This window comes from Carassius auratus, chromosome 34, assembly GCF_003368295.1.
Source record: "Carassius auratus strain Wakin chromosome 34, ASM336829v1, whole genome shotgun sequence".
NCBI classification, from domain to species: Eukaryota; Metazoa; Chordata; class Actinopteri; order Cypriniformes; family Cyprinidae; genus Carassius; species Carassius auratus.
In genome coordinates this window covers 524,162-596,250 of record NC_039276.1, presented here as the reverse complement: position 1 = coordinate 596,250, position 72,089 = coordinate 524,162, and the positions used below count along the sequence as shown (strand labels likewise).

At 34.4% G+C, this 72,089-nt stretch overlaps 3 protein-coding genes across 6 annotated transcripts; 2 read left to right on the top strand and 1 right to left on the bottom strand.

Moving 5' to 3' along the window:
• The first annotated feature begins 15,557 nt into the window (after nt 1-15,557).
• On the top strand, nt 15,558-19,025 carry LOC113052886 (nuclear factor 7, ovary-like). The gene is made up of 6 exons (XM_026217338.1): nt 15,558-15,977; nt 16,339-16,434; nt 16,669-16,899; nt 16,981-17,003; nt 17,084-17,205; nt 18,021-19,025. Exons 1-6 carry the CDS (start codon nt 15,582-15,584, stop codon nt 18,506-18,508), a joined length of 1,356 nt encoding a protein of 451 aa, XP_026073123.1. The 5' UTR covers nt 15,558-15,581; the 3' UTR covers nt 18,509-19,025.
• Nucleotides 19,026-20,298: 1,273 nt separating this feature from the next.
• Nucleotides 20,299-39,286, bottom strand: LOC113052885 (protein TsetseEP-like). Its single transcript, XM_026217337.1, has 18 exons — nt 38,520-39,286; nt 36,615-36,644; nt 36,373-36,423; nt 32,530-32,682; nt 31,670-31,696; nt 31,561-31,596; nt 30,207-30,269; nt 25,742-25,765; nt 25,221-25,253; nt 24,899-24,943; nt 24,386-24,436; nt 24,270-24,305; nt 23,815-23,841; nt 23,644-23,694; nt 23,106-23,138; nt 21,919-22,041; nt 21,290-21,337; nt 20,299-20,846 (listed from the first exon to the last, which is right to left on the bottom strand). Exons 1-18 carry the CDS (start codon nt 38,581-38,583, stop codon nt 20,785-20,787), a joined length of 957 nt encoding a protein of 318 aa, XP_026073122.1. The 5' UTR covers nt 38,584-39,286; the 3' UTR covers nt 20,299-20,784.
• Nucleotides 39,287-40,731: 1,445 nt separating this feature from the next.
• On the top strand, nt 40,732-68,315 carry LOC113052884 (dehydrogenase/reductase SDR family member on chromosome X-like). 4 transcript variants are annotated; one of them, XR_003277126.1, is made up of 5 exons: nt 40,732-41,309; nt 48,000-48,102; nt 57,964-58,247; nt 61,825-62,032; nt 67,130-68,315. XR_003277126.1 is itself a non-coding variant. In XM_026217335.1 (3 exons), the coding sequence occupies exons 2-3, from the start codon at nt 61,833-61,835 to the stop codon at nt 67,296-67,298; spliced, it is 369 nt and encodes a 122-aa protein (XP_026073120.1). In that variant the 5' UTR covers nt 57,065-58,247; nt 61,825-61,832; the 3' UTR covers nt 67,299-68,315. The 4 variants fall into 4 exon arrangements, 2 of the variants coding, with proteins under 2 accessions (XP_026073120.1, XP_026073119.1); XR_003277127.1 differs by lacking the exons at nt 57,964-58,247; nt 61,825-62,032; XM_026217335.1 differs by lacking the exons at nt 40,732-41,309; nt 48,000-48,102 and having other exon boundaries at nt 57,065-58,247.
• The last annotated feature ends 3,774 nt before the right edge of the window (nt 68,316-72,089 follow it).

Genomic DNA, 72,089 nt, shown 5'->3' with positions numbered 1-72,089 from the left:
TTCCTTATAATAATTAGTCTCGTTTTCAGATAAATGTATAAAACTTGTGCTTTTATGCTTGAACTGAGCAAAAACAAATATTGGGAACAGTTATATATGAATTCGAAAAATATTTTAATGCATTGATTATAGTGCATTGTATGATTTCATGAATAACTGCAATCACAGTAATAATGTATTTTTCCTCTTTTTTTCACACAACAAACAACCCATTTCAGATGTGACAAGAAATCTGCAAATATTATATTGCAGTTTAACTTAATTTACTATTTTTTAATGGAAATACATATTACATTCATAATAAACACCTGTAATAATACATTATAGATAAAGGCTTCAAGTAAAGTGTTACCAAAACATCTGCCAATAGAAGAAGAAATATAAACACAAATGGCAGATTATTATTATTATTATTATTATTTACATTTTTATAGCATAAACTCATTCATTTAGATTCATTTTCTAAGAAAAAAAGACGTCATTTTGTTTTTCAAGTAAATGCATCTTGATTTAAGAAGCCTTGTATTATAGATATAATGTTTACAGTATATATAATATATGCATTCATATATAATACATTAAAAAACTATGAATTAATTATGAACTTAACAATCCATTGTGTTATCTCAGAAATTAACATAACCATATAAATATAAACACATGGCATGCAACTAATTTGAGATGTAACACAGAATCTGTGAATTATTGGTTACAATTATGTAAGAAAAGACCAAAATATGTGCCTTTTTTTTTTTTTTGTAGCATAACTACCCCCTTAATTATGATCAGTCTTTTTAGAAAGCTAAACTTCCTGCGTCATTTTGCTTCTCAAGTAAATCTATCTTGATCTAAGGAAGAAAATTATTTTTGCAGTGTACAGTAGTTTGTATATGAGGCAGATAATTTGCATAAAAATTAAATTAAAATCTGTCTGCTGGGAGGTTTGTGTCCTTTAAAGACTAATAAATTAATGAGTTTATCTGGTTTCAAATCATCATTGTTACAGCAACTTTCCTAATAATTATTCTGTGATAATCTTGCAGCTCTTCAGTCTGATTATCCGTCTTGAAATTATATTAACCTGAGTAAATGATGACAGAATATTTAATAACAGAAGCCAGTAATGGAAAATATAGTTTATCCCACCAAATACATCCTGAAATTAGTGCAATATGTCATATTAACCCTTGGGCGTGTCTGTTTAAGCTCAATGATCAAATACTTCCTCAAATTGATGTCCAGACAGACTGTACGGGTTTATAGCATACAGATGTTGCTCAGACGTACTTCAAACATCTCCTGGTCAGCAGTAAAATTAAAGCTTGAGTCATTCAGAAAAAGTAAATTGAGCGTTGATATAAATTTCTGGGGATTCATAGTTTTTCAGGCAGATCAAGCCTTTGGGACGGGGTTTATAGGACTGAATGTTAACGGTTTCTCAGATCACGTGTGAAGAGGTGTGAGTCAACTGAGTACAATTTGCTCGAGTATTTCATAAATATCAAATAGTTAAGGAGTTTTGCATTTATAAATGCCATTAGAGATTTCAAAAGTAAACAATGCAGTTAATGCTGCTATTATAATTGTAACGTTTGATCAGGCTCCAGTCCACCAGAGGGAGCCTTCACCTGAATATTGAACTCTGCCACTTCCTGTTCCTGCCACATCATTTCCTGTCGTGTCATTTCCTGTCACCCTGTATATAAGTCATTTGTTTGTACTGCCACTTTGCGAAGTATTGCCAGTTCACTTCCTTACTAAGCGATCTTTCATTGTTCCATTGTTGATGCTTGTTATGATCTTTGCTTTTGCTCTTTTGACTCACGTTTTTGGATTACTGTTTTGGATTTGTCTGCCAGTGTATTGTTTTGCCTGTGTTTTGACCCAAGCCTGTGACCTGACCACGAGTTGTGACTATTGTTTGGATTTTTTGCTCAGACCTATAATGGAAATCCACTCAGTCTAAATCCTCCTTACAATAATGTATTATACATTATTTTGTATTATATTATATTATTTTATAATATATTTATAATTATATTTAAATCACTTATGTATAATTTCAACATATTTAAATTATTATAAAATATTACAATTACTTTTTATTTAATATCTTATTTTTAGATTTAATTTGTGATGTCACTATACTGTATTTTGAGCCGGATAATATGGCTCAACAGAAGTACTTTTTGTTTATAGATAATAGAGCAAACTGCTTCTTCAGAAGAGCAGCCTGACCACAGTTTTTCAAGCTGCTGGTTATTTAAAGTAACTTCAGCACTTGATTCAACACAGAGACTGAGAACTAGACAGCTGAAGCAACAAGACCACACCGAGAGATTTATGATCCTCACATCAGCTGTGTCAGTGTGTGTGTGTGTGTGTGTGTGTGTGAGTGTGTGTGTGTATGTGTGAGAGAGAGAGAGAGAGAGAGACTGTGAATGTGCGTGTGTGTGTTCGAGTGTGTATGCGATTGACTGTGTGTGTGTGTGTGTGTGTGTGTGTGAGAGAGAGAGAGAGAGAGAGAGAGAGAGAGAGAGAGAAAGACTGTGAATGTGTGTATGTGTTCGAGTGTGTATGCGATTGACTGTGCGTGTGTGTGTTCGAGTGTGTATGCGATTGACTGTGTGTGTGTGTGTGTGTGTGTGAGAGAGAGAGAGAGAGAGAGAGAAAGAGAGAGAGAGAGAGAGAGAAAGACTGTGAATGTGTGTATGTGTTCGAGTGTGTATGCGATTGACTGTGTGTGTGTGTGTGAGAGAGAGAGAGAGAGAGAAAGACTGTGAATGTGTGTATGTGTTCGAGTGTGTATGCGATTGACTGTGTGTGTGTGGTTTCAGACTTTAGTTGACCTGCTGAATGTCTGAAGGTCATTTAAAGATCATGAAGAGACGAGACGAGCTGGCTCGTGTTAAATCACTGCATATGGAGTCAAACACAGCAGAACTGCAGCATCTGGACGGAGGGAGGATGATTTATTCCGTGTGGGATGAAAGGAGATGTATCCTGAAGGCAGTGAGCTAACGCTGTACTCAAATCTCATAATAAAGCATGTTTATGACATAGACTTATAGACTTTAAATATCCTGAAACTAATTTAAATGTGCAGTTACTTTTTCTTTTAGGTCAAACTATATATTTGTATAACAGAAAGTGTAAATTACATTTTTATTTTGAGAAAAATGACAGGACTTACAGGATAATAGTACAGAAGTTTCCAGATAATGTACTGGGCCCGGTTCCCCCGATAACGCTCACTCTTAGCGCGCTAAGAAGACATCGAAAGCTACATCTTACCAAAGTTGTTTATGTTCCTAAGTGTGTTCCCCGAAGTGTCCCTTAGGAAGCTTCTCAGCACGCTGCCTCTTACGTCTGACGTTACAAGAGCGCTGTCCAAAGCGAGGGTGCTGAATTAGTTGGCATCGATTGCTCAGGAATCAATTTTCCACTTCACGCGATGGTGCATTACAGCGTTAAGAAAGACAACACGTTCTATGCTAATGAAACATTCCTCAAATTATTACAGTAACATTTATTTTAACATAGTTTAAGTTATCAGTAGAATATAGACTATTAATTTAATTATGAAATGGTCAGTAATATGTTCACACGATATGTTGTGACGGTTAGACGAACCGAGTATCCCTCGCTTATCATCCACCCTCCTTATCCCGTTGTGTCACTTGTGCCGCTTCTTGACATGGGTTTAACGACTTCTAAAAATTATATAATACACTTTTTTTATTAATGGTAAGGTACTTTACATTCTGAATTCATTGGCAAGCAGCTGCAGTCACTTCTGTTAAATACGGTATTGATTGCAATTGGTTAATGTATTCAATAAAAAGCAACCTATGAACAGATAGAGAGAGTTAGATACAGAATATGCTGGGGAAGCAATGTCAAAAAGGGCACCAAGCATCTCGTCAGAGGAAGTTGAAGTTTTGCTGGACATTGCCACCAGGTCGGAGATCACACCCCTATGGTCCAACATAACCTGCACGTTTATGGCCGCTTATCCCTTTCCCGATAAGTAGCCTACGCCTGAACAATCACTGATGGATTGGCGATAGGGATGAGTGTGCCATCCACCAGGATGTAATCCTCGGCATGACGCAGAAGGGCGTTGGTGACAGTGTGGACGCACCTCCACACAGAGGTCTTTGATTAGGCCGTAGCATTTTTGGAATGGGTTGTCCCTATTCTCTTAATAAGTAATGGGCGTAACTTTCAATAAACCAATCACAGTGCCATCTCCCATTCCCTTTAAGAGCGAGATGCGCTCGCGCAAGGGCGGATATCTATTTACATGGCGGTATTTGTTGGCGGAAAAGCTGAACGCTTCTCAAGCGAAGAAACGGATCTACTCATGTGCGAAGTTAAAGATCATCCATGGGACAAGCAGGAATCCACCAAAGCTCCGCGCAATGAGTCACTTAATATATACATATATATATATATATATATATATATATATATATATATATATATATATATATATATATATATATATATATATATATGCGTGTGTGTGTGTGTATTGGCACGATTGTTCAATTAATTAGCCAGTTACATTCATCATTATAAGGAGTAATAAGCTGAATTGCAAATAGGTAGCCTAATTCTAATACTTTCCATCATTACATTTTTATATTTATGTAGCCTTCACAATAATATTCTATTACACTGTAATCCTTTTATTTTTAATATTATTGATAATGTTTGAGTGATGCAAAGTCAAATTAGCACTGTGGACTACCATTTTCTACCAACGCGCTCTTTAAATAACAAAAACATATTGCGCCATTGACTTTAGACTTTAGACCAGGTTTGAGTTGGTCTTTGGCGCAGTCTATTTTCAGCTCCTTAAAATAGCAATGCGCCTGAACACACCTCTTTTTTAGACCAGCACACCCATGGCCGCACAAATGGGCGCAAATACATTTGCTAATTAAACGACGTGGCACTGGACGGGAAAATGCGAACGGCGCCATACTGAAACTAGCAAGCACACTTGCGCCTCACCTTGCGTCACATTGCACCGGGTGTATGATGGGGCCCAATGTCTCCAGTTGCTTATATTTAATTTGTCAAAGAAATTTCACAATTCCTGTAATCTGTGCACAGACAAATGGTTCATTAAAGGAATTCAATCCTGCATTTAAATGGATTTAATTTGAACAATGATTCACATTTGTGCCAGAAATACTGAAAATTTCTAATTTTCATTTAGTTTAACTAGTAAAATAAACTAAGCAAAACAAACTAAAACTATTACATAATAATAATAATAATAATAATAATAATAATATAGTTATAAAAAGATCAAAACAAAAATGAATCAAAAAAAAAAAATAAATAAATAAAAAAAATAAATAAAACTAACCAAAAATAATAATAACACAATCTATTTCACTCAATGTTTACAATAAGTACAGTAGTATCTCGATCCTAAAACAGCACTGGTCCACCTGCAGAGTTAAATCAAACAGAAGAGTCTTGGCAGGACAAACATGCTCTTGTTTTATTGCTGAGGTCTGTGTGACGGTCACTCGTCTCAGGTTTCTGTCAAACACAGAGAGGATTTGACACACGTGCTTTTCTTTTTCAAATAAAAACATCAGTGCTGCTCGCGTTCAGGAGTATAAATACACCAGCGTGATTAAAGATGCTTTAGAAAAAACTTTACAGCAAAGTTTTAGCAAAGGATGAAGAACAGTGAGGTGTGTCAGACATAAGGTAATAACTAGATACACTGGAGTGCTGATTAAACTCATATTATTATATGATTAGTTGTGTTGATTGTAGTTTTTGACCCGCTCTGTGACCCGTCAGCTGCTGCTCATTTAATCAAAGCCAGCAGCAGAAGCTCCTAATCATTGACTGAAGTTCCTGCACATGAAGCTGTTTTTAGCTCTATGAACACATTAAAATATATCAATAATAATAGTTTACTCTTTGGGATTGTTATTTATGACGTTAGTGCCATTTGTCTTCCATTAATGAGTTTTTCTTGTCCCTTTGTTGTTTCTCAGACATCCATTTATGGTTTTAGCTAATTCTCTTATATTTTCGTGTTCATCTCACATGGATTGTCATCATGTTTCTGGAACTCACCTGCCTCATTTTTCATATTTTGTATTTTATTTTATTTTAGTTAAAGTCTCAATGTTTTTTGTTTTTAACAGTTTTTTGATAAATATCTGTAGTTTTTATTCATTCTTGTTTCAGTTTAGCATTATTAAACTACAGTATGGTTTCATGGTTTAATGTTGATTGAATTGATTGGATGATGATTTACTCTTATACTAACAAAAAGCCTGACAAATGAGACACAGATGAATCAACTACAGCTCGTGAAAGACTCAGCATCTGTGAATGTGAAACATAGTTTATTTTTTCCTCTCAATGGTTTATTACTCCTGTGTTGTGACGGTTTGTGTGTTTTTCTGTGTATGATTCTGCAGTAGTTGTTCCGCTATCAAACACCAGTGTTGATTCATTATCAGTATCAGGTTCAGTATTTTACTGGTGTTTGTTAGTTTGCTGAGGTTTGATGGGTTATCTCTTTTTGCAAAAAGATTTAACTAATTATTGTACAAACCTGTACTCCTAATTCATTCTTAAACTTTATAGGATCTCAGAGAAGCGTTATTTCAAGAGTGTCTGCTTTCAAAAGGATCTGCTCAATGCTGCTAAAATATAACAGTAAAATGATAAGTATGAAGAATATCATATTTATAGTTATATGTATTAATTAGTAAAACATGCCACTTGAAGCTCTGAAAACCCATGCATTATCATGTTGTCTGTCTTGTGTCATTAGGATCTCGTCTTAAATGTTTTCTCTTGTTTTTGCTTCAAGGTAACAAAGCAATTACTATGTGATATTTATGCACTGCTGCATGAAGGATGATGCATCTTCATGAACCACAACAGCTCAGACATTCTGCTAAACATCTTCTTTTGTCTTCTCCAGAAGGAAGGAAGTCCTACAGTCTTGAGAGAACATGAAGGTGAGTGAATGATGATTAGCTGAACTAGTGCCTCAGAGGCTGGTTTGACGCTAGAAGGTCACGGACAGATGGACGGACAGATGGACGGTCGCTCAGCTGGTTGAGTCTCCTTCTGTTCTGAGTATGTCAAAGCCATCCAGAGGTCAAAGGTCAAGGGTCAACACTGAAGGGGTCAGGAAGCCAAACTGTCCTCTGTAATTTGCTCAGAGCAGTGTGTTGGGGAACAAAGAGAACTTTCTTAAATCTGACGAATTAAAACAATTCAATGCATAGTTAAATAAGTGTTACAATGATGATAATGTGTTTGATCCAATTTTTTAATTGTAAATTGTTTTTACATTTTTAAATTGTGAAAATATTTCACTTTGTTTCTGTATTTTTGATCAAATAAATGCAGCCTTGGTGAGCAGAAGAGAAAAACATTCCTAATTATTGCAAATGTTTGACCGGTATTGGCTGATGTTTCTCTTATCATTATGTAACTGGTTACAGATTCGACTTTGTAAAATGAGCATAGGTGACTAAGACACATGTTTGTGTTACTTGTGCATTCTCTTCCAAAAGACTCTGGCAAACGGTTTCATCAAAAATTCAGCAGTATGGAAGTGATATTGTGTTTGATTGAATTACACATCGAGTCCGGTTCTGGCGGTGTTGTTAATTCTCTTGAAATGTAGAGCAAAGCAGATGTTCATCGATGTCATGGAAAATATTCTAGTAAACACAGTGCAGATTTAATTTCAATATAAGCTCCAGCGCATCTCATTTTAAGCATGTTCCTGAAATCATTTAGGGAAACCAAACGCTCTTGTGTTTTCAGGAAACGTCATCCGCTCATTTTTGGACTGACCTGTAGATCATCAATGCTAACTAGAATTAAAAGTTAGTGAACTAACTTTGATGTTGGCTTGGCCATCTTGGCCATGGAGCAAAAGAGCCACAGTACTTGCTGTTTTCTTTTTTAATAAAAAGCCTAGGCTATGATAACAGCTACGACAGGGTTGTCTAGATGAATGCAAAATAAGTCATGCAAAAACCATAATCTCCTAAATACCATTCAATTTGATCTTATTTTAATAATACTGACAACATATTTTAAGTTATCACACATTACTGAAAAATTAAAGAAGGGACACTATATATAGTATACTTCGGCGAGTCAAGAGCTAAACAAAGAGTCCTGTTTCATTACAAAATACTGTAACTTTTATAAACTTTATACTATCACCACAAAATTTTAATTAATATTTATTATAAAATAAATCTTTCATAAAACTGAAACTTAAATATATTATTACTATAGGCTATACAAAACAGAAAAGAAAAAAAACTAAATAATAAGGCTGAATAAGCTGATCTATAGCATGTTAAATGGTGGTTGCCTGTCTATGAATGGTACACCCCTCTAAGCTCACAGAAGTGGTTTGACCCAAGTCCTCAGCAGCCAATGACATTGACCTCTTCAAACTGATTTTTAACACGTATTTCACGTGTATTTCACGTGTATTTAACTTATATTTAACACATGAAATACACGTTAAATACGCGCTGATTTGTCACGTGTAATCAACACGTATTTAATGCGTTAAATACGTGTTGTCTACGCGTGAAATACACGTATTTAACGTGTTGTTGACGCGTTAAAATTCACGTGTATTTGACCCTATTGGCCTTCCATACACATTAGATATAATGAAGGGAAACGTGAAAAAAAGGGCATCACATTGTTTTGATATGGATTACTTTATCACAGAATATTTGTTCGGCAGCACTTGTTTAGTTCAAAAGTAGACATGTCAAGCTTTCTATAGATATATCTCTCATTTCTCTTCGTTGAGTATTCATGGAGTTACAGTTCATTTTAATGACGTGTTTGTAAATGAAGATCAGCGCAGACCAAGGCTGCAGACAGCACACCTTGTTTGTTATCTTTATTTTATAAGTGCACAAAGTTTTGTTGTTATTATGTTTGTATCCAAAAAAAAAAGTAGACCCTTTACAGATTCGATTGATGTATTGCTCTTATCTGTACGATTAAAACTGAAAGTGTAATTTAAGTAATTTTTGGGGTTATCAGGAGAAAATGACTCAAAACGCAGGCTATATGCGTTAATCGACTCCAGAGTTAAAATGCTGTCGTGACTTTTTTTACTTCCAGTATTCATAAGCTGTATCACGCTGTCAAATTATATTTCATTTTGCACACATAAACAGCTCAAAAACACCTGTATTCTGCTCTTGTTGTGTTCTAATAACATATGTTGGTTTAGCTTGTAAATGTGAATGAAACGTGTAGCCTATTTATTTGTCCGATCTCGCCCCGAAACGCGGCTGTCATGTGCCTTTTTTTTCCTTCGCGATGTCAAATATTTCATTTTGCACACATACACGGCTCAAAAACCCCTGGATTTTGCTCTTGTTGTGTTCTAATGGGTGGATTGTGGGACTTCAAGTGTTCAGAGAAATACATCGCGAGCTCGTGGACAGTGCTGCCGCGAATATATCATGTTATTACTTTAAACAGTTCAGAAACATCTTAATTTAGCTCTTTGTGTGTTCTAACGGGTAGATTGCGTGCAATCGCCGATATAATTTAATTTTAAAAGGTCTTAAATAAGAATAAATTCGCTTGTTGTGAGCTCCGTGTAGACAATGTCTGAGCTGAGAAGCAGCGATTCTTTTCTCGTCTTTCTGACTGCTCTCTGCCCAGAAATCAATTATTAATGAGCCCTGACCCCTGTAAAAATCAGATATGTTGGTTTAGCTTGTCAGTTTGAAGGAAATTGTATTATTTACTTGTATTTTTAACCAGTTTAAAAGTGAAACGAAACCTGAATCCTCCCTTAATCTGGGGATCCGGGTATTGCAACTAGGGGCACAATTTTTCTCAGACAATGTAAGTCTATGGGTAATATATTTTTACATAAAAAAAAATTAAAAAAAAAAAAAAAACTTTAAGTCTGATCAGTCTGAAAAGATATAGCACACACCACCGCTCTATCCCACAGGTGTCTTCCGAGTTTGGTTCTTGTGGCTTTAAAGCCCTAGGAGGAGATACGTTTGAAATTTTTCTCAGAAAAATAATAAGAAGAAGAAAAAGAAGAAGAAGTTTAAATAGCATAACAGTAACAAGCCAACATAATTACTGGCCAACTCATATATAGAGGATCAGTATAATCACTAAATAAACTCCATCGGATGCTTTCTGAGACCTGTTTTGGTATTGTTTATGTACTTGAAGCATTTGTAATGCATTTTACTGTACAATGTAATGCATTATATCTTTTACAGAAATAATTCTAAACAAAGTTGCATTTTAATAATGCATTATAATAATTTTCAGATTCCTTGTTGCATCTGAAACTAGTTGTTTATCTTGTGTTTTAATTAATTTTACATTCTAAATGTGTAACACTGGATAGATAAGTATTATGATGTATTATAACTGTTATTCATGAGATCATATGTGCATTACCAAGCATAAATAATGCATAAAAAATACTTTTATAATGCATTAAACATAAAGGGTTCAAGTAAAATGTTACCAAAATCTTTAATTATAAACACATATTGATTTGGTTGCATAAAATCTGGATTATTATAATTAAGTTAAACTAAAACCATTTTTTTTTAAACCTTTAAATAAACGTTTAATTTGAAGTACATATTAAAATTATATGGATACAATAAAAACTATATAGACAAAAAATAATAACAACAACAACAAACACAACAAAATTATTATAACTTTTACTAAAATTGTAATGAAAAATGAAATAAATATTTAAATAAATACGTATTCAACTTTGAAACTATAAGACAACATTGCATAGAATTACAGGTTTCTTTTAACTTCATTGAACATGTTTTTGAGTTAAAATGTGTGGCTTTTGCAATGTAAAAACTGCTGTTTCAGTCATTGTTAAATACTGTAAAAATTAATGCATTAAAAAAAGGGTTGTATTGGATCTGGGCTGTTTTTAATAATTTCATAGCTGTTTTGAATTAGATATGTTATGATATTTGTTAGATCCATCTGGCCAGATCAGAAGGATAAAAAAATATATATATCAGCAACTTTGAATGTCAATGCCACTGAAACAGTTGCTTTATTTAAGTCTTTTTCTATCTTTATTAATTATTTTCCTCATTCTCATCTTGTGAGTCTAGACAGTCAGACAGAAACAATATCAAAGACATTTTTCAGTTTAAAAATAGACTCTGCTCAAATGAATTCATTACAAAAGCACAGGACAGACATTTATTGTTTTTGATTCTGAGTGTTTAATGTGTGCACAGATGGACTGAGCTTATGTGCCTTGATAATCAAAGACACTGATCGAAGCTGAATTTCTCTCTGAATGACTCGATTTAAAGGATCGCCCTTCATGAACTCAGAGGGAATCTGATGGCTGATAAAGACCAGTAAAACTCTTTGAAATTAATCAAATCTTTGAAAGAGACTCTTGGGAAGTTGACTGGATTTCTGTGATGTTTTCTCAACAGTTTTATGTCGTATCCACCTTAATAAGATGAAACATTAATGGCACATAAATACCAAACAAGATACAGTTTTTGGCTTTGCATGTCATTCAGACTTTGTGATTCATATCAAAGTGCAGATTTTAACTAGAATAATCCACATTGTGGAATAGAGTTAATGAAGTTAAATTAAAGGTTTCTCACATGAGGCTAGATTGAAATCAGAGCTGATTTGTCAGTATAAAGGCTGTTATAAATGGCTCAATGTTTGCAAGAAAAATAACAATAATTGGGAATGCATTAATTAAATATTTACATTTTGTACAAAAAAAATTCACCAACTTAAAAAAAAGTCAAATTACTGCCTTTTCTAATCAATTTTTTTAAATCTTGCCTTGTTCAATCTTGAATAACTTAAACCACTAAAAATTAAACCAATTTCAACTTCATTTTTATTAAAGTAATGGTAAAACATGTTGCCATGGCTTGATTTTTAAATGTTAAAATGTAAAGATTTTTTGACGTTTTAGACTGATGTACCTCTCCACAGATGAGGTTCCACCTGGATGAGATGAGGAGATCGGAGTTGAACGAGACGAGTCTCACCTGTCCACCTTCTGTTCTCCTGCACACTTCACATGAGATGAAAGAGCGACCGATCCATCAGCGCTACTGTGATGATCACTGCTGCGTCACATCTGGAGATGTTTAGAGCATCTTCAGCAAAGCAGAAGGTGAAGGTGAATGCAGAAGCTCAGTGTTCTCCTGAAAATCAAGTGCTACACCTGAGATCGGTCCGTGTAACACTTCACAATTCATTTTTCAGACCATATTGAGCAAATGCAAAAAGTGCAAAAAATTAAACCAAACATTCTTTTTTTTTCAGCTACTTCATAAATGAACAATTGCCTTTTTCGTTCGATTTTTCCAATTTGACTTTTGTTAAATTGTGACTTCAGAAATAAAATTTAAGCAATTTTCAATTTTTTTAATTTGTTTTTATCTTACAATATGCGCGGTGGGCTGTACCATTAGTGCGGGGGTGTTGCCGCAGACTGTTGGCTATCCTACTAAAACAGTGACACTGGAGGAGACACCTTATTAAAAATAAACATACATGCTATTATTTACAGACTAGCAGAATGACCTAGAACATGAAAGCATATGGCGCCGAATTGCACGTTAATTGTTTCGTGCCCCACTGAATACCTGAAGAAAATACGTGGCTCAGTGAACGAAAAGTGGTATAAAAATAAAAATCCCAAACTCTGCATATTTATTAATGCAAAGTATTTATAAAGTAGTTATAGGTTACTAGCTACAGTAAAGCAGATGAGAATATGAATGTTACACGCTAAACTGATATCCTCCATCATCCGGCTTAATGGAAGAAGACAGTGTTAAAGTATGACCAAATTCAGTATACAACTTATTAATGTTGTCTACCTTATTATACCTGACAGCTTATTCCTATTTATTTATTTATTTTGTATAGCCTATAAAATAATATATTTAAATTGCAGTTTTATGAAATAAATGATAAAAGTAAAATTGCCTTATATTTCTACACTCATGCCTTTTTGTAAATAAAAACATTAGTGGAAATTTAAGCTTTAACAGTGATCAAACTTAAGTTAGCATCAAAGCATTAACATTTCTGTGGGAAAATCAGTTACAGTGGAGGTATGCAAAAAAAAGGTTATCCAGTTAAAATATAATTTTAGACCAGCGCCTACACACTTGATCCAGCTAAACAAGCTCTTCAGGACAGTGGCCCTCCAGGAACTGAGTTTGATAACTCGTATAACTCAGATAATTCGTATGAATGTATGATCACAAAATTGGATGTCAACTGGTCTGAGAGTCTGTGTTCTGTTAGTGCTTGAGGAAGGAAAAGTAAGTTGGGAACTGAAAAATGTGTTAGCATTAATAGCGCAGTCTAATCTGAGTAAACTGCTGGTTAGGTTTGTAACCCGCCACAGGTATGGTGAATTAAAAAAAAGCCAACACTTAGTTGTTGCAGGGGTTTGAATTATATTTTCTCTTGATCTACTGCCAATAACACTGTATTTGTCACGATACCCACTCAAAAACAGAGGACAGGTAGATCCAAATGCAAGTAAAGCTTTATTGGGTAATCCAAATCGTAATCCAGTCCAGGCAGGGGTCAAAACCAAAGTACAATCCAAACATTAACAGACACAAAACAATCGGGCAAGGACAGGACTAGAAGTAGCGTGATAACTACAAAGACTCCATGACACATACTAAATAGACAGGGTATAAATACACAGGGAAATGACAACGTCATCAACGTGAGTGCAATGCGAAGACAGAGAATGTGGGGAATGTAGTTCAGGAAGTGACAGACACCGTGGGGAAGGAGGACATCTAGTGGTTACCCAGGGAACACAAACCAGACGACAGATAAAGTTCATGAGCTGCTTCATGGCATCAATGAAGCCTGATTACATTAGTTTGGTTTTGTCAACTCAAAACTATTCCTGTTACCCTGAATATGTTCAGTTAACTTCATGTTACATGTGCTTGAGCAGTTTGCAGTACAATTAGTCTTCATTACCTTTAAAGGGAAGTCGTGGCCTAATGGTTAGAGAGTCAGACTCCCAATCGAAGGGTTGTGGGTTCTAGTCTCGCGCCGGCAGGAATTGTGGGTGGGGGGAGTGCATGTACAGTTCTCTCTCCACCTTCAATACCACGACTTAACTGCTCCCCGGGCGCCGCAGCATAAATGATGAACACTGCTCTGGGTGTGTGCTCACAGTGTGTGTGTGTGTGTGTTCACTGCTCTGTGTGTGTGCACTTCGGATGGGTTAAAAGCAGAGCATGAATTCTGAGTATGGGTCACCATACTTGGCTGAATGTCACGTCACTTAATACTTTACTAAATCAGCAAATACACTGTCACAAAAGCAACCATAAAATTAATTCTAGCTGTTGTGAAGGCTACAATAGTCTTCTCAGTAACAATCCAGATTACATGCATATAAACTATATGTGTATGGTTCTAAAAAAATAATAATAAAGAAAGTGTTACTTAGTATTTTGTTAGTATAAATTGCTTTAATACCAAGCTGTCATAATTCTGAAATTCAGATTTAAAACTATAAATACCATATTTAAATACTTCAAGTATTTAAATACCTTTAAATGGATAACATCACCTGTGTACCTAATTACTGTATGTCTGATTTTTTGCTTACCTCAACAGTAACTGAATTCCCCATGCAAATGTTAATTTGAGGAATTTTTATAGGTTTTACAAAAAAAGGGACAAAATAAATATGCTGAATATCTATAAATGGTGGTAGTCTATGACCCCCCCCCCCAAGCTCTCAGATATTATTTGACCCAAGTCTTCAGCATTCAATGACACTGACCCGTTCAAAAAGGTTTTTCTATGTGTATTTAACACATTATATACAAATTAAATGTGCATATTTAATGCACTGATTTTTAAACCACAAAAATACATATTTTTAACACATGAAACAAACGTTCAATACATGTGAATTACACGTATATAACGTGTTGTTGATGTGTTAAAATTCATGTTTTTGGCCCTTTTGGCCTTCCATAATTCCCAGCATGTGAAGAAATCATCTGACATGATCACCTGGAGGAACTGTGTGAGAAATATGGAGCAAGAACTAAAACATATTATCAACATTTGTGTTTTTCATTGTTCTTTTGTTTTTGATTCAAGGTTTTCTAGCATTATAAATATCAAAGTTTCAATGTAAGTTAATCATTAATGCATTTTATTGACATGTAACCTGAAGAAACCCTGCTGTTGTCGTCAGACTGTTTGATGATCAGAAACTCCTCCCTCTTACAACACTAACCAGGAAGAGACTGACTTGTTATTTCTTCTTTCTGTCACTGATTTTCTTCTCTTTGACAAAAGCAAACAAGAATCAGTCATCAGAGGACGACGAAGAGAAAGACTTTGAAGAAGTTTGTTTCTGAACAGAGCAGATCTTTGTGATTCTCGAGGTTATTCGTGTTTTAAACCTTCGTTCAGAAAGTGAAAGTAAAGTTTAGGTTGCTGGAGCTCAAACAGTGAAAATGGCTTCATCAGCTGAATATGACTATAATTGTCCCGTGTGCTGTGATATCTTCAAGACTCCTGTTATTTTATCATGTAGTCACAGTGTCTGTAAAGAGTGTCTTCAACAGTTCTGGAGAACCAAGAAAACTCAGGAGTGTCCTGTCTGCAGGAGAAGATCCTCAAGAGACCATCCTCCAACTAATCTGGCATTACAAAACTTGTGTGAGTCGTTCCTGAAGGAGAGAAATGAGAGTCGTTCATCAGGATCTGAGGAGATCTGCAGTTTACACAGTGAGAAACTCAAACTCTTCTGTCTGGAGGACAAACAGCCGGTGTGTGTAGTGTGCAGAGATTCAGAGAAACACGTCAGTCACACATTCAGACCCATCAGTGAAGTTGTTCCTTCATATAAGGTAGGACAAGTGTATCTTGTTTCATTTATAAAGAACAATAAGTCATAAACACAGATATCATCACATTCATGCACTCAGTATTTCTCTCTGCTGTTTTACTCAACTTCATATGACATAAACTCTGCTCTGATTTGTTCTGTGTTTGTGAACTAAAGTGTAGTCACTGGGTAAGAGATCAAACTCATACTGATGAAAAAGTGTATGTTGTTTTTACTCAGGTTGTGTTTTATTTATGTTTGCTTTTAATTTCTGAATCAATTTAGTATGAGATATACACAAACACAGCACTGTCTGATCACTGTATTCTCTTCTCTTCACTGTAATCTGCTGTTTTATGTATTTTTATTTTGTTCAATTCTAGGAGGAGATCAATACAGCACTGAAGTCCTTACAGGAGAAACTTAAAAAGAGAGAAAAAATTAAAGGAGATTTTGAGAAAACAGTTCAACACATCAAGGTGAGGAAACAGAATCAAGAGTCATTTTCAGTTCAGCTGTAGCATCACTAAACACAATTATGATGTGTTATATTTAATATAATGATTCCAGTTGATTATTTGTGTAAATGACGAGCATCAATCTGCTTCTGGATCTGTTATATGTCGGTGTCTGAGTTTCTCTGGGATCTGAATGATGTGATGTGTTGATGTGTGTTGATGGAGATGATTGAAGTGAATGTGATTTGATTTCAGTCTCAAGCTGAGCACACAGAGCGTCAGATTAAACAGCAGTTTGAGAAGCTTCATCAGTTTCTCAGAGATGAAGAAGAAGCTACAATCACTGCACTGAGAGAGGAAGAGGAGCAGAAGAAGCAGATGATGAAGGAGAAGCTGGAGGAGATGAACAGACACATCTCAGCTCTTTCACACACAATCAAAGACACGGAGGAGATGATGAAAGCCAGTGACGTCTGCTTTCTGAAGGTCTGATTTCAGATCATCCATTGATTGATTGATTGATGATTGATTGAGTTCTTGATGATCAATGGTGTGTTTGTTCTGCAGGAGTTTCCAGTCACGATGGAAAGGTGAGTGATCTGCTGGTGTCTCTGCTCTCTCTGCTTCTGATCCAAAGACACTGCAGTTCTGATCCTGAATGTTCTTCCAGAGTCCAGATCTCATCACAGCCGGATCCACAGACTCCTTCTGGAGCTTTGATTCATGTGCCGCGTTACTTGGGCAACCTGCCCTTCAGAGTCTGGAAGAAGATGCAGGACATCGTCCAAAACAGTGAGTCTGGAGAAGATCTGTGCTGTTACACACACACTGGAGATGATGCATGAGGGAATATTGACAGATTTCAGCATTATGTGTGAATAACCAGATGAGCTGCTGCACCAAAATGAGCCCAAAACAAGAGAAGAACAACTTTGGTCCACGTGATATTTAGTTACAGTGATACAGCAGAGGACAGATTCTTAGAAAGCATGGTTTGGGGATCCTCTTCTGTGCTGAGGATACTCAGATTTATATTAGCATGAAAACTAATATCACAGGTATATCAGCAACACTTCTGACTGTCTGCAGGAGATTAAATCATGGATGTAACACAGTTTTCTTAAATTGAATGATACAAAGTCAGAGGTTGGTTTAGTTGGTTCCCCTGCAGCTGTCTGTAATGATAGAAATTTTAGATTACACCTTGAAAATAATGTAGTATCTCCATCACCTGAAATTCACAACCTTGGTGTAATTTTTGATTCTCGTTTGACACTTGAAGCAGATATCAAGAGCATTTTTGCATCTAAGGAATATTGGCAGGATTAGGTCTTTTCTTTCATTACCTGATGCAGAAAGACTTGAAAAGTATAAGTATAAGAAAAGTGCAATATAAATGAAATCTATTATTATTATTATCTCAGTTCAGTTTGATTGATCAGAATCTAAAATATTTACTGTAACAAACACTGAGAGTGATCAGAGGAGAGAGTCTGATGTGTTTGATCAATAACACGAGTCATAATTCATAATAATCTGTGTGTGGTTCACTCTTGATCATTATATGAACATCAGAATAAAAGCAGCTGTTGATTGTGTCTCATCAGCTCCTGTGATTCTGGATCCAAACACTGCACGTCCAGATCTCGTCCTGTCTGATGATCTGACCAGTGTGAGATGCAGCATGAACAAACAACCTCTTCCTGATAATCCAGAGAGATTTGACTCTTATGAGTGTGTTCTGGGTTCAGAGGGTTTTAACTCAGGAACACACTGCTGGGATGTGGAGGTTAAAAAGAGTCCATGGTGGAGTCTTGGAGTAACTACAGAATCAAACCAGAGGAAGGGACGTGTTTTCTTTAACACTGATGTCTGGAGTGTGCAGCGTGGATGGTCTGATCAGTTTGGTTTTCCTATTAAACAGAAACTTGAGCGTGTGAGAGTAGATCTGGACTATGACAGAGGAACAGTGTCATTCTCTGATCCTGTAACTAACACACATCTACACACATTCACAACCACCTTCACTCACACACTCTTTCCTTTCTTCTGTACTCTTTCCTCTCTGAGGATCTTATCGTTCAATAGTCAGTAAATGTTACTCCTGTAGATCTGGATCCACCTGCTTTCATCTTTTACACTCGTCATGTTTCCAATATTTGATCCATATCACAATTTCAATATTTGCTAAACATGAGACTAAATGAATAATTGTTTATTTCAGTTCTAGAGGTTAAATGATGAATGTGATCAGTTTGTTCACTGGTGTAAATCAGAGATGGGTAACTGACGTCTGCAGTGTTTTTAAGTTCGGCCGCTGGATCATCTTATGCTCGGATGATCAATCTGACAACATTTGATAAGTAAGTCACAGAAAGATTGCTCTCAGTTTATGATATTAATAACCTCTGACTGTATTAATTACAGTGTAATATGATGTGCACTCGGATGTCATCATTCACTAACATTAGAAACAAATAAATCAACAATTGACAGTGAAAATCATATTTTCTGCTCAAGATGGTAAATAGTTTATGTTTATAGCAAGTTCAAGGAGAAACCCATATGTTTGGATTGTTTTGAAGTGTAATAATAAAAGATTTCAGTTTAAATCTCCATTACATCACTGTTCACAAAGAAGTATGAAAGATACACCGGTGACGTCAGAGCTGCTCTTGACTCAAATATCAAAGATAAAACACAAATCAACAAAACCTTTTTAGCAAATGTATGACAGAAATGTTTGCTCTGGATTATGTTCTTAGGGTCTCCGCAGGTCATTAAAAGACATTTAAAATAAATAAAAAATGAAAAGAAAATAAAAAAGAAAGTCTTAATTTGTTTCTGTTCATCAAGTCTCTTATTTCTGTCGGTTTAGTTTCTCTGCTGGACTGAACACATTCACCAAGAGAGCTGCTTCAGATCGATCTGTATTACATAAAGAGTGACTTGACTGTACATCTCTGAGACTGATTCAGTCTTACCCACAATGCTGGAGGTGTAACCCTGCAGAAGTTTATGTAATAAATAATAAATCATCATATTATTCTGATTTCTGAAGATCATGTGACACTGAAGACTGGATGAATGATGCTGAAAATACAGCGGAGCATCACAGAAATACATTACACTTTAACACAGATTCACACAGAAAACTGATGATTTACATTAGAATAATGTTTCACAATTTTACAGTGTTTTTGATCAAATAAATACGGTCTTCCTGAGCAGTAGAGACTTCTAAAAAGTACTAATGAACAGCTGTCATGTTTAGTGTGAAAGTGTCTTTATCTTATGTCAGTTCATAAGTATTTTAGTGATTTTGCATGAATATTGCATAAAAATATTTAATTTCATTGAACCAATATCCAATATATATAAAGCATTTCTTTCTTTTTTTTCTTATATTTTTGGGCAGTTTTTGTCTTTTTTGGACAGACAGACAAAAAAAAAGTTCTTCCTCAGTGTTTTTGTCTTGTTTTCTGGTACAAATATTTGAACATTTACAGATCAAGACACATTTACTGGAGAAGCACGATCACATTAAGAAACTAAGTCTTGTTCTCCGGGGAAAAAAGTATCAAAATAAAGTGAGTTTTTGCTTAAAATAAAGAACCAATGCGAAAAATGATACATTAATCTTTGTTGACTCTATCTGTATATACTATATAAGACTCACTTAGTGTTAGTGCATTTTTAAGAAACTTAACATCTGAAGTCATTGTTAATAACATGCTGCTACCATGATTAACACGTAATGTTATTAGCATGTGGCTATCATGATTAGCATGTTTCTAGCATGATTAGCATGTTTCATTTATTTGAAGTGCTGCGTTCGTGTCGCTGCAGTATGAAACTGTGCGATTAAATACATGTACATTGTCATTTAAATGTAACCACCCTTTATTCAAACACAACAATTATTTACAAAATTAAAAAAAAAATAGAAAGAAAAAGTCCTAGGAATTCTATTTGGTCAGACAACACAATCTGAATCATTCCACATTGTGAGATTAGCTTTTTATGAATCAGAGGCAACAATTTGTCATCAAACTAAATTAATGACACAGTAATGAAACCAAACGACACTTTTTAAAGTAACGAAATGAAAAGCCTGTCGAATTACCCATGCATACACGCACACATCCCGTCCCACTCAAACGATGTGAAATTACATTCAAACATGTTTTATTAACAGTCCTACGTGCTAGTTTAGAGCTGTAGTCGAAGCAGTGTGAAGATGAGATATTATGAAAAAGACCTGAATGTGCGTCAGGAACTCAGAGTGAGTGTAGAAATGACTTTCTGTGCTGTGAATGTGTTTGTGAAGTTCATCCCGGTTATGTCAATGTAAAGCAGTTGACCGTAGCTTCATGGCAGGTCACTGCCGGCTGCAGGAGTGTGTTCAGATGACTTCAGGAGGGTGTTTAAAACTGCACAGGAAAAACCAGAAACATCCATGTCATCAATACAGTAATCTGTTCAGATCAGAATCATGTGAGTCTAGTTTATGACAGTGCTTCTGGTTTCCCTTCAGGACACGGCTGGACATCACATGTTGACCAGCAAAGTGAAAAACAAGATGTCTTTATAATCAAGCACTGGATTCTGTTAATATTATCATGAACTGAACAGGCCTTTTTTTTCAGATGAGAGATCAGACACAGTGTTCTCTTCTAAGAATGAATACAATAGAATGTAATTGCTCTCTTCTAAGTCTAACTTCTAAGTCTATTTTGGTGTCCAATTCTGCAGAAATAGTTGTATTTCATTATTTGCTTGATCACATGTTCATGTCCCTATCCAGTGCCATACAAACACACAAATATCAGTGATTTGATGATTTGAAGGTGAAAATGAGCAGTGCATGGCTCACCCTCGTGGTTCTGCGTGCCGTTCTCTTCTTTGACGCTCTCAGGGTCACCTGAGGAGAAAACATACGTTCTCATTCAACAGTTACCGTACTAGCTGCTTTATCTGTGACTTTTAATTTGGTGACTTTATCGGTTTGTTTCATTGTTTGTCTGACACGCTGGAGTTTTATCTTTCACTTGGATCGTATAAGTTGCATTGAGTAAAGACAGCTGGATAAGCCCTTTAAAGAGGGCTGATTCCTTTCTATATCCGCTGTATTTAAATAAAGGACGTCAGTTATGTCTTAAGTGAATAATTAAGTCTAATTCTATGTTATGATCATATGATATGATATTTTGGAAAGATCACCCATCCCTAGCCACTAGTAGCATCAAACAAAATTATAAAGATCATGATTTCATTCAGAGTGTGTGATGCATGAACATACATTATGACTGTTTTCAAACAGGTTTCCTTTACTATTAAACCTGCTCCAAACTCCACATTATTGGTTATATCGCAAATGTTATCAAGTAGAAAAACACATCTGATGGTGCAGAAACAGCACAGTTGGTCTGTTGTGTTTTAGACTGTAAGTGTTTGACTGATTCCCATCTGAATGTGTTCTAGAGCATGAGCCGAGCCACACACCTCTCTGGACGTTGAAGCACAGTTTCTTCTTCTGATAGGTGAAGTATCCCGTTATGGCACCAACAGCTGCTACTGCGATCCCACAAACAACACCAGCGACCGTACCAGATCCAGATCCACTGTCTGCAACAGAACCACACACACCAGCTCAACAGGTCAAAGCAGACTTCACAGTCGTGTCACTATGTGCTGTATGCTCACTATCGAATGTTCTTGTGTGTGCTAGAGTAAAATCCCTATTTATTATAATATCAGTTCATAAGAAGAAGCCAGAGATTCAGATAATGCTCCACTAGAGGTCAGTATTATACTGGAGCCACTTCAGGTTTATATTGAAGCCTGTTTCTGCATCATATAAAAAAGAAAGTAAAACATGCTTTGATGAATCATAATTGACAAAAAAAAAAATCAATTGTTTAAATTAAATAATTAAAACATAATTATGAGATAAAAGACTAAATTATGGAATACCAAGTCATAATTGAGATTAAGAAGTCAATTATGGTAATAAGTTACAATTATGACATACTAAGAAAACATGTAAAACAAAATCATAATTACATGACTTTTTATCTCATAATTTCGACATTATCTCATAGTAACTTTGACCATGACATAAATCCCTAAAAGGGTCATTCATATTCACATTTTTACTTTTATTTATTTATTAATTTATTATTATTTATGTCATTATTTAATCTTTTTCTCATAATTATGACTTTTTGTCATAATTTGTTTTTTTATCTCATAATTGTACATTTTTCTTTATAATTTTCTTTCTTCCATCAAAATTATTTTTAGTCAGAATGTTTTTTATCTCATAATTATGCCTTTTTGACATTTATCTAGTAACTTAATCTGGATTTGTTATCTTTATAATTTTTTTTATCAGCATGTCACTCAAAGCCATATTAATTTCTTTCTTCTGTGAAGTCAGATGTTCATGTCAGAATGTGCTTCATTACGTCAGTTTTCCATCACTGCGTCCTCATGCGTTCACATCAAACCTGACGTGTTTAGCAGCTGATCACTATTTGTTCTGAACACATGAAGCAGATCTTTGTGTGTGTTAGACTGGTATCACGTATGATCAGCTCATGCTGGAAACACTCAAGCACGCTCATCTCCTCACACACATGTAACGTAACAAGTGTTAGTTTATATGATCTAGATGGAGAATATGATACCGTTCTGCTCAGAAACTGCTCCAGCGCTGAGAGCTGTGATGAGAGAGAACAAAACCAGATTAAACACAGATACTGACGATAATCATTCATGTGTAATATGAACAATATTCAATTAGTTCCTTGTTTGTTGTAGAGGCTTTTTGCTGCACATGTTTAGCCAATGTTCTGAATATAATGCATTGCTTACAATATTTTATTATTTATTTTTTCTTGTTTTCATGAAATGCATCAGTATCTCTGATGTCTAGAAGCCCATTCAAACCGTGATTATTGTATATATACTTACTGTATATTATCTATACTATTTAATATTCTCACAATATATACAGTTTGTCAATGTTTACAAAAACTACCGAGGTTTTAATTTTGAGTGATTTAATACCTTTTTTTAAATGTTTATAATTCAGGTCAGACTCAACTTACTTCATCAAACCTGAGAATAATACGTAATAATAATATTCACGTTTTTAAGATTGAAGTACACACTGTAAAACATAATGTAAATATGATTAAATGATATAAAACAAAAGCGCCGCACCTCTGCCTTGACCTGGCTTGTGCGTGTCTGCATCTCCCATTTCAGTCTTTACTGTAACAAACATATAATTAACACACAAACTGTGAAATATATTGGTTCTGTACTGAATATGGAAACTTCAGCAGCTTCAGAGAGAAATATTGCATGCTAAAATTAGAATAAAATAATTACCTGGCTCCTCAGGTTGTGCTTCCTCTTCTGTAAAGTAAATGATAAATGATATATGAACTGCTAGTGTTTATTTCTTATTATTTATCAGCACACACTGTCTGATTCACTGCACGTAAGTTTTGCGCTGAAATACTAATCTTCTCTTTTAATTGACAGTTTTCACTTGCCAAACCAAGAGCAGCAGATAAATGAAGTGTGTGATTACTAACGAGTGAGTGAGAGCAGGTAATCAGACACACACCACTAGATTCTGTTCCAGTTCAGTCGTGCATCACGTGAGCACTTCAGATGCACTCAAACTGCAAACACACACCGCTTTATTCTGTGTGATGCAGCATATGTGACATTACTCAGATTGATTTTTCTCTCATTTCTGATTCCAGATGTAGATCATCTGCTGGTGGAATAACCACAAAACAAACTCAAACGCCTCAAGCTTTGTGATGATCTCTTACCAAACGCATCAGAGAGATCGAATCCTGCAGCATTATCTGGAGGAAACACAGAAGCACATGTAAACACGAAGCTGGACGTGACGGATGGTAAAACAGCGGTGTAATTAAGGACAGACCTTTCACAAACACTTTGGGTTCCACGGGTTCCTCTGGAACAGCAGTCGAGTCTAGAACAACACCAGCGTTTGAGACTTTAGTCCAGAAAAACTCTAAGCTGAATCTCATCAAAGCATCCAGTCACATTTCACAACAAAATCATTTTAATATATATTTATTTTCATTACTACAAAGCTCATTAGTGACTTGATTTCTCATTACTGTAATACATACTCAAAAAAATATATTTATATTATTATAATAATTATTATAATTACTATTTGTCTTAATGATCAATCTTTTAGACTCTACTTTCTGTAATACAATGATTTAAAAAAACAAAAAAAAACATAAATGACAGTACAACAATGTAAAAAAAAAAATTCCTCAAAATAAGGGTTGATATAAAATATGCATAAAAATAGATAACACATAAATTGGCTAAATTATTCAATTTTATTAAATTGCATTCTTATTCTTAATTTGCATATTGAATAAATGTGATTCTGCTTTAGGGATTGGTCATCTCTTACCTTCTTCTGTTTCTGTATCATCTAAAGTTTCTCCAGGCTTGGTTTCTGACAATACAAAGATTATTTAGATCTCTTCTGGAATGAACGGTCAATGTACATTTTGGTAAAGTAGATCAAAGATTCATCAGATTTTTTTTTAAGAGTGATATTACAGTATTTATAAAACACCATAGTAATTGACTTCGTTATAGTTGAACTGTGTCAGTAAAAGACTGTTCATAAGAATCTATTGTTTCTGTTTATCGAAAGCAAAGCAAGGTTTATAGATGACGTCAGATTGTGGCTTTGTGAAGATCAAGCTGTGAGGAAATCTGTGTTTCACCTTCTTCAGGATCTTCAACAGGTGGATCGGCTTCTGAAAGATAAAGTATTCAATGTCTGTAACCTTCAGATAGTCTAAAACAGCTTAATATATATATATATATATATATATATATATATATATATATATATATATATATATATTAGGGATGCACGATAATATCGGCACAACATCGGTATCGGCCGATAAAAGCTTAAAATGACCATCATCGGTATCGGCCGATATGAATATTTCTGCCGATGAGCCAAACCGATATTCTCCAAGTGAAATAATTGACCTGTTTTTCAGATTTGAATGTCTGTCTACGTTTGTAAAATAATACATTTATGGTAGAATCAGTACAGAAGAGATTTCTCTTTAGTAAAATTAAAGTTTAAATAAATCAGGCGAAAAATTTGTATATATATCGATATCGGTATCGGCCAAAATTATTTTGAAAATATAGGCATATCGAATATCGGCCAAAATCCAATATCGTGCATCCCTAATATATATAAACTGAAAATAAATGAGCTGCGTACCTGTTTTAGTTGCATCGGCTTCATCTAGAACCAAAATGAACAAACAGTGATCAGTATCACATGTTTAGATTAATACAGGCTGTTATATACAGGTTTGTCTAAATTAAAGATTTATGTGTTTGAATTGAATATAAGCTCTCCATGCATCTAGATTACCGTTACATAAACCAATTAATGAATTAACTTGATGCCATGCATATCTGTCAGTCATGCATAACAATGTTATTATAGTTAACTAAACTAAGATTAAAACTATTTTTTTTAATCTTATTTTAAATCAAATAAATATTAAGTAAAATGAAGTAAAATATATAAAACTTGAACTCAGCTGGTTTCCAAGGCAACATTTCTCATCATAAATTTGTTTATCTTGATGTACTAAAACTAAAAATGAATAAAAACTATACAGACATATTTAAAAAAAAAATGCCAGAGAAAATTACTAAAACTTAAACTAAAATTAACTTGAAATCTAATTCAAAATATTAACAAAAACTATAAAAGTATCTCAATAATACTAAAATAACATTGATACATAAATGAAACAGATCAGATTTCACTCAGAAACCATGCTATAGTTTATTATCAGCTATTTGCATCTATTTGATTTAATTAACATAACCATATTATTCAAAATAATGTATTTATTCAAATACAGCATTAATCTGTTCAGTCGTAAAACTTTTACATTTATTCAGTGAATAAAATATGACATATAAATTCACAAACCTCATATTTAAAGTAATAAGTAAATTTCATAAATAAGTTTACATTTTATATGCAATTCAAATACATAAATCTTACAAATATTTTTTGAGTGCACAAAATTTCACCTAAAAATGCTTTAGAAGTTAGTAAAATTTTTCTCATATTTCAATTGAATGCAGTGTTAAGTTCCATTTCAGTCGGTCACGTTCGACGTTACGAAAAGGATCTCGCCCGAGAGCCCAATCAACTTCGAGTGGTACAAAACGAGCCATTGGTACACAAAGTACCTTGGTCTGTGGGATTTGCATCGCGAGCTATATAAGTAAAAAGCAGAATGGGAATATATAAGAATCTATATAAGAAAAAGCAAAGCGGGTATATAAGGAGCAGCGCAAGCAACTCGCATTCAAGCTTTCGCTTCGGAGCCGAGCACATCGCTTGCTGCTTTCACCAGAGTGCTACAAGCAAGAGCTGGTGTTGGTGTGACGACGCGATTCAGCAGTTCGTCTGGGTTTCCTGCGACAGCTCTCGCGTTCCCCTGAGTGCTTCAACACCTCTGAAAGAGCTATTTCCTTTCACAAAAGAGATACAGGCCAATTTTCGTCTTTTTAAAGATGTCATTTTCGCCCATGTGTTTCTGGGTGCAGTCGATACATCGCTCCTCGTGATGGCCACGATCACTGTGTCACGTGTCTGGGCTTCCAGCACGCTGAGACTGCGTTCGTGGATGGCTCATGTTCTCATTGCGGGGAAATGACCATCTCAGTGTTGAGATCGAGACTCGATTACCTTAAAAGTATAGAGTCCCCTTTGCCACACCCTGTTCTAGCTCTTCTTCTCGTAAGAGAGGCCAGGTTAATTTAAGGGTTACTGTGTGGGCTTCCCTTACGAGCCAACCTCCTCGGGCCACACCCCTTCACATACGCTGCAGCCGTTTGAGTTTCCGCATGAGTTTTCTGGACCCTCTCAGGCTCCTGACATCTCATTTGGGTCTTGCGAAGAGGACTGTATGTTGGTCGCCGCATCACAAGGCTGGCTTGAGTCCTCGGGAGATGAGGATTCAGCTGCGTTGCCTCCCTCGGGAGTTGTCCGAGTCCGATCCCGAACTGACGGCTGTGCTTTCCCGGGCAGCGGAGAGCATCGGGCTTGAGTGGAATCCTCCGTTGTCGGGTTTTGCAGGAGGCGCACACTGCTACCGACCTCGCTCTCTGGGCGACAAATGTCACTGCTCGCTCCTTGGGTCAGTTGATGTCCACTTTGGTTGTCAAGGAGTGCCACCTATGGCTGAACCTGGCAGACATGAGGGAGTCTAAACAAGCTTATCTCCTTAACTCCCCGGTCTCCCAGGATGGCCTCTTCTGCAATGCGGTAGAGAGCTTTGCCCAGCAGTTCTCTGCCACCCAGAAGCAGTCTGAGGCCATCAGACACATCATGGAGACTCCAGCCCCAGTCGGTTCAGCTGATTCGGGAACGCTTCAGAGATGCTCAGGTAGACCTGTTTGCCTCTCCAGAAAATTCCCAGTGCCAGTTGTTTTACTCTCTGACCGAGGCCACTCTCGGCATGGATGCCCTGGCACACAGCTGGCCCCTGGGCCTGCGCAAGTATGCGTTTCCCCCAGTGAGCCTTCTTGCACAGACGTTGTGCAAGATCAGGGAGGATGAGGAGCAGGTCCTCATGGTTGCGCCTTTTTGGCCCGGCCGGACCTGGTTCCCCGAACTTGTACTCCTCGCGACAGCCCCTGCTTGGCCAATCCTCTGAGGAAGGACCTTCTTTCTTAGAGACGGGTCACCCTGTGGCACCCAATTCCCGACCTGTGGAACCTACATGTGTGGGTTCTGGACGGGTCATGGAAGGTTTAGGTACCTTGCCACCACAGGTGGTAGCTACAATCACTTCAGCTGGAGCCGTGTCCACTAGACACGCCTATGCTTTGAAGTGGAACCTCTTGGTCACTTGGTGTTCTTCACAGCGTGAGGACCCCTGGAAATGTCAGATCGGGTCAGTGCTTTCCTTTCTTGAGGAAGGGTTGGAACGAAGGCTGTCTCCTTCCACCCTCAAGGTCTATGTGGCCGCCATTTCGTCTCACCATGACCCTGTTGAAGATAAGTCCCTGGGGAGGCACGATCTGATCATCAGGTTCCTGGGAGGAGCAAGGAGGCTCAATCCACCTTGCCCTCAGCAAGTCCCCTCTTGGGACCTCGCAGTGGTTCTATCGGCACTGCAGATAGCTCCCTTCGAACCCTTGCTCTCGGTAAGGCTAAAGTTTTTATCTTTGAAACCGCGCTCCTGATGCCTTTGGCTTCGGTGAAGAGGTTGGGGACCTGCAGGCATTTTTAGTTGACGAAGCATGCCTGGAATTCGGGCTGGCTAACTCTCACTTTATCTTGAGACCCCGGCCTGGGTACGTGCCTAAAGTTCCCAACACTCCTTTTAGGGATCAGGTGGTGAACTTGCAAGCACTGCCCCTGAAGGAGGCAGACCCAGCCCTGGCACTGCTCTGTCCAGTACATGCGCTCAACACCTATTGGAAAGAACTCAGTGCCTTAGGACCTCAGACCAGCTCTGAAAGACTGTCTCCAAGCAGAGGTTATCCCACTGGATAGTGGATGCTATTGTCCTGGCTTTTCAGGATCAAGACCTGCCATACCCCCTAGGGGTGAGAGCTCACTCAACTAGGAGTGCAACTTCCTCCTGGGGGCTGGCGCATGGCGACTTGCTAACAGACATCTGTAGAGCTGCGGGTAGGGCGGCACCCTACACATTCGCGAGATTTTATAATCTCCGTGTAGAACCCGTGTCCTCCCGGGTACTCGCCCCTTCGGGCTGGTAAGGACCTGCTTGGTCTTGCTTGGCCATTCCACTCCGCGAACTTTGCGTGTGCGCTATTCCCCTCAGGTGAATTCCTCAGTCAGAACCCTGGGTTCCTCCAGCACTGTTGATGTCCAACACATGCGTACATGCCCTTTGGTCAGCCCATGTGTTGTGATTCCCCTTTTCTGGGCAATCCCACGTGTGTATGTCCACAGTAAGTCTCTCCGCAGCATTTGTCATTCCCTTGGTAAGCCCCTTGCCAGCTCTGTCGTTGAAACTTCCAGTATCTCAGAGTTCTTATGTATCACCACCTTGGTGGATACCTGCCTTCTGTAAGTCCTCCCACGGGCAGGCAGCCTGCTAGGATACGTCCAGCTGGAATATGCTACCCAGTGTATTCTGTGTGAGCTATAGGGCCTCACTCGTCCTGGCCTCACGACAGGGTGCTATCACTCACACGGGTCGCTGGAAGACAGCCATGTGGCATTTTGACCCCAATCATAACATCGAACGTGACCGACTAAAAGGGAATGTCTTGGTAATGTATGTAACCCTCGTTCCCTGAAGGGGGGAACGGAGACGTTATGTCCCCTTGCCACATCGCTGTTCCGTTGAACGGCCGGGTCACTGGCTCGGCTCCTCAGCGAAGACTTGAATGCGAGTTGCTCGCGCTGCTCGTTATATAACCGCTCTGTGGGGTGGAGCTCGCGATGCAAATCCAGCAGACCAAGGTACTTTGTGTACCATTGGCTCATTTTGCACCACTTGAAGGTGATTGGGCTCTCGGGTGAGATCCCATTCGTAACGTAACTTTTATCCCATTGTAAGATTAGGAAAGTGAAATAAGGATGAGTTTGGGAAGAGAATGTCCTGAATAGCTTTTTGGGAAAGTCATTTGAAAAAGGCAGAGAGTTTGACTGAGATCAGAGAGACTCATATCTCTACCTGCTTCAGGAGCTTCTGCTTCTTCTGCTTCTTCTGCTCCTTCTTCAGCAGCTTCCTCTTCAGCTGATGGAGCAAAACCAGTGAAAGCAGGAGTCAGCAGTCTGTGTGTGTGTGTGTGTGTGTGTGTGTGTGTGTGTGTATAATAACATCAGTCTGTGTCCACAGCAAGCGCTTCTTAAACACTGCATCTACATTTTCAGTTCTTTAGTTTTCATTTTAGTTCTAGTTTTGTTGTGCTTTTGTAATTTTTATTAGTTTTATTTTATATTCCTATTTATTTGTATTCTTATTTTAGGTTTATTTTTTATTAAATGTAATGCTTCAGCTTAAACTTATTTCAGTTTCCAAGGTTTTATCTAATATTTATATTTTATTTTATTTAAGCTTTATTTCAATTACTGCAGTGATTTTTTATCAGTTTAGTTTTAGTTCAGTTATAATCTTTTATTCTTAAGCTCTTTAATAAACTAATTTCAAAATATTATTTTTCAGTTGCCAGAGCAACAATTCAGTTTTTTTGTTAGTTTCTTTTTAAAAATAAATAAAGTAAAATAAATATTAATCATGAAAATTATTTAAGTTCAGTTTTAGTTAGTAGTTTTAATTCTTCAGTTTCAATGTATTATTTATTTAGTTAGTTGCCAAGCAACATTTATAATATTTGTTAAGTTTTAGTTTTTAAATGTTTATATTTTATTTTATTAATATAACTATTTAAGTTGAACTGCATCTGTATTTTTACTTTATTCTGCTTTCATTTTAGTTTTAGTTTTGTTGTGCTTTTTTCTTTTTTATTAGTAATTTTAATTCTTCAGCTTTAATTTATTATTATTGAATTTTCAGTTAGTTGCCAAGGGAACATTTGTAATTGTTTACTGAATTAATTTGTTAAGTTCACAGTTTATTTCCTAGCAGTTAGTGGTTTTAGTGTTTCATCTTAAGCTCGTTGAGTTGCCAAGCCATCATGTCTGATCGGTTGTGTCTGTTTTTCAGCTACTGTCGGCAAAAGAGAGGAAAATATGTCCTAGTCAAAACCACATGATTATTTCAGGCTTCCCAGCCCTCCATCTGATGCATTTCTATGACTTTTCCAGGCCTTCACGGTTACAGGATATTTGAAGGATTTTAAAAATCATTTTTATTAAAGATTGCATTCGGAAAGAGCAGCTTCTGGCTATGAAATATTTTAGGGCTGAGAATAACTGGGACACATTATCTTTCAGAAATTGCCATGACTTGCACAGGCCCTTTTTAAAATGTTTTCTGTGGCTGTTTTTAATATCCGTAATATATGGTTATATATGTATATACAGTATGCCTTTGTGGTGTGATGGCTTTATTTGGTTCAGCTCACCTGCTGGTGTCTCTTCAGCTTCTTCTGTCGCAGCGTCTGAGGAAACACACATCAGATCTTAGACATCAGCTAAAGCATGAACTGAACACCTGTAGAGAATGAGCTGTACCTGACTCTGAGTCTGTGTCTTCGGTATCTGTTAACACACACAAAACAACATGTCATTCTTTATCACTCTACACTATTATGAAACACTGATGAATACACATCTATATAATGCACAGTCTATATTAATGCATTGACTAATATTGTGATTTAAATGGAAATATATGTAAAATGTATATTGCATAACGCCAGTTGAAGCCATGCGTTACAGTGATTATACCACAGAAAACAAGGGCTGTTTGCATCTGTATTATACTATAGATGCTTTTCATCTAATATTTTCATTTTGTTTTATTTCAGTTACTAGATTGTTTTAAATATTTTCATATTTTTAATAGTGTTAGTTAAGTGTTATATTTTTCATCAGCAGTTTGAATTCATTTTCTTTTTGCATTTTCTTTTTACATTTTAATTGTAGTAATTCTGTTGTAATTTTGTAATTTTTATTATATTTAATTTTTTTGTTGTTGTTGTTATTTTGGTACATCATCTTAAATAAAAATGATGTTGCCTTGGCAATTAACTAAAATAAAATGTTATATATAATATAATATATATATATGATTTTATAAATATATATATATATAAAATTGAGGAACTTTTTTATCCTCAATTGTAGATTTAGTTAAGTATTATAAGCCTGGCTTTAGTTTTAGTTTTTATTTATTTATAGTCAGTAACTTTAGCATGTTAAATTATTTCATTTATCTGGCTATTTTTTATTTATTTAATTACTTCTGTTTTTATATTTATAATTTATTTCAGCTTATTTAAATGTATTACAGCTTTAATTTGGCAAATCCTGCTAAGAACGTCTCTCACTGTAGAGACTGTAAAGTGCTTTAATGTTAATGTTTGTTTAACCTGCTGCCTCATCCTCAGCCGCCTCCGCTGGATCTTCAGGGGTTTCTCCAGGTGTTTCTTCAGGTGTTTCTTCAGGTGCTGGATCTTCAGCTGCTGGATCTTCAGGTGATGTTTCTCCAGGGGGTTCTTTAGCTGGCTCTTCAGCGTCTGGAGCTGTGACAGAGATCTCACAGTCAGACAGGTGACACCATCCCACAGATTTGTTCCTGTCAGCATCAGGAGCATCAGTGGCTGTCAGATCCTATCTCTCTAACATGTGGCTTTTCTTGTGTGAGCCTGAAGAATAACTCAAGCTCTTCTCAAGAGCACAGGTGAGCATAAATCACACACAGTCTCCGTCGCCTCGCTGGAATCCAGCAGTAAATCTCCCGCGGCGCTGTTTTCAGCGAATATAAGATCTATATGTTACGTGTCGTGACAGTTCTGCATTTCTACCATAACATCAGAAACATCCAGTGAGGAGTTTATCAAGAACAGACCTGTTCCAGACCCTCGTATCAGCTTCACAAGAGCTGTTCATTACTAGATACACATGACAATACATACAAATACAGGTTTGTTTCCCATCATGCGATCTCAGATGACATCAACTAAACAGGCAATGCTTTTTAAACGTTATATCAATGTTGGGACCAAACATTCTCAAAGTAATGTTCATGGAACTTTATGAATATTTGATAATGTTGTGAAATTCTTAAAACGTACTTAAGATGTTATTTGTGCGTGATGAACATCTAGGAAATGTTTTTTTTATCTTTAAATAATGTAACAGTCATGACAACATTCTTAGAATATTACAAATAAACATTCAAATAACGTTATACTTTTTTTCTGGGGTGAATATAAAATTTAGTTGTTGTTTTTTTGTAACCTTTAAATAACATTATCGTCACAACAAAAAAATGATATTTTAACATTTATAAAGTAACAAAAATAAACGATCAAATAATGTTAAATGTTAAGTAAAAAAAATTAAATAGTACAATGTTTACAAAACCTTTAAACCTTTTTGTAACTTTCAAACAATGTTTTTATCACAACAAAACGTTTTTAAAATTTTAAAAATAAATGTTAATTTTAAAGTTAGCACATCATTTTAAGAAAATATTTTTGTATCCTTTAAACATTTTAACATTCTTAGAATATTAGAAATGAACATTCAAATAACTTTTCTGGGGTAAAATTTTGAAAAAAAAAAAAAAAGTATCCTTTAGATAACATTAAAGTCTCAACATTCGACATTTTAATGTTTATAAAATAACAAAAATACATTTTCAAATAATATTAAATGTTAAGTAAATTAATACTGTACAACGTTTAGGAAACATCTTTGTAACCTTTAAATAATGTTGTATTCACAACAAAATGATTTTAGAATTTTAAAACTAAACGTTCAAATAAATTAAAGTTTGCATATCATTTTAAGAAACGTTTTTGTAACCTTTAAATTATATTCTAATCACAACAAGAAATCTGGACATTTTAACGTTCTTAGAATATTAAAAATAAACATTCAAATAACGTTATATTTTGGGTAAGATAAAATTAGTGCAATGTTTTAGAAATGTTTTTGTAACCTTTAAATAATGTTATAGTTTTAACAAAAAGTGGACATTTTAAAAAGTTTTAAATAACAAAAATAAACGTTGAGTAAAAATAAAATCAGTATAACATTTAAGAAACATTTTTGTAACCTTTAAATAACGTTATAATCATAACAACAAGGAAACTAGATATTTCTATGTTTTTTTTTTTAGTTACTTAATTTAGTTTTCAACTGAATTTTATTTCAGTTTTTCTTCTTTGATTTCAGCTTTATTTAAATTACTAAAAAATATTTGTAATGGTGTTCGTTTTAGGTATCCTGGATAAAAACAAAAACTTTTGTAGCCAAATCACTGCAGAAACTATAGAACAGTTTAAAACATTTACATAATTACTCATCTTCATGTTGTTTTCTATACTTTCATCCAAACAAATCCAAGTCTAATGAAGTTGTATGATGCTTCATGTGAAGAACTGATTAAATTTAAGTTGCTATTCACTGATAATCTTGATTTTGTAAAAGACAAAAGCTTCATGCATCTCCTTTTTGGTTCAGGGAAGAAAATCAGTCTTACAGGTTTGGAAAGACATGAGGGTGAGTAAAAATTTAACTATTTCTTTAAACTTGAGAGAAATATATCTGATATCTAAATATCTAAGTGGATATAGCTAAAGTGCATGTGTTTAATGGAGTGGTGTTGATCTGTGGTCTGTTACAGGTCTGACACACTCACTTCTCTTCACTGAATTAGAAAGGAACAGAGGTGGAAGGCAGACAGACACTTAACTGGTTACTAAATCCTACAAAAAACCCTGAGTCGGTGCCTTTAAAAGCCTGTCTGACAAAAAGTTCACTTTCATGCTCTGAACAAAGATGAAGTTGAGAACATTGCATTCCTGGAGCACAGACTCACAAAACCTGCTCAATGCTTTACACCCGGAGAACTGCCAACGGTTAGAAATGGTGGAGAATCATAATGATACGGGCACACGTCTAAAAAACCTCACTCGGCCGTGTGATGCAGTTTCTAGGGAACATTTTGAGACCATTTAACAGAACCAAGTCTCTTCTGCTCAGCAAACCTGTATTTATTTGATCAAAAATGCTGTAAAAATTGTGAAATATATTACAGTTTTAAATAACTGTGTTCTGTGTGAATCTGTGTTAAAGTGTAATATATATATATATCTTATTATAAAGTTATAAATGGTAGTGTATAAGTTTCCCAATATTTTTTAATCTTAACATTTTTTTAAATAAAAATTTACATTTTTGACATGTGTTGTACAGTATGCTCTAATTTCAGTCTTTTTTTTTCTGTTTCTGTTTAATCTCATTTTGTGTGCTGTGAGATAAGACGATAGGATTGTGTTTGCTTCGGGATAAAAACACCTTGATTTCATGCCTGTGGAGAAATACACAACTCACACAGATCTTTATCTGCTCTGGTCAACAGACTGAATCCAACATCTTCTCTGTCTGATGGAAATCTACCGCACAAACTCAAGAAGAGATCATGATCACACACGCTCTTAGAAATAAAGCTAAAATGCCATCATGAAGATATTTTAATCCATTCTCATCATATGAGAATGCATATCAAATATTATAAAAAAGGACCGTTCCATAAACATTACTTTAAGAACATTTTGCTCTAATATTAATATTATTTTTGTGAACGTGCACTCTTTAAAAAAAAATTAAATAAAAAAAGTACAAAAGTTGCCACTGAGAGAGATGCACTTTTGTACCTTTTAGGTACTGATATGTGCACTTTAGGTACAAAGGTGTGCTTTTTGACAAGATTCTGCCCCAGAATCTGAGTGTGTCAACTGGATCTTCATTATTATACTCATACAGAAAGAGATCTACACAGCAGTGCTTTGCATAAATCCTATAAACAACAGGTTGTTGAGGAACGAAACACAACCGTGACGTTCCTGTGAAATCAATCGCTCATAAATTACTGCCACGAAAATGATCTCTTTCTGCTTTTGCTTCAGGACTCAGATTTTATGCTGGATATCGAGTGACGGCGATACCAAACCCGTATTTAATATCGTCTGGGTCGTATTTACTTCTGTTTAGTGCTGTGTTGATGGTTTTGGAGCATGAGGGCATCAACACCGTGTCAATTTGACTACATTTGTGTAAAACACTCACAGTTTCTGACGTCAGCAGACTTTTTGAACTCTTATCCTAATTATGCATGATTTGTGTTTCTGCTTTTTGTATTTAGCATCAGTATCCACTGCTGTGAATTGAATTGCACGCAGACATATGAAGCTTATCATCACCTTCAGAAGGAACGGCTGAGTCTTCTGGAGCGAGGTCATCTGCCGGAGGATCTGTATATGAGATAAAAGGTAAATTAGCAACCCACGTTTATCATCTTTATCATCAGGACAGCAGTGGTGCACTGGACCACGTGAACAAACACACTGTGAGATCACTGATTGCCATCGCTCAGTTTTATTGCTTTGGCACGTCACAGAGAAGTGTGTTACCAGAGGAGGGTGTGTTCAGAGTTATTACGTACCGCCATTCTCTGTGCCTTCCACTCCATCGTCTGAAAAACACAACCAAAGACGCTTAGAGAACGTGAGATTTCACCTACAGATGCTACACGTTTGGTTTGACTTTACTAGTACAGATGCACACTGTATTTGTACTATATGGGTTATATTTAATTGTGCATGCTCATTTCCCCTATTTTTACATTTACATTATTTTTAATATCATCTAAAGATAGGGCTATTATAGTTTACTAAAATTAAGACCATTAAAAAAAAAAACATAGCAAAAAAATATGCATTTTATTTCAGCATTTTTTTTTCCAAGGGACATTTTTTTTAGTTTTTATGCTTAACATGTACTAAAATAACTAAAACTGTGTAGACATATTTAAAAACAGCAAAACTAAGAAAAAATATCAAGAATGCACAACAAATTACAAAAATGTTAACATGAAAGCAGAAATTTAAAAAAAAAATAAAAAAAAATAAATAACTTGAAATATTAAGAAAAACACCCATAGTATACTAAAATAACACAAATAAAGTTTGAAAAATGTTGAAATAATGTCTGTTTTTCACCTGAAAGTCACCTGTTGCAATTAAAACTACTGTTTTGTTTTTCATTTCTATCAGAAATGGGACAATAAAAGAGTTTAATATGTGCTATTTATTGGTTATCAGCAATAACATGAAAGTAATGATCAGTATTAATCAGAATTATGATTTCAGGGCATCTCCATTTACTATTTTTACTGAAATTATGTTCGATTTTTCTTAAACAGATGCATGTTCGGTTTTAATGCAAATGAAGTGGTACATGATGTGTGTTTGCTTTATTAGTCAGCTCTCTGGATGGACATCGAGTGCTTCCTGCATCATGCTTTTTGTGTTGTAAAATGACACAGATCCATTATGTAACACCTTTCTTCATGGCAGTCAGATTTCAGCTGCTTTAGACTGAAATCCTGCTTGTATTTGCACAAACGCTAACGATTTTTCTCCCCCAAGCTTTTAATTTCCACAGCCGGCCTTTATTTGACTTGGTTGGCGCAGTCGGTAGTTGGCAGATTAAGAGACACAAAGGAGGTTTGCTCTCGAGCAGAGAGGAGGACAGCAACACACCTGTCCACACAAACACAGGACAAAGAGCTTCTCTGCACAACACAACACAAAAACTCCAAAGCTGTGGCCATGCATGTTCCTCGCTGGGCTTCTCAAACAGGACGGAGGCATGCAAACTCCCTCGGGTGCATCAGAAGCATCCCTTTCGTAACTCCACCATATACAGGGTGTGGTCTTCATCTGGGACTGGATTGAATTTCAGAAACTACACCTTAGTCTTTCTCTGTTTACAGCAGTGAACTAAATGCATGCTTCCTCTCTACATCTGGATGAATTATTACAGATTAGCAATTAACAGGCCTGTGACATCGAGGAATCAGAATGGGATTTTTAATGCCAGACTTACAGTCTTTTCCTCCCGATCCTGAACATTTGGCTACATCCTGTAAATTGGGAAACTTTTGGATGAAGTCACTGAGACTCTGAGCAGCCAAAGCTGTTTGTGAAGAACACAGTGTACAAAGAGGGAAGAGCTGGGCAAGGCTTTACAAGCGTCCACAAGCCGTTTCTGAGGGTCTTGTGTTAGTGACAAACACCACAAAACCTTGAGTTTCCAATCATACATGTATAATAATAGCCCTTATGTTCAAAACATGTGATCTTAGAGCTGATATACCAAAAAAAAAAAAAAAATGCATGGTTCCCATTTAATTCAGAATTCTTTGTTAATACATATATAATTATTACAATGACAATTGCATGATTTAAATTTAATTGAATGATTTAAATATTTCCACTTCGTGCATTTGTAACACTAAACAAGTGTGGAAGCAGAAAACAAAGAAACTAGTTTAAAAAACTCTTACCTTGCATTTTCACTCCAGTCACGATTAAACTTCCAAGGACGAAAATCCACAAGTATGACATCATTGTGACTTGGATGAATGTGAACTCAATCGGGTTTTAAACGCAGCGTGGTTTATCGCTGTAGCTCATGTAGATTTCAGGTGTAAGAGTGAATCGTGTTCGTGCGCAACTTTCCCGTAACCTTTTGTTGCACTAACTTTCCTGGGTGTACAGCTCTGAATCCACCGCCCACCCACATGTGGGATTGACTTGTGTAGGATCCAATTGCAGGTCTGTCTCTCTTGTTTCTCACTGAGTCTCGCGCACAGAGAGGATGCACGAGGCATCCCTCCCCCGCCTGCCGTTACACGCCTCTGAGTTGAACAAAAGCGCGCACCGTGCACATGGGTTTGCCCGCTATATAACGCAGTGCATGACGTTTCTATAATTGATCATTCTCGTTTTTCTTTAGAACTCGCATTTTAATTCATTGCAAGGTTTCTTTGACCTCCTAAAACGATTTTTGTCGTGAGCATCCACCCAGTCCCCCGAACGCGTCTCGAGACGTTTCCTAAACGGTGAACTTCTCCAGAGCGACGGAGCGGAGTGAACGGAGAGCTGGCTTCTCTTTATTAGACAGCGGTTTCGGGCTTCAGCATTGGTTTCCAGCTCGCTAGAAACCCGCCTCTGCCTGAAGTGCTCAGGTTTTGAGAGCAGAGCAGCTCCATTCATCCGTCTCGGAGAGATCCGGGGAAGTCCCCTGTTTAACGTTCAGTGTTCACTGTTGAGCTTCAGCTGCACGCACTGCGCTCGAGCTCGGGGGCTGAATGTCATATCTGTCTTCAGGCACGTTTGGTCGCCCAGAATGCAAACTATGCTAATTCTTTGTTTGCACGGGTAATTTATCAGAAGGGCGCGGTGGGAACGAGGCTTGATCTGCCAACGTCAGTAAACAAACGGGTCTTTTTTTTTTTTTACAATGCAAAAAAAATATAAAATAAAAACACTAGTGGGGTTTACTTTGAACCAGTTGCTAGTACATTTCACAACTAAATAAAAAAGACACTGCAAGTAACACAATAAATAGACTAAACATGAAATAACAAACAAAGCTGTGCCATTATTTTAAACTGTACACTGTAAAAACATTCTGTAAAATTTACAGTAAAAAAAATGGCAGTTGTAAAAATACAGTAAAAACAATTTAGGTTTTCATGGTTTTAAGGTAGATGTACAATTAAATACCGTAACTTCTTTAACTGTTATAATGTTAATATAGCAACCTAAAATCTAAACATAAAAGAGAAAATCACATATGAACCAAAGTCCATTACAAGATGTTTTTAAATAATAACATATAGAAGGTGCACAGTGGGATTCACACAGACACTAAACAGCATCATGGTGAGACTCGTTAAACTGAAATAATGCAATATACATTCATTAAACAACATTAGGTGTAAAACACAACCGTAATATACAAAAGTGACGGAAAAAGAGTAAAAAACAAAAAAAACATGAAATTTGAAATGTAATGCAGGGAATTCTGGGAATAAGTCACTGTAAATTATAATATTTTTCACTTCCAAAAACGGTATACTTCCATAAAATTATATGTAATGTCATTTTTTTCTCTCTATATAGTAGAGGAATTTACCGTAAACATTCAACGGATTTTTACTTTAGCATTTTTACAGTCTTTTCCCAGACAGCAACATAGTGTTGGCCCAGATCCGGCCCACATCTGGCCCGCCTGAAATCCGTGGGGGCTGGATGTGGGCCAGATCTGGGCCGAAACTGCTTGCTCTCTGGGTTACCGTTAAATCCACAGTCATTTTTTTTTTTTTTTTTTACAGTGAGTTTTATTTATCTTAGATATATCTCAAACAGTCAGTACAGGTTTATCAGGAAGCAAAATTTTACACGGCGTCAAACAAGCTAGAATTGCCATCCCTGAGGAGGTGAACATAGCAACAATACACAACGAGAACAATCGGATGGAACAAGAGAAAGTGCCAATATCTGACATTTTATAGTTTCACTTTTCATTAAAATATCTAAGAAAGAATTTTTTTGTAAACAAAAAATAAATAAATAAATAAAATAAAATCTTAAAGATGACGTTGGTTTACTGGATTCTTGAAAAAAAAGTAAAAAATAATAATAATAGTTATTAACCCTTGAAAGTATAGCTGTATCAGTGGCCATAGTAGGCTACTAATATCTCGGGCAAGGTAATGATCGTATTTATGTCATAAATGAAACAAATGTGAGTTTTTAAACTTCATAACGTTCTTTGTTCTTTTTGTTGTTGTTGTTGTTGTTTATTTGTTTTTGTTTTATCATTGTGGGTCAACATCTGTGGTCTCCCCCCTTCACTCGGGGCTTCAATGGACAGTTCCATCTGCTGAAGTTGAAGAAGGCGAATCAACCTGTTCCACACCAGATCCTCATCTCCAGCCCGAGCACGGTCCCGAGGATCGCTCGTGATGCGTCTCCTCCGCGTGTGAATAATCCCCCGGGAGTCGAGCCTCAGAAGCCGAGGGTCTGTTCGGATGGTGAGGAGCGAGCACCCATGCGCCTCGGCGGACTGTTGCGGATTGAGCTGTGCTCGTGCGCCGGCTGCTGAAATAATGCAGTCTCTCATCTCACCAGTGACAAAGGCTATCCTCGTAGCTCTCTTTATTTTTGCCATTTTGCTCATCCTCTATGTGATACTGTGGTATATCTGCAGAGACGTGGACTGTGATCACGGCATTTGAATTTGGAGACCGAAGCTGCGGATCCGCGGAGAAGTCAGGGTGACCCCGGTAAGTGCGTCCCCGCATGCCCTTCATTCACACGGTATCTGCGTGAAACAACAGTGGAGACAAATCATCCTTTTGTGAGTTGCGTCCGATCGTTTTCTATTGTAGCACGCAAGTGCACGCTAAGTGATAGATCTGTCACTCTGCAATGACTCCACGGCTCACCAAACCATCATCATCTTGTTCATTACGAATGAAACGACATGCACTTGAACGCTTATTCACGAAAAACAACATCGGAATAGGTCTGTTATATGCTCATTCAGTTTTGGTTCCATGCACGTTATGTTATGGTTATTAAAAATGCATTTAACGCCGGGATTTATTATTGATTTATTAAACGCTCTGCGTTTAGTAGATTTACATTCGCGCATAAAAGTGAAGGAATAGTCCAATTTTAATTCCCAAGCATTTAATCGCAGATTCCAGTGTTGAAAAGTGAATAGTTAACCAAAAGTCGGACGCAAACAAACATATTTGCATGCATGAAGGTTTTAGGAAATAACCAAACCGTTAATTAGATGCGTCTACTGTAAAGAAGATGTACATTTTTTAGCACGGATTCGTGCACTTCTTTGGCACTAAACGTTCAGCTGAGGGACACTGAGACTGGCCACAGCTTTGCAGCAGTTTATTGCAGTCTGTGCTCTTTGAACTTGTTAAAAGCATTTCATTCTTGCAGCTCTGGGACCTGAGGCTAATGGTTTTCTGCTTCCCTGTAGAGTTCCTGAACAACACTCTTGTTTAACACAACCCTTGCTGTCTTAATTTAATACCTTTAATCTCTCAGTTAATGAGCATGGGTCGAGGCGCTCGAAGTGAACCATACATATTTCACGCTCTATATGGTTAAAATGGCCATAATGGGTTGTGAAGGAGAACCCAAGGGCAGATGCAAATTGCCACTGCAGTGTGTTTGAGAAGCACTGTTGAACTCATCTCAGCAGGGTTCACCAGGAAAATGGCATTTCATACGCTTTAATTATCACAGCCACTTATGCATTTACACCAGACCAATAGACATCATTCTGGGCCAATTTATTCATGCAGACGTCAACGTCTTTCAAGTGAGATGATGTGCTGATTTGTGTATTAAGAACAAAACATGCAAAAGGCAGAATGGATCTCAGTTGTGATGGTATCATCGTCATTTTTCTGGAGTGGGTTGGAACCGGAACAGACAGAGAATTAAGTGTCAGACTGAAAGACAGAAGGAACATCCCCAGACGAATCATATCAAACGCTCCTGTTAGTCCAGTGCCTGCCGTCCGTCTGTCACTCAACAGGTTTTGATGAGCATGCTTGGGAATTCACTTGATCACAGTTCCTTCAGTCAGTCCCTTACAGAAAGCTACGCTTTAATGCCAATGCTTTTTAAGACTGTATATGAAAACATCTGTATTGTGCATCAATGCAGTGTTGTAAAGGAAGCATTGCTGTAGTCGTGCATCACTAAAATATACGAAAGCCTGTTTCCTTCACGGGATTAAAAAATAATAATAAAATGGTCATTTAGAAGACTTCTGACCTTTTTTTTATAATTGCAAATTTATAGGAAAATATTATGTTTATTTCTTGCGATTCTGAGAAGAAAAGGTAAATTGTGAAACACAATTGCACTCAATTACTCAATTACTTTATTATTTATTCCACTGCAGAAAAATAAAAACAGAAAAGCAAGATGAAAATTCAGAATTCTGGTAGAGAAAAAAAGCCAGATTTACTTTAAATCTGCAAGATTAAATATGCAAGTGACTTTTACTTCAATACGTTTCATCATATTTTAAATATATAACATGCACATAATGTAAACATAAATTCACAAATCATAATTTATTCTAGAAATGAAAAGCATCATAAAAGTAGCCCATGTAAGTTGTGCACTACATTTGAGTTCCCTGTTGTCATAAATCTGGCTTTACAGTATTTGACGGCTTATATTTCAGTTTGTCCCTCACACAGAGCTGTTGTGTTTCTTCAGAAGAATATAATATAGTGCACAGGTATAATGGACTATGTGTATGCTATTATTGTCATGTGGAACAGAACATATCAGTGCTTCACTCACACTAGTTTCACTTTGTCTCCTAATTGTAATGCCAAAAATAAAAGCTTTCTGATAGCTTTTTCTGTTAACAATGACGGACAAACCTTTCAAGACAGACCTGCTGTGATCTCTGAGGTTGTATGTGCTTTTATCGAACCCGTCTGATCACATGAATTCAACTTATTTTTTTAAATTAATGCGTTTAGTAATTGAATCTGCACTATTCAAGATGCTGTAATGAAAAATCCTCCGTCGCAGCAAGCAAAGCATGCAAAGGATATCTTTAGCTCCGCCCTCTCCAGATGATGTAATTGAGTAAATTAATTATTAGATGTTTGTTCATATGTGCATGTTTTGCAATGAGCCTAAAATAAATTGTTTCTACAGATTAAAACCAACTACTCCAAATTAATTATTTTGATTAATGTAATTGTCAATGCTTCATGGAATTTTAGTTCTTTCCCAAGTTAACCATCTTTTGCTATTTGGTCATTTTTGACCAAAAAAAAATGTAGCTTTTTTTATTTTTAAATAGAATTGCACAAAACCTGGTAAAGTCTTGGCCACCTGAAAAAAAACGCATTTTAGATCAATGGGAAGTGAATTTCATCTAGTGGAAACATTTGGTACTGCATCCAAACAAAATCTCACTTTTTTGTGAGATCAACCTCAAATTTGGAACACAACTTTGATTTGATTTTCATACAGTTTTAGAGTTTTAGATGTATATTATATAAAATGTAAAACTAGTGTTTTTACACATTTTTCATTATATATTTTTTTCCCCATTTTTAACTTCAGTAATAATCTGGCAAGTGTCTTCTTTAAAAGGATACCAAACATAAGCCTGTGCTCCAAAGCATTCAATATTTATGATAATTTGGAAATTTTGTTTTCAGGTCTATGTTCAAAAAGTGATTAACCATTAATAAATGCATGATAACTATTCCATAAATATAATCCATTAGCATAAAATTACCAAAAAATACAAAATATTAAATAAGAAACATTTTGGAACTAACATATGGTATATTAATTTCATAGTAAAAAAATTTTATCATAACGTGAGCAGCACCAAAGAGTTTTTAAATTTGTATCTATGTCCGATTTTCAATTACTTTCTTCAAATCACAGTTTGTAATGTTGTGGTTCTCCTCATAGCTGGTTGGTTTGGTTCATGGCTTATAATGCTTTAAAGAAGACTTTATTTTTAAGCCCTATAGGCGAAATACTTACAGAACTAATGCTGCTGACAAAGTGGGTGGCATTAATGCACAGTTTCATTTGAATGCATCTTGGTGCATGATAATTCATTTCTCTATGAGAGTGTGTTTCATCAGCGTCTGACTGACACGGCGGTGTGTGTTTCATTCCTGCCTTGGATTGACGGCAGGGAGCTTGTGTTTTGTGGGGTGGAAGATAAGGAACTCCTGGAAATGTAATAGAGTGGCAATCATAGAAAGTGGGCCAGGAAGGCTTCTCTCGGGAGGAATCTGAAGCGTCCATGTTTCTCACCAAACGCTCACTTTCAGCTGTCAGTCGCATTGCTTCCACCCAAGCTGCTGTGTGACACAGGAGATATAATAAAGTCAGACATGGATGCGGGGTTAAAAATAGATGATATGAGTCAACTGTTATGTAAAGTTACATCTTTAACCGGCTGTTTACGGAAACAGATATAATTCAGATTTGAATTGCTCTGTTTGGTTCCTTTCAGTTGCTTTGCACATATAAGATATTTTATATTTTTTTAGCTAGTGTTGAGAGATAGGAAATGTGTGTGAAACAGTTATATTAGGATGATGGAGTAACTCACATTGGGCCTGTTTCAGGGTCTCTAAAAACTCTTAGTTTGCACTTCCACAAATTAAGGCTTAAAAGGGTCTCAAATCAGAGCAGAAAGTCTTAAAGTCATAAAAGTGTAGCTTTAAATTATAATTTTTTTACTTGGTCTGAAAACAAGTCGTAAATGTCATTGTGTCTTGGCTGTCAACCTTTTTTTTTCATCATTACTTGAAATAAATGTTAAGTGAAATAATAAAATTGACAAAAATAAACTTTTTTCGGCTACTTTAGTTGCCTGATATTCATTTAGTTAAGTTGATGTAATAAAATGAATAAAAACTTATTAACAAACAAAACAAAAAATAATAAAATGACAAAAAACACAACAAAATTGCAAAAACATTAACTAAAATTAAAATGAAAAATATATCTATAAATCAAAATATGAATAAAAACTGTAATAGTATCTCAGTTCTTACAGTAAAAGTAAAACATTGTATGTCATAAAAATATAATTCTGTTTATATTCCCATCTCAATTCCGAGGTTAAACTTTAGAGGTTTAAGTTAATAAAAAAAAAATCCATACTTGAAACAAAATAAACATTGACTGAAATAAAATGTAGAAATATATGGTATAAACGTACTTTATTTCATCTAGTTGCCATTTCTCATTTTTATTCAGTTTAACTTTAAACTACAACTGAAATAAACAAACAATACATACGTATTTAAAACAAAAATGAATAAACATGACAAAAACGAGCAGAACTGCTCAAATTAAAATGGAAAATATAAAAATAAAAACTAAATCAAAATATGAATAATAGTGCATCAGTGTAGTAAAATAACACTGGTTTAAACAGATCACTTCAGACCTTGCCGTTCTCTGAGACAGGTTTAATTTGTCAGTGGCATGGAGAAATTTAACCCTAATACAAATCCCTCATCTATCACATGACAGCAAGATCAGATGAGTGTCATATTCATAACACCTCATTCTAGTGTTTGATCATAATCAGTGCATGATTTTGTCCTCAGTGAATCAGTAATCCTGTCAGATATGTCAAATTCATCTCGATTCTTGATTTTCTCTCAGTCTAACACTCCCATTAATTATAAAAATGTCATTTCTGAATGTTTTTAAATGTTCAAAACATCAATTGTTTTAATGTACATTTATGTATAATGCACTATAAAGGGTTATTAAAGGGAATAATGCATTATAATTATTACAGATTTTCCTCGTAATTCATTATATTTTATCGTAAATAATTATAACTGAATTTAAAATGCATAGTTTTACAATGAATTGATAAGTGGTATAATGTATTAACTGTGGTTACAATTATTCATGTGACTGTACAATGCATCATAAGGTGTATTACAAAGTATAATTAATGCATTAAAGCTACTTTTATAATGCATTATGCATAAAGTGCTTAGGTAATGTGTTACCAATGTTTCTTTTTGGTTTTAGAGGAACATTACATTCTATCATCGTGAACATGTTATGAGAACGTTACATTTGAATGTACTCTTAGTCTTTAAATTACCTTTGATATACAGTATATATATATATATATTTACAGAATGTTTTTTCTTGGTTATCGGAACATTAGTGGAACTTTGTATCATTTTGAAACCATTCTAAAAATGTTACATCTGGATGTTTTTGAAGTGTTTAAATGAAATAAGCTGAGAACATGCGATCATGACCAAAGTAAAGAAACAAATGGTGAATCCTAATCTATGAAATATGTTATTGTAAACTCTGATTGGACGAGGTGTGTGTTCAGTGTCAGTCGTGGTGAGGACGCAGTGTAACGCTGCCTTAACATCGACTGCTGCTAATGAACCGCGTGGCGTGGAAGTGTTTTCTGCTCTCTCTGCTAACTTCTTGTGCGTTCTGACACTGAAGATAAACACAATCATCATGCGCTTTCTGAGACGACAGCCTTCTGTCGTGGAACAGCTGGCACTGAAGATTCAGATGCGCAGGAAAAACGTCAGAGGAGTTTTACATCAGAATACAGACATTAAAAAGTAACATTCCCATAATGTCTGCAGAGTAGTGAAATATGGCAGTGCCCTTAATGATGTCACTAATAACCCTTCACATAACTGAGAATTAGTTTTTTACACATTAAAAAAAATGCAATGTTGAACATCCAAAAATAACGTTTTCATAATCATAACGTAATGGCAACATTACCAAAACCTGCCAAAAACCAGCTAACACACTAGCTAAGATCAGCAAACCAGACACGTTCTTCAGAAGGTTTCATACTTGGTCAGAAATTCTACAGAGCTGCAATGTAATACGTCCCTGCTTGCAAAAATATGATCTATTATAATTTTGTTAACATCCCTATTAGTTATAAGTTAAAACATATTATTTCTGAAATATTTTTCTTAGTTATTCTAAGTTATTCTTCACCCAAAAATGTAATTCTGTGATTATTTAATCACCCTCAGGTTACTCGTAGCCATTGAAACCATAGTTTCGAAAAAAAACAAAAAAACATAGAAGTCGATAGCAAGCAGAAACTGTGTGGTTACCAGCATCCTTCAAAACAGCTTCTTTTGTGTTCAGCAGAAGAAATAATTGATTGATCATAGTCCTCATTGATCTGAGCTCATGCACCACAGTTTATGAGTGTGAAAAGGCATTATTTGGGCATTATTTTGGCAATATTCAGCCCAAAACTAAAGTGCATGTGCTCAGAAAACAAAAATCCTGTCACAACATGAAATGTACCATATGGTGGAAGGGCTTTATACAAACCGATCTAGTTTAAGATGCTGCATTTCTGAATGACAGACAACATTGCTCATTAACTTTGTTCTTTTATTTCACAGTTTTGCCCAAACAGAATGGCAAGCTTTCTATAGTAACGGGCGGCGCCAAAGGACTATGAGACGGTCAGACAGCTGACGAATCTGGGAGTTTCTGTCATAATAGGTAAAGTAGCATCAGTTATCATAATACAATCCGCAGGCATTGAGCTCTGTGCCTCTGGTCTACAGAAATGACAAAAGTCCGTTTGTATTGGGTCATTAAGCCTCCGAAAATGTTATTAGGATGTTAAAATAAGATTACAGGGCCTTTCAGACGTCTGAGTGCGGCATTTGAGTCTGGCTTTGATTTATACATGTAATGTATGATAGTACAATTCAAGAAATGTTAAACTGAGCATTTGTCATCCTGTATTTATAAAAATAAGTGTTTTTGTGACAAAACACAAATATACCAATAACAGGGTTATAATATAACTAAAGCTAAAACCATTTAACCATTCTAGTAACTTGACGTAAAATGATCTTTAACTGAAATACACTTAAATATAAAGAATTCAAAATAAACTAACATTAACTTAAATAACTTAATTATTTAGCATATTGTATCATTACATTAATTGTATGTTTTATTAACATATTATTACTATATGATTTTATTAAACTTTAAAATAATATAAACTTATTTTTATTCTAGTTGCCAAAACAGAATTTCTCATTTTAGTTTAGTTTATCTTCATGTACTACAGTAACTAAATCTAAAACTGAAATTAATGAAAAGTGTAAACAAAACAAACTTAAAAAAGTGAAACTAAAATTAAAATATTAAAACAAAGCATCAAAATAAAAAATGATTCTAATTATATTAACAAAAAAAAGTAATAATAGTAGGTTTTCCACTGAACTAGTAAAGCATTACAATAGTCTAACCTTGAGCTGATGAATGCATAAATGAATGTTTCTGCATTTAATACTGAGCATAGGTCGTAATTTATATATATTTTTAGGATAGAAAAATGACTTTCAATGGAAAGACTGCTATCCAATAGCACACTCTAATTGATGAATAATTTGCAGCCATCAAGGCTTAGACAGTGTTTTAATTTATTACATGCAGAGGATTTTGGTTCCATAATTAACACCTTTTTTTTTTTTTCAGAATTTAGAAGTAGGAAATTACTAGTGATCCAGTTTTTTTATATCAGCTATGCATTTTTAGTTTTGCGATTTGGTATGTTTTATTGGGCCATGAAGAAATATACAGCTTAGTATCATCATCATAACAGTGAAAGCTAACACCATGTTTCTCGATAATATCTCCCAAGGGAACATGTAAAGCATGAAAAGCAACGGTACAAGTACTGAGCCTTGAGGCATGCCATACTGCACTTGTGATTGATATAATATCTTGTCATTCATTGATACTAATTGATAAAGTTCAGATAAGTATGATTTGAACCGTGGTAATGTAATTCCACTAATGCCAACATGATTTTCCAGTCTATTCAAAAGAATGCTGTGGTCGATAACGTCAAATGTAGCGCTAAGATCCAGTAGCACTAACAGAGAGATACAACCACGATCAGCTGATAAGATTAGGTCATTTGTAACTCTAATGAGAGCAGTCTCAGTATTACAATACGGATATTAAACCTGACTCGAAATCCTCAGTCAAGTGAGCTAAAGGTCTTGAAATTATTTATGCATGTAAAATATGGTAGTACAATTCAAGAAAACTAAACTGAGGTTTTATGATTACATATACCTAGAAAAATAAGTATATTTGTGACAAAAAACACACATACAAACTAGTTTCTAGTTCAAGGGTGTGCATATATCATTGTCTTTTCATGTTTCAGAAACAAATATTAATCTGTGGTCATGAATAGTTCATCAAAATGCATCTGTAATCTATCAGAGATTGTATGGCTACTGATTGTTATCTGTTATAATGTTTTTTGTTTATACAAAATTCAGAGGAAGAGATCTGATGATGGTGTCTCACATCTGTGCCAGCTGGAGCGATTTTTCTCTGCAGCACTTTAAGAGCTTTTAATAAAACACACGGGGAGATTCTACACATGAATGTGCTAAATTCAGGATTGAAGAATTCATAGAAATTCAACATAGTCACAAAGTCATTCTATCATTCCAAGTTCTGCGACATAAAACATTTATTTTGACAAATTAATTATCTCATATGTAGATTTTGGATTTGAAGCAGTCTAATGAGCTCTTAAATTCAAAGTGCAGTGCTTTTTGGTACCGTGTCTGGTTGCGCTCCCTCGGCTTCAGTACAGTTAATAGGAGCAGATAATTAGGTTACAGTTTTAATTCCCAGAAGCCGGAAATATTACCTGGCAAATTACTGCCTTTGGCTGCGTTCTTAATTACCAACTACTCTTATTGAGACTCTGATAGTGAAGTTTCTGTATTGTAGTCACAATATAGATATGCTAAAGATTATATATTTTTGCATTAAAAATTATGAAATTCTATTTGAATGAGCTGCATTTGATGCCACTGTGAAATACATATAATGAAGCACACAATTTAATATTATTTACCATGCAGTTGACTTGTTTTTCATCGTATGACACGTTCAGCATGAAAAAGGTTTAAATTTATGGTTGATAGAAACAGGGTTATTATAAAAAAAATGTTACTTGAAATAAAATAAATGTTAAAATAAAATATTACAAATATTGTCAGGGCAACATTTATCATTTTTATTTAGTCAATCTTGATGTAAATTAAAGCTGTAATTTAAATTAATGAAAACTTTATAGACTATTAAAAATAAGAAAGAAAAGAAAATCTTTTCAGAGCAGCCAAAAAAATGGCAAAAACAACAAAATTACAAAAACATGAACAAAAAAATTAAAAATAAATAAATAGAATATTAAAATAAACTCTAATTCAAAATATCAATAAAAACTCTGATGCTAAAACAACCCTGAATTGAAGTGGGCTTTTCATTGCAGATCTATCAATAATGCATAAATAATACTTTTACACAGTGTTATCTATGAAACTTTGAAACTTGTAGTACAAAATAAAATAAAAATGAATATAGATATATTTGTGTTATTTTAGCATCACTGAGGTTCTATTATAGCTTTTATTAATACAGATTTTTGGATCAGATTTTATTTGTAGTTTCTTTTAATTTTAGTTAAAGTAATAATTTTAATAATTTTGCCTGTGTTTTTGTCACTTTTAGTATTTATTATTATTATTATTATTATTTTAAAGTTAAACTTAATTACAATTAAAATTTCCTTGGCAGCTAGCTGAAAAAAAAATAGCCATGGACATATGAATACAAATTTAACTGCTAGTCAATAAATAATATATAGAATATACATGATATCATACAGTACTGTGCTGCAGTGTTTGCAAGACTGTCTATACAGACTGTGTCTACTAATATTCATCAGTCAAGTGTGCTGTAAGTCTCAAAATGGAGAAATATTGAACAATTGATGAGTCTGTTACTGCTGCTATTTTTGTATTTTCATGCATAAAAACTTGTAAATTTGATAAAAACAGCAGCTAATCAAAGACCGCCCCAAACTTTCAGTCTCACGTAATGAAGCGGAGGGTCTGGCCACTGTGAAGAAAATTTGTGATGAGGACAGTGAAGCTCAGGGTGAGTCAGGCTTTATAACACACATATAACACACATATAACACATATATAACGCACATGCACTTCTGTTTGTGACTGGTGATCGTCCATATTGTCGGCTTTCTGTTATGAGAGTATGGCTCATGTCAGGGGACGTTTGGGGTTGTTTTCAGGTCGAGCAGCTCAAGGAGACTCAGAGACGCAGAACGGATGCTAATGGAGCTGCAGTGAATTGATTGTGTTGAACTAACGAACAGAATGTCAGTAACAAGCTGAAGAAAAGGCCACGAAAACAAGTGTGGAGTACATAGTGTGTAGTACCGTCAGATTGCTTGCAAACCATTATTATGTCTATCCATCTCTTCACCTAAACAAGATTTAACAGGCAACTAGGGCTGGGGATTTGATTCAATATCGATTCACAAGCTTGAGATTCGATTTGATTCAAATTTACATTGATTAATTTGGATATAAAGGCAATCACATACAGTACATGTCAAATCTCAACTAATTCTTCCATAAACCCTGTCAATACTATATTAAAGTGATTTGTAAACAAGCATTTACATTATTATAGCAACGTTTGATGATATAATTATGCTTCTACTCCAGTTCTTCTACAGCGGTTTTATTCTCTGGAAACAAATTTAGGTTATAAAACATTGAGCGAACATTGTTTTGAAATGTTTCTAAAATCTCAAAAGGTCAAAATGTTTTCTTGTCATAATTAGAACATTATTTAAAGGAATCAAAAACATTTCTTACAACATTCTGTTTGTTTTTAGTCAAAATGTAGCGTTATTTGAATGTTTATTTTTTATATTCTAAGAATGTTACACTTTGTAGTTTTCTTATCGGAATCATACGATTATTATAAAGTTACTAAAACATGTTTTCTTTTGCCATAATTACCGTTAAATATAAGTAAAGTTATAAGAGGGTTCTATAAACATTACTTTAAGAATGATTTGTCCTAAAATAACTTTTTAGAAACGTTAAAGAAACATTCCCTGTTAGCTGGGTTCAAACATTCATTAAATGCTTGAAGATGAGGTGCAGTAAAAATTGAATGAATATGTAATTGTTTTTTTCTTGCTGACTACCCAGTTTATGTTCGTTGAATGTCTTTTCTGCGGTAAATGTGTCATTACGTGACATTATTGATCACAAACGGTTTTTCTTGATGTCTTTTTATGGTTGAAACACTGATTGATTCATTTCACGAGTCATGAATCATTTCAGTTCTGATGTACATTCATGTTGATTTGCTGTAGGAGTGTGAAAGCTGAGACTTTGTTTCAGATCAAAAGTAACAAAGCATAAAGATTATTGAATGGGAGGAGCTACAGATAGTGTTTGATTTGGTTTTGTTCAACCATCAGCTGAAAGCAGCAGAGATTGATTCTTTGGATTTAAGAATCAGTTCAACCAAATGAGAATCGATTCAAATTGACATATCAATATTTTCAGCTCAAGCCTACTGCATTCTGCAGTAAAATCTTACTAAAGTGTTGTTTTCCATAATGGCTCAGTAAAAGAAGATTTGGATGTTTTGTGCATTTTGGGCAAATCAAGCAACAGAACCTTGTTCTTGTGGAGCAGTGACGCTGATGTCAGTCCCGCTGTGTTCTACAGAGAAGGTTTGTTTGAAATCTCAGTTGTGCTGTGGGCTTGAAAAGGTATTGGTGGTGTTTTGATGTTGCCCGGCAATGCTTTTATATGGACAAGCCTTAAAAGATTCGTTCTAGGCTTAAGTCAGTAATAAATCAGTCAGGAGAATGCAGGTGGCCTCGGGTTTGCTGGAAAGAGACGAGCTGCAAGATGCAAAGTGAGGAAAACAAAATAAATAAATAAGAATCAATGGACTTTACTTAACCCTATATATCTACTGTATCATATTTGATACACGAAGCCTCTAAATGCTCAAAGCTTTGCTTTTAAACCTGTTTCACACACAGTCTACTACACGCTTTCTGTCTGATTGATAGTTTAGAGCTTGGAAAGTAGTTTAAAAAGCATAAATGCATATAAATGTGTGCATGCAAATATCTATATTTATACCTATATGCATATTATATGTACAGTATATTCACATACTAGAAAATACATTCTATACATTGCATGCATAGTAAGTATAGTATGTTATTATTTATTTCCTATGTACATGTATATGCATAAATGTATATACATATATGCATATGTATTTTATTATGCATTTAAATGTATACTACTATACACAGCAGGAATTTTATGTTACCTATTAACCCTAGGTAATATGTTTTTATATTTTATATTATGTAAATGTATATGCATATCAGTTTCTTTCTTTATATTTTCTATAATAAATGTACATACTATATAGAATATACATACTATATGCTGCAGGAATATTAAGTGTGATATGTTAATATGTATTTTCTACATATGTAAATTTATTTGCATATATGCAGCTGGGGCAGCTGTGGCCTAATGGATAGGGAGTTGCCGGTTCTAGTCTCGGTGCTGGCAGGAGTTGTAGGTTGGACGGAGTAAATGAACAACGCTCTCTTCCACCCTCAATACTCATGACTTTAGCTGCTCACTGCTCCAGGTGTGTGTTGACTTCTCACTGCTGTGTGTGTGCACTTGGATGGGTTAAATGCAGAGCACCAATTCCGAGTATTGGTTATCATACGTGCCAAAATATCACAACTTTTTTTTGACTATACATTATATATATAGACTATACATACTATACATTGCAGGAATAAGCATACAATGTTATAACGTCTTTTCTAAATATTGTATAAATGTTTGCGCTTATACATTTGCATGTCTATGCCTATATACCTATGCATATTATATGCATTTAAAATGTATATGAATATGAATATGCATATAAATTTATTTGAATATGCATATAAATTGACATCTGCATTTGACATTTAGAGCAATGATATATTTTTGAGATGGAAAAATGCATTTTTACAAATGCTAGAAATGTGGCTTTCTAAGTAAAGATTGCGATCAAATAGCACACCTAGGTTCCTAACTGATGACGAAGAATTGACAGAGCAACCATCAAGTCTTAGACAGTGTTCTAGTTTATTATAAGCAGAGTTTTTAGGTCCTATGATTAACACCTCTGTTTTTCAGAATTTAGCAGTTATAAATTACTCGTCATCCAGTTTTTATATCGACTATGCATTTCGTTAGTTTTTCAAATTGGTAGGTTTCGCTGGGCCATGAAGAAATATAGAGCTGCGTATCATCAGCATAACAGTGAAAGCTAACACCATGTTTACTGATGATATCTCCCAAGAGTAACATATAAAGCGTGAAGAGTAGCGGCCCTAGTACTGAGCCTTGAGGTCCTCCATACTGCACTTGTGATAGATATGATACATCTTCATTCACTGCTACGAACTGATGGCGGTCATATAAGTACGATTTAAACCATGCTAATGCACTTCCACTGATGCCAACAAAGTGTTCAAGTCTATGCAAAAGAATGTTGTGGTCAATTGTGTCAAACACAGCACTAAGATCCAATAAAACTAATAGAGAGATACACCCACGATCAGATGATAAGAGCAGATCATTTGTAACTCTAAGGAGAACAGTCTCAGTACTATGATACGGTCTAAATCCTGACTGGAAATCCTCACATATACCATTTTTCTCTAAGAAGGAATATAATTGTGAGGATACTACCTTTTCTAGTATCTTAGACAGAAAAGGGAGATTAGAGATAGGTCTATAAATGTATTTGTAATATAAATGCATGGAAATGTGTATGCATATATCTAAATGTGTATTATATGCATTTAAAATGATATGCATTTAAATGCATATTCTATATAGAAAATGCATAGTATACACTGCAGGATTAATAAGCGTAGAATGTTATTCTGAAGTGTTGTTTTTGAAAATTGTTAGTCATTAATGCTGCTGATGAACCTGTTCAGACAGGATATTATTCTGAAGAGTTTCGGACCCTCCAGCGATCTTCACACAACAGCTGAACAGGTCTGAGAGGCTGTGAGCGTTTCTGAGAGATGATGTCTTTGACACTAAAAGGCACAGCTTCTGTCGAGTCGCTCGTCCCGTAAGCGTGAGGTCAGGGGAGGCGGTGACACTAGGAAGGGCTCATCCATCTGGATGGGATTCCACAAAGTTTCTGCACTAAATTAGCAGCATGAGTCACTCTAGTTGAATGATTCATCCGAGCACTTTCACAGCCCGCAGTGCTGTAAATCGCTCTAAACCTGCGCGAGGGGATTGTGCGTCTCTGCTCGCATGCATCCGCGCAGACTCTGCCTTCTACAGCTGCAAGCTCTTATCTGCTCCAGATGAAGCTTTGGCGAGAAAGAACTTCAGAATAATCTCAAACCCTGCTCATGCAGGCGAGAAGAGATTGAAGAGTTACTTAATTCAAGCAGATTAACCACAGTTCAAACACAGGACTAAAATGTATGGAATATCAGGAAAGTTTTATTTTAGTATCTTTGTTATAGTTTTTGTTTATATCTCAAAATATTTTTACATTTTAAATTTTAAATTAAGTTAATGCTTTAGTATTTTTTATGTTTTTTTTACTAATTTCCATGACTTTTCCAAAATAAAATTAAAATAATTTTTGTAACTTGAAAATAAACTTTAACAGAAGTATTGTTTTAAGTATAAAATAACATATATTTTATTTTATTTTATTTTATTTTATTTTAAGGTAAAAAAAAAATATATGAATTATTTTAAGCCTGAAAAAGTAATGAAAAATTGTAAAATCATTAAAAAAAAATACACGGGGTAATTTAGTCAGAATTTTCAAATGTATTATTAATTTTGAATATAAGTCTCCATTATTCAGCTGATATTCTGAATTATTATGTGCAGTAATGTATGGATGAGACGTCTCCTCTGATTTATTTCTCTCATGACAGATCTATCGTATCTTTATTGGCTTTTAATTGAGTTGATCTTCATCAGTGTGGTGTTTGAAACAGAACTACAGCAGCTGTTCTACAATCAGAGTCAGGAAAGCAGAGCAGATAAAGGTGACCTTGTTTGGACGTATGCAAATAAGATGCAAAACAGGTGCTTCCGGCTGTTATCATTGGCTAGAGCGTGAACTGCTTGATTTCCTTAAGCTCCAAAGTCACTGACTTTACTGTTACTTTACCTGATTTAAAGCTGTATGCAGTCAAACAAAAACAAAAAAAACTTAACTGGCTTTTTAATTACACTGTATTGTGGATTTGTTATATCCTGTGTGATCAAAGTCAGTAATTGGTCATTTTAACACATTTTAAGGAAGAAAAACCGGTATTAGAAAGAATATATATATTATAGACAAGGCTCTCATGTTCATGAAAAAATTTGAAATGTTAGAATTCCAGCTAAAATTATTATTATTTTAGAGAATACTAATTACAATTTTATTTTATTTATTTTTTATTTTTTGTCTTTTTTTAATTCTATGTATTTTAATTATTGTTTTATTTCAGTTTTAGTTAGTTTAGTACATCATTAACAATTCATTAAAACTTTCTAGGTGAGCTTGATGAAATGTAGGGTGGGATTTTATCCATGTGGAACTGATTGGATACTGAAAGCATCTTTATGTGTTAAAAGAGAGAGAGAGAGAGAGAGAGAGAGAGAGAGAGAGAGAAATGGATGCTGACTACAAAAAGGAGGGTTATTTCATTCTGAAGAAAGGTTGTAATTCAAACATGCTTGTCCTGTGAATAACACACAACACGGCCTCTACACACACTTTCCTTCAAGTTATTCACAGAAGTCTGTTTGCAAAGCTGATCCAGAAATCTCAGAAATTTCCGAAATGCTTCCAACAGCAGCAGCTTTCTGAGGGAAATGAATCGGCAAAGCTTTTGATTTCTTTAAACGGAGATCTGCTTCAGAGTTCAGTGGATATTTGCACCACATGTGTCCAGCAGAAAACATTTCCTCAGTTTTGTAAGCGTAACGCTGTGTTTTTGAAGCTCGCTGTCCTCATCGTGCTCTGAAGGGCACTTTTACGAACGACCAGATGCCCTTCAGCTCCAGTCAAACATCTCAGCGATGGCCAGAATAATAATGGAAGTCAGTGTGACGTAAACAAGGAACGCTATCCCTCCATAATGCAGCTAATGATTCGATTATACACTTTTAGCTTGAGCTCAAACTGCTAAAGTTCGTCCTGAACCTGCAGCATGAATGAATGACATACTACTAAAAGCAGAAAATAAAAAAGGGTCAAACTAAACAGTTCTCTTAACCATGACCTGTACAGCTTGTTTTGGGGAAAATACAGTCCATCAAATGTGCATTAGACCACAGAGCGATGATGTTTCATTGCTGTGTGACCAGTGAGCCAGATATGATGTGTTTTCGACTCATTATCTGCTGAATTACTCAGGTCTGCAGTGCTGTTTGTGTCTGACTCCGTGAGCGTCGTGTCGATCGTCTCGTTGGCTGAGATGCGGTTGAGTGCTTTGGCCCTCGGCCCCGTCGCCGCTCATCACATCACAGACACAGAAGAAGTGACGTGTTTCTCTCGACCGATGAATCCACAGGAGCCTCAGTGATGAACGGATCCAGCTAATGCAGATCTGCTGGTCTGAATCCGATCGTTTCATGGGTTTCATTGAACGGAATGGACAGGAACGCTAAAGGAAGTCAGGAACAGTCTTCACAACGCAGGTGATGCTGCAACGATTCTTCTTACTGATGGAAATACTGTATTTTTTTCTCGCTCTGCTGCAGAGAATGATGGGAAATGTAGTTTGGTCACAGAAGCTCTGTCTGATATACTGAACTTTTACTATACAGGACTGTTCAGAGGTTTGGGACACTGCTATTTTAGATATTTTCTAAAACACATGTTAGGAATTTTTTTTATTAAAAAGTAGGTATAATGCAACGTAAATGTCTGCTAAATGCATACATTTAATTTCATTTTAATTTACTATTTAAACCAGCTGTTTTCTGTGTGAATCTGTGTTAAAGTGTAATGTATTTCTGTGATGCTCCGCTGTATTTTCAGCATCATTCCTCCAGTGTCACATGATCTTCAGAAATCATTCTGAAATTGAAGTCATTTCATAATTTATGAATTTTTCAGTATTAAATATTGAATTTTGCACTGTTTCCCTATGAAGCTTCTTTGAAAGAATCATCAAGTAAATCTAAAGCCACCATAAAAAATAATATACATGTATATATATATATATAGATATAGATAGATATATGTATAAATATATTCATTATTTAAAATAAGATAAAATATAAAAAAATGTAAAAATGGTCAAATAAGATGAAAATAATAATAAAAGAAAAAAGTACGAAAAACATTTACAAAATAATGAAATGATACACATTTAAAAACAGTGTTTAGTAGAGTGAGACAGGAGAATCAGACGTACTGAGAATGTGTGAGAATCTGAAGAATACACTTGTTATAGAAAGTGTGAGTGTGTGAGAGATTGTGGGATTTCTCTGTCATCGGCGCTGCAAGCTCATTCTTTCTCAGTGACGTTACAAACAGGAGCCGTCATTATGAGGTGACTTTAAACGCCGTGAGAATGACTGGCTTTAGACATTAAAACTCCTCATGAACCTGTTCAGACAGGAACACATTCAACTGCAGATCAACACCGGATCACGCTCACAGTAACACACACACACACACACACACACACACACACACACTCACTCCCACACACACACACACACTCACTCCCACACACACACACACTCACTCCCACACACACACACCTGGACACTCCCACACACTCACACTCACATAATAATAATAATAATAATAATAATAATAATAGTTTTAATGTTTTTACATTTCAATTAAGATATTAAGACTTTATTAAGTAATGTAGAATAAAATTGTAATTACAGTTTCATTTTTATTTTAGATTTTCTTCTTTTTTTGTATTTTGACCTTTCTTTTAATGTTCATAGTTTTTTCTCCTTTTTTAGTTAATTTAATTCATCAAGTTAAACTAAATTAAAATGAGAAATGATGCCTTGGCAACTAGCTGAGATAAGTGTTATGTGTTTATTTATTTATTTTTTCTAGTAAAAAAATGGTGAATAGTGAATTATTACAATAGAAATGTTTATTATTTTGTTTAGAAAATAATAATAATACATTGATTGTTTAACATCTGAAAATTAAATTATTAAGACAAAATAAACAAAATAAAATAATGCATTACATTGTTTCAGTTTTATTAATATTCTAAACTAGTTTTTTATTATTTATAACTTCTATCTTCTTTTTAATTTTAGTTAGTTTTAGTGATTTTATATTAATACAGTATATGTTTTTATTCATTTGTTTCATTCATTTACATGTGAGCAGCTTGTTTTCAGTACAGTAAATTCAATAAATCTGATCTCTTTAATATGCATTTGTGAACAAAACAAAAAGCAAAACTAAAATATTAACACAGCGATAAATATAAGTATTGTGATTTTACAGATTAAAGTAAAAATAAAATTATTATTATTATATTATTTTACAGTAAAATATTACAGTAGTATTTTTTAGACTTCATTTTATTATTATTTTTATTATTATTATTATTATTATTATTATTATCATCATGTTTTATTTACTAATATAAAATTAATATTACTATTATTATTAAAATAAAAAAGTATAATATTATTATTATTATTATTATTATAGCCATATTGATACAATTAATCATACAATTTATATGCAAATTGTGCACACCTCTAAACAACTTAAGACTTTATGATTTTTTTAAATATACATTTTATATGTATGTATTATTATTATTATTATTATTATTATTATTTTATAGCCATGTTGATATTGAATTTAGCCAAATTGTCCAGTACTAGTCTTTGTCTTTGAAAAGTCAAAATGCATAAATGTAATGTAAAGAATGAACCCCATAATTTATATAAAATGTATAACATGACTCATGAATATTTACTCCATGTTTCAACCGTCTAATTTAACATGCATCTATCAATGAATGTGTGCTCAAAACCAGAAGCTATGGGAAGAGTCTTTGCTTTTCTTATTGTTTGGCCCTCTATCAGATCAGACCTGAGAGGGGTTTCTGGGTCACGGTGCAGTAGTTTGCTGTTATTTTGGTCATTGTCACCTCAGGCAGACAGAATGACGTCAGTTGATTATTACTAGACCCATTTCTGATTAAAACACTATTTATATCAGTTTAATCCCGATTATATGTGCTCAGAGTGTCTGAACAGTGCTGCGGCTGATTGTGAGGAAAGGTGATGGCCGTCTGAATGAGTGTGTGTTTGTGATTCTGAACACCTTTCTGATCTTCAGATGCACTATATGTTATTCAGAGTGATAATAATATGTGCTGAACTCCATCAGCCTCTCATATGCTCTCATTATAATCAGCACAACTATCTTCTCAGGCATCACAGTCATAATAATAATAATAATAATAATAACAATAATAATAATAATAATAATAATAATAATAATAATAATGACTGTAGCAAATAAAAGTTTATTATTGTTATTGATAATATTAATGTTTTATAAATATTTAATAATAATATAAGTTTGTAATAATAATAACAGTAATTATAACAATAACAATGTTCTGTAGAATTTTTTTAAATAAATTGTTTTATATAAATATTCAATAATAATTATAATAATAATAATGTTTCACATAAATATTAATTAATAATAAAAATATTATAATGTCAATAATAATATATTAATAAAATTGTTATAATTATAAAATAATAATAAATATTTAGATGACTGAAGAGGTTGGACTAGTACGGTAAATGTTGGGCTAGTTCTGTAGATGTTGAACTAGTCCTGTAGATGTTGGACTTGTAGGTGTTGGACTAGTACGTATAGGACTAGTACTCTAGGTGTAGGACTAGTAGGTGTAAGACTAGTGTTGGACTAGTTCTGTAGTTCTGTAGATGTTCGACTAGTCCTGTAGATCAGGGTTATTCAAATCTTGCCCTGGAGGGCCAATGAGGTGCAGAGTTTGGCTCCAACCCTGATCAAAGTCACCTGCCTGTGATTTTCTAATGATCCCAAAAACACTGATTAGCATGCTAAGGTGTGTTTGATCAGGGTTGGAGCCAAACTCTGCATGGCATTGGCCCTCCATGGCAAGATTTGAATAACCCTGCTGTTGGTGTTGGACTAGTACTGTAGATGTTGCACTAGTTATGTAGATGTTGGACTAGTATTCATTCTGTAAACGTGTTCTGTGTTTCATGCCAGCGGCTGTTATGCTGGTTCCTGATGGTCAAACCGAAGACGGATTTGAGACTCATTTCGCCACTAACTGTCTAGGTCACTTTCTGCTGACCCGCCTTCTGCTGGACAGCCTGGTGCATTCTGGGAATGATGGCTGGTGCTCAAGGGTCTTCAGCATCTCGTCCTCAGCACACTATGCTGCTGGTGCTGGTCTGCAGGATCTTCTCAGCATGTGAGTTGAAAAACACGGCGCACATCTGCAGTGGAAATCAATGACCCGGAGCCAGACTTAATCTGCAGATCTAGAATGCAGAGATGCTGAAATAAATCATAGATAAAAGCCATCTGGCCGGGAGCGAGAAGATTTGGTATGTTCTGCTTCACGTGTGATGCTGGTGATTGGTTAGTCATGTCATTGCTCATATCTTACATCAAAAACACTGAAGATATGGATTCATAAATCCTCCTGTAGCACAAACGCCCTGTCCCACCTGCAGACGCCCATCTGTAGTGCCCTCAAAACGTTCAATGTTTTCATTCTCTACATATCTGTAGAGTCTCAGTCGATCATGTGAGGGTTGAATCTATTAGCTGGTGGAGATTCTACTGTTCTGTTTATTTTATCATGGTAAATGTATTTGTACAGGAGCCGGGACTGTTTTATGTTATTTACACATGAGTGATGAATAAACATGTGCTAATGTGAAAATGCAGAGCAGGGCGTGATACAAACATGTCAACATGAGAAAGGCTGATTTTTTTTTTACAGTAGCAATATCAGAATTTTCTTCTGAGATAGGGTCAGTCATAACTTTGTCCTTGCATGTGTTCGTATTTATGCATCATTTATTCGGCTGGTTTGTGTTCATATTTCACTCTAGTGCAGGTTGTTAGTTTGTTGCTCTGTGGTCTGATAAATGACTGTAGAAGAGCTCAGACTGACATTACAGTCGTGTTCCCAGTGTTTCTGTGTGTGTGAGATGAGAAGCTCGTCTCGTGTGTGATACACTCCTCTTTGTCCCGTGTTTCACTCGTGAGAGTCGCTCTTCAGAACACCAGTGAAACTGCCACCAGATCTCATGCATTTACACTGAGAGCTGCTGATTGGTCTGAAGGTGACACGAACGTCATGTGATATGGGCGTGTCCAGAAATATGACAAAGCTGAAAAAGGTTTCACTTTATGTAAATGAGCAGTGATGCGGTACAGCAACTACCAATAGGAGTGAAACACTACACACATATGAATAGACTTGAAATTGATGTCAGTAAAGTTTTTATGTTACATTTAAATAAAATTAAAATAAAAAATAAAATAAATATCTCAGGAAAATGTTGTTATTTTAGTATTATTTACTATTTTTTATTTTTATTTTTTTTTTGTTTTAATTTAGATTTCATTTTATTTATATTTTCTGTTTTTACTTTTTTAATTTCGGTATAATTTTTTATTATATAATTTACTAGGTTTTACTATAATTTGTTGTTTTGTCATCATTGTTAATTTTTGTTTTTTGTTTCAATGTCTGTATAGTTTCAGTTTTTAATTGTTCTAGTAAAGTTAATCTAAACAAAACAAACTATATATGTTAGAATATATATATATATATATATAGTTAGTTAGTTAGTTTATAGTTTGTAAATATTAAATTAACATTAATATTAGATAGTTTTTTATTTTCTCTTTTCATTTTAATTTTAGTTAAACTTTTAATAATGTTGTTGTTTGTTTTTGTCATATTTATATTTCAATTTATATTTCGTTTTTAGTAAGTTGTATTTTTATTATAATTATAATTTTGTTTAAGTTTGGCACTCCAACCTGAGAAATAAAATAAATGTAAGTTTTTAATATTTTATGAAAATGTTTTTTTTATGATTTTGTTAATTTTAGTATAATATGCTAGTATAGTTTTTTTGTATTTTAATGCAGATTTTATTTTATATTTTCTGTTTTTATTTTAATTTAAGTGTCCATTCATTTTTTATGATAACTTTTTTTAAGTTTAATTATTATTATAACTTAATTTTAGTTAATAATAACCCTGATGAAAAACGTAAATTATTTGACTAATATACAGGCATGATATAAGAATAAATATCCAGGTTTTTTTTTTTTTTTTTTTGAGAACCTTCTTTCTTCGTGTTTGATTGTGACCTGAAATACGACTGAACGTGACAAGCTTGCTGTGCTTCATTCAGTGACTCAGCTGGGAGTTATGAGATTATGGATGACTGACGTTTCTAAATCAATAGATTGTGTATTGATTCTTGAATTAATTAACCGAGATGTTTGTGTGCGTGAAGCCCTCGGGGACAGGAGCTCCTCCGAAACGCCTTCAAGTCCCAACAGCAATATCCTGAGTTTCCCAGAAGATCATGTGACCAGTTCATCTCTGTGTGTTTCTTCATCAGCAGGGTGGAAGATTCCCGCTCGTTTGTTGTGTATCTGAAGGAGGTTATTGTTCACGACGCTGATGCGAGGAGACACTTCTGTCGTGTGATTAATCATTCAGAGCACTTCCTTTAACAAACCACCTTTGGGAAGCGTCTGTCCTCCGAGCGTGAATCACATCTACAGACGACTTTACTGTAGCTTTACTGTATCCTGATCAACTTAAACAGGCAATGAATCAATCTAAAGAGACGGTCATTGAAAATATTATTAGTAATACGGGTTTTTTAGTGTCTTGTACAGTACTTTCTTTTCAGTTGATTAATAATAAAAAAAAGAGATCAAATGTCACCTTAAAATTCAAAGAAAAACTAAATTTTGCATTTTGATATAATAATTTTTTGGGGGTTGTTAAGAGTTTTTTTCTACCTTATTTAAGTGCTATTACTTTTTAATAACATGTTTTCCCATACAAATTCTCATTAGGATCAGTCTGTTTATGAGTGTCATCTTCACAAACTAAACATTAAAATTATTATAAAACTGAAAGAAAAAAAATAAGAATAATAATCCCACCAATTTTATTAAATTTACCCACTAAACATATTTGTATAATAATGATAATAAAGCTAAAAATTCAGTCATAATGCAATGTTTACTTTTTGTATTTAAACAAATAATAAAATTTTTTATTTAACTAAAGTTCACTAAAACTATGAAAAATCTTGTTGTGGAAAAAAATGCTTAGCTTTAACACAAATAAAATGTTTAAAACACACACATATATATATATATATATATATATATATATATATATATATATATATATATATATATATTAAGCTATTTGCCAAGGATACATTTCTCATTTTCATTTACTTCACTTACAGTAAAATAAGTAAATAATAATAATAATAATAATAATGCAATAAAATTACTAAAACTAAGATAAAAATAGACATATTTATAAGAAAGCTAAAAAAAAAGTTAGTTTAGTTAGAAAAACTTGATATTGAAAATATTGAAATTCTGTATTGTATATTGAACTAATTACTGTATATTAGTGATTAATAACAGCGCTGTTTTATATCGGTGTCACTGAAGACACATGCATCTATTTGAAACCATTTAAAACTGTGTGAAATTCAGAAGCGCTTGGAAGTCGATTAATGAAGGAGTGAAATATTGCTGAATGTTTTGCAGGAGTTTCACTCTTTACACAGATGCATGTTCAAGTGCAGCGCGTGAAACTTCACGATCGTTTGATGTTTCTTTTCTCAAAGCTAATGTGATTTTTATGACTTTGTCCTTCATCTGTCCTTGTGTCTGTTTAATAAGAGATAAAGATTGGTGTGAGTCAGGAGTACGGTAGGCCGCTCACACTTTAATTCTTTACAGGAACAGCTTCTGTGTGATGATGAATACTGAATATAGCTTTTATTGTTAATGTGCTCCTGTTAAAAGATTCTCAAACTCAATCCTTTATATGAGTTTGCATCAGCAGATATTTCCCAATACTTCGTCTGAAATTTGAATTCTGTTTTTGCACAAGCCTTCAGTGTCATTAGTAATAAATATTAAAATAATTATAAAATAAAGAACATTCCCACTAATAATAATCAGAAACAACGATAACTCTATTTACCCACTTGAATGTATAATAATAATAATCAATGTTATAGAATTATTATTATTCTATTATAAGTAGGGTCATAATGTATTATTATTATTAAATCCATGTGATTATGTTGATGATGATAATGATAATAATAATTTTAAAAATATTATTATTATTATTCTTATTATTAATTGGTAGATTAGTAGTAGTAGTAGTATACAGTTATTGTTGTTTAGAATTCTATTGCAGTAAAATGTTGAAATATTATTGAACCCATTTGTGAATAATAATAATAATGATTATTATTATTTTATTTTATTATAAAGGGCTAATTTATTTTTATTATTATTATTATTATTATTATTAAATATTATATTATAACAACGATACAAATATTATTATTAATATTTTTGTTTTATAAAGTGTTAATTTATTATTATGAAACTCAATAATAATATTTTGTTATTATTAATAATTATATTTTAATAAAGAGATAATATTATTATTATTATTATTATTATTATTAAGGGATAATTTATTATTATTAAACCCATTAGAAAATCATACTATATTAATAATAATAATAAGAATAAGAATAATAATAATAATAAGAATAATAATAATAAGCTAATATGTTATTATTATTATTATTATTAGTATTATTATTATAAAGGGCTAGTTTATTATTATTAAACTCAATTAAGAAAAATTTATTATTATTATTATTATTATTATTATTATTATTAAATATTATATTATAGTAAAGATAACAAACATATTATTATTACTATCTTTTTATTATAAATTGTTCATTTATTATTATGAAATTCGTTTGAAAATAATAATATATTGTTATTATTAATAATTCTATTATAATAAAGAGCTAATATATTATTATTATTATTATTATTATTATTATTATTATTATTATTATTAAGGGCTAATTTATTATTATTAAACCCATAAGAAAATCATAATATATTATTAATAATAATTATTATTATATTGTAATAAAAAGCTAACATATTATCATTATAAAGAGCTAATTTATTATTATTAAACTCATTAGAAAATCATAATATATTAATAATAATAATAGTCATTATTATATTATAATAAAAAGCTAATTTATTATTATTATAAAGGGCTTATTTATTATTATTAAACCCATTCAAAAATAATAATATATTATAAATAAAAATAATACTTCTATTTGAATAAATAGCTAATATATTACTGATATTATTGTTATTATTATTATCATCATCAGTCGTGATGCAGAACGAGACTGAGATGTGTGTCATGTTTGATCTCCAGACTCCGGCTGAAGGTGCAGCTGATGTTTCTCTGGATCTGGAAGGAGTTGGTGGATGTTGTGTGTGTGAAGGTCAGCAGGTCCAGTCCTCAGCAGCGTCTTACGATGAAGATCTTCAGGCTGGACTCTGGAGAAACACCTGCGATCCTCCAGGACTCACTCTTAGTTTAACAGAGTTCCTTCATGTTTGTGAACTGGACTAACATCAGTGGAACTGAAGGTGGACGTCGAGCAGATGCAGCGCGAATGAACGATTGACAATCTCATACCGGAGAACTGTGACCGATGGAGGAAACCATGTAGCTCCTGTCCATTATTTCTGGTTCTTCTGAAGGGCTTGGCGCTGTTGAAGGATCTTCCCTCACTGTGAGTGTTTCTGTCATGACGGTATAAAAAAAAGCTCCCTTCCACCAAAATCTCCTGCAAAGTGCTGCTGCAGTTTCTTCTCTTCTCTCAAACCTCTGCTGCGTTTGCTGAAGCTCCCGCTCTGCTCAGTAACAAACACTCATTTCACCTTCTTGAAAGTCAACATGACGGACTCGTTTCCCTATAAACATGCTCTCAATGTGAATGATTCATCCGTGCACGTTATTTCAAGTAAACAATGTCTGTCTTTGTAATTGTTAATCAAAAAGTAGTAACTCCATCTCCAGTTAACAGAGAACGTTCCCATAACGTTTTTTAAAGGTTATGCAAATGTAAGGACAGACATTCTTAAAAAAAAATTTTAAGGAACGTACTGATAATGTTTTTTTAATACGTGTTCTCATCGTTCTCAGAACATCATGTTCATTCATCAGTAACAACAACTGAAGGTTCTCATAGTGTTTTCAAAATGATAACGTGGAATTTTCCTCTAACGTTCGCATAACTTTTTTATTAATTTTAATTTTTTAATTAAGTCCATTAACTATAAAAAAGAGAGAAAATGTAAATGTAACGTTCTCATATTTTTTTTTAAATGATAGAATGTAACATTCCTCAAACGTTTGCATAACCGAGAAGAAACATAAAAATGGGTTTTAAACCTTTAGAGAACATTTAAATATAACATTCTCATAACGATTTCTAGATGATAGAATGGAATGTTTGTCTAATGTTTGCATAAAAACGTTCTGAATACTAGAGTTGTTCCGATTCCGATACTAGTATCGGAAATATCTCCGATACCACAACAAATTCTGGCATCGGCATCGGCGAGTACATGAACCCATATACCGATCCGATACCATTTTCTTAAAAAAGACCTAGTTATGACCGCAAGCTTTGCCTAACCGCTGCACGGTTCTTCTTCGCTGCTCAAAATGCATTGAAAACACAGGAAGTTGTGCTGTGTTGCCACAAGCAACCCCTGTTTAGAGCAGCGAAGAAGAAATGAAAACGCGTTAGCAGCCCTTATCTATATATGACTGGATCACTCATCACATTCTAAACTGCCAAAAGACAGTGAAGCCGCTACTATATTATAGATCAGTGGTTAGCAGTATGTCTCTGTAGTACCGGTAGTTACAGACTCTCGAGTATATTCAGTACCGGCAACTGCGTTCAGTCGCTTCCGTGTAAGTCAAAACGCAGGGCTCCAGACAGTAGCCGAATATATACTAGTGTCTGTGAATATTAAACTGCAAAATACTATTTAAATATTACTCCCGCAAAATCTACATCTCTGTGGGTGACTGGCACAGATGCGCGAGAGCTCGCTGTTTTGTAGTCTCTGCTGTGTGTCATGAGGACACGAACGCATAAACCGTCACTTCATGAGAATTTACCGTTTCATTTGAGAATACTGTCATATCATAAACACAGACACTCAAAGATCTTCATGGCAGCCCATTAAAATAAATGTTTGGTTTACATGAGTAAATTGACAATATATAAAGCTACTGTTGTAGCCTACAGTAATAATAATACATCTCTATAATAATAATAATTATGCCTAGATGGTTGCTTGTTTTTTACTTGTTTTTTACTTGTTAGAGATTATCTGATTAATAGATCTTTTTTTATATTCCTAGACTTATTTGTTGCAGTTTTTTTATACAGTTATATTGTAAAACTTAAATACCTTTTTTAGTTTGCGGTGTTAGATTTTTGGTTGCATTTGAAGTTCTTTTTTGCATAAGAAAATAAATAATACTGTCAAATTCATGTTAGATAATAAAAATACTGTAATAAATACAGTAGTTCACCATGTATTTGTTCATGTTTTATTGAGGGATCTGTCTGAAGCACACCATAAAAAAATTCTAGCAATTTACACAGGGCTAGTAGTATATACAGCTGTATATACAGATATACACCCAGGTATCGGATCAGTACTCGGTATCGGCCGATACCCTGAGCCAGGTATCGGAATCGGTATCGGGAAGAGAAAAAGGGTATCGGAACATCTCTACTGAATACCTTAAAAAAATTATATTATCAATGTTTGAATAAACATTTACAAATAAAGTTTTCATAATGATTTCAAAATTATAAAACGGAAAGTTCCTCTTACGTTCACAAACCAAGAAACGTTCTTTATAAAAATGTTAATTCTCATAAAATTTTCAAAATTAGAGAATGCAATGTTTCTCTTTTGTTCGGAAAACCAAGAGTAATAGTTGTTTAAATGTATTAAGCATTTTAAACATTGAGAGAACATTTCAATTAAATGTTTTCACAATGTTTTCAATCTGATAAATGGAATGTTCCACTAAGGTTCGCAAAACGAAAAAAAAAGAAAAGAAAATATTCCTTAAATATTATAAAAATTTACGTTTTAAACGTTAATAGGAACATTCCTATATAACGTTCTCATAACGTTTTCTAAATTATAGAATAGAAAGTTTCTAACGTTCACATAACAAGAAGAAATTAATACATAATGTTTTCACATTTAAAAATCACGTTTTCATAATTTAATGAGAATGTTGCCAAAACGTTGCTGGAACGTCTTTTGTTAGCTGGTCTAAACTGTCTGTCGTTGTGGTTATTGAAACAGTGTTTCATGTCTATTTTTACTGTGGTAAAATCACTTTACTGCACAACCTTGTGCTTTTTTTAAACAACATGATGTTCAATCAATAGTTACATTTATTAAAATTGATAACTAGTTGATCAAATATTCCACCAAGTGTATACTGTAGTTCATAAATGCTAAAAGTTTTGGTTCTCAAGCAGCAGAATCTTGATGCATTAAAACAATATCATTTGGATTAGATTTGCAATGACTTCAACAGGATTCAGAGTCTGAGCGATTCATTTATAAGCCATTTTAATACACTACATCAAATAATGAAAACATCCATATTATAATTTCAATTAATATAAAGAAAGCTGTGATTCCCTTTGAATGTTATCAGAGAATATAACACTGTAAAAGAGCGACTGAGACGGATTTATTGAAGATGATTCCCCTAAAACATTCAATGATGTCTGAACAAACACTTCTTTCTGAAACACAGAAGTATGACATGCACATATCCAAAGGATTTTTATGATATCACACTCACGTTAATGGTGCAAAATTATAATGAAAGGAATAATTGACTTAAAATGATCGACTGTCCCTTGAACACAAACCCAAAAGAGTTTCTCGTGTCAACGTTTGTATCAAAATCTAAGAAACTGAAGGAAAGAAAGTGAATCTTTGAACGAATGACTCTGAATATTCATTTATAAATAATAACCACATTGCATCTTCTGTGTTGTACGCAGGTTTTGTTCTTTGATTCATGTCTGCTGTGTGATATTGATTACTGTAGGTGTTATTAATATTCAGTACGCTGATGTCAGTGTCGTGTGTCGTGTTCACATTTCTTCATGTTTCAGAAGAAAACTTGCACTGTAAAAACGAAGAGGTTTGCTAAATGCTTTTATGACTGATGATCTTGCATATGAAATGCACTTTAGCAAGAATAATTTTTAAAGCAGGTGACAGTGTGACACTGTAAAGGTGAATCTCGCAATCTATACAAAAAATGAATCCAAGAGGAAAATTTATCTATTCTATTATTATTTATTTATTTTTACATTACATTTTACAATTTCATGACACTCTCCTTGTTTGTAAAGCATTTAAAAATCACGATAGTACTTGGTCTTAAGAAAAAATGTTTTATTTTATTTTGTATTGCATCCCTGTTTTGAGGGAAATGTTATGAAACTGATGTCTCAAATAATTCTTTAAGTTTTTATGTTCCCTTTTTCATTTGAGTTTGAGGTTAAATGTGTCCTCAATATATATTTTTTGTAAGATTCACATTTACATTTTAATAAACTTGACATGTATTCTTATTAAAATGTGAGTTCAGGTAGAATGGAAGAAAGACTTTCAAATGTGTCTGATTGAAATTTTTAATTTTTATTGTCATTCTTGCCAACAAATAGCATATAGTATGAAATCTAACTGTTCAGTGTTTAAGCTTCAAATATTATTTTGTATGATTTAATGAAATCCATATGTGACTTTCTGGAATAATTTACCAAAGCGAACAAAAATGAGATTCAGCACATTTTGTTTGTCATTATTAGGGGTTCAAGCACGCAGTGCTGAAACCCTATTGTAATTGTTAAGATTTTTATTATTAGGGGTTCAAGCACGCAGTGCTGAAACCCTATTGTAATTGTTAGGATTTTTATTAGGGGTTCAAGCACGCAGTGCTGAAACCCTCTTGTAATTGTTAGGATTTTTAGGGGTTCAAGCACGCAGTGCTGAAACCCTATTGTAATTGTTAGGATTTTTAGGGGTTCAAGCACGCAGTGCTGAAACCCTATTGTATTTGTTAGGATTTTTAGGGGTTCAAGCACGCAGTGCTGAAACCCTATTGTAATTGTTAGGATTTTTATTATTATTATTATTATTATTATTATTCTTCCGCCCTAGAACTGAACGTGCAGCCCAAACCGTAAGGCCTAGAGAGCTGAAATTTGGACAGATCGTAGAGCTCATTTTGGGGAGAACTTATCAAAGTCTCAGCC

Bases quoted from the DNA above. Each gene is read 5' to 3' on its own strand.
- LOC113052886 (XM_026217338.1), top strand. From the start codon at position 15,582: ATGGCTTCATCAGCTGAATATGACTATAATTGTCCCGTGTGCTGTGAT. The intron at 16,900-16,980 runs GTCTGATTTCAG...TTTGTTCTGCAG, and splicing joins GTGACGTCTGCTTTCTGAAG to GAGTTTCCAGTCACGATGGA. The intron at 17,004-17,083 runs GTGAGTGATCTG...ATGTTCTTCCAG, and splicing joins TTTCCAGTCACGATGGAAAG to AGTCCAGATCTCATCACAGC.
- LOC113052885 (XM_026217337.1), bottom strand. From the start codon at position 38,583: ATGATGTCATACTTGTGGATTTTCGTCCTTGGAAGTTTAATCGTGACT. The intron at 30,270-31,560 runs GTGAGCTGAACC...TTGCTCCATCAG, and splicing joins AGCTGAAGAGACACCAGCAG to CTGAAGAGGAAGCTGCTGAA. The intron at 25,766-30,206 runs GTAGAGATATGA...TTTTGGTTCTAG, and splicing joins AGCAGAAGCTCCTGAAGCAG to ATGAAGCCGATGCAACTAAA.
- LOC113052884 (XM_026217334.1), top strand. From the start codon at position 61,818: ATGCCAGCGGCTGTTATGCTGGTTCCTGATGGTCAAACCGAAGACGGA. The intron at 62,033-67,129 runs GTGAGTTGAAAA...TTTGATCTCCAG, and splicing joins CTGCAGGATCTTCTCAGCAT to ACTCCGGCTGAAGGTGCAGC.